Below are 72,089 nucleotides of genomic sequence, written 5' to 3'. Positions count from 1 at the left end.
ACAGTTGAAGATCACGAACCAACTCAAAAGACTTCTAAAAGTAGGAGATGAAGTAGAAGCTTTAAAGATGATGTAGTACCCAGATGCTCACAAGGGCTGGACAACTAACAGATGGACCAAATTTTCACTTACCTGGTGTACCGAGACATTGTCTGTTTTCAAGAATTGTTCAAGGAGTAGTTACTTTTGGAATCAATTCCTTGTTGCATTCGCATCTCGCATTCTGCACTATTATTTTCGCATCTTTATTTTTGTATTTACATCACACATTCATATTTTGTTTGTTTCAAACCTTTTTTAGATATATTCAATCATGGAAATTTGGGAATAATTCGTAGAGTATTCCATGAAAGAAATTCTAAAAAAACAAAGTGGAGCCAACAAGGTCTTCCTAGAGAAATATAAAAGCCATTAATGAGATTTTAGCATGAGTTGGTAAAATCGAGAAACTCCAAGAGAAACTTGTTAAGACTCAACAAGAGATGATTAATCAGGCAAAGGAGTTTCAGGGTGAATCAAGAGAACAAATGTCTAAATTGATGCACATGATGACAGTCTTGATTTATGGAGAGAAACCACTTGAGGATCCCGCTGTAAAGACTTTGAATGAGACTCCGAACGTTAATGGTGGGGACAATGTGACACCGACACATGATCAAGGACTTGTTAGAAAGTATGGTAACTCAAGTCAACTACAAGATTTAGATGTGGCTCTAGGGGGCATTGCTGAATTAATGGTAAATGAAGAACCAGTGAAAGATGAAAGTTTCCTTGTAAGAAATGAGCTCCCTCGAAGAAGAGGGCCATGGAAGGAGATCAAATGATGGCCAAGAAAGAAAAGAAGAGCCAAAATCTTATGATTCAATGCTTTAGCCCCTCGCAACCACCAAAACAGGATCACCGGCCTCTATCTCTAAAGACAACATAAGATAGTCTTCCATCTAGGGAATTTGATGATCGTAAAAGGAAAGCATGGGGTTTTCAATTCCCTCATTTCCATTTTTCGTGCAAAAATTTAAATTCTGAAATGCTTAAAGTCGGGCTGATTACATCGCGTTATGCCTAGCCACAATGGCCTCCAAACTGAAACCTCAGGATGTTCAACTAACACTTCTAGCAACCTTGAAGGAAAATTACAGGATCCTCTAGAGCAAGCAATTCAGAGATCCAAGGCAGAGAAGCAGAACGTCAGAATTCAATGCCCAAGCATTTCTTTCCCAACATAGATTAATGCAGTCAAGTCCTGTAAGGGTTACATAGCGCAAGATAAGGAGGAAAGAAATCCAAACAAGAAGGTTTCATTAGATGTAATCCGAGACTGGCCCATAGGATTGAGAACAAATTGGTCAGATGAAAGCCTTAAAGTATCTCATATGCTATATCAGATTTTCTAATGACAAGTAGGGCATTAGACATTTTAAAGAGCCTGACAAATACTCCACCAATTATTACAGCAATTGTTGCTCAAAACCCAACCAAGAATATCCTGAAAGAAAATCGTTTTGGATCAAAATTTTGGCCCAATTCCCAACCAGGGAAGAATGAGCTAAACAATAAAAAAGAGAAAGAGATCAACCTGAAAGAAGGTGATAATCTTTGGGGGCATATGAAGAATACTTTCTAGTTTAAGAAATTCAATGATGAACCACATTTGGTGGAAGCAACTAATGAACAAGATAAGAAGAAATATCAAAAGCTGCCTATCAGTGAAATGCCCGAAGATGCTGAGGTTGGAAAATTCATACTGGAATCTGACCATATTTCCCTGAAGGAGAACTGAACTAGTGAACTACAGAGGATCTCCTTGTAGTTTTTAGATGAAATTTAGAGTAATACTCGGAATCAACCCTTAGGTGGCGTTTGGTTCGCTAGAATGTTTATAAGGGAATTGGAATCTGTGAAGGAATTGGAATCTGTCAGGAATTGGAATCCAATTCCATATTTTGTTTGGTTCGCAGACATGTCAGATGAATTTGATTTCAGTAATGTAAAATGATATAATTGCCCTTCTTGTTTTTTGCTTTATTTTAGTTTGTTTTACAACTTGCATGTTGTAATATATTATAAAAAATTTAAAAATATTAAATTTTCATTTTATTGATTGATTATTCATTTCAATAAATTATAAAAATCATGCTAATAAACATCATAAGTTAAAATCATCACAATCAAAATATGTTAATAAGTTACCAAAAGATAGAGCAATATTACGATACATTACAATCGGAGTATGTTAATTAGTTACCAAAAAATATACCAAAAACTATTTTTATTCAATATATGAATTAGAAACCCGACCCGACATGACACAAAATAAAAAAAAAGTATTTTTATTCAATAAAAACATTGACTTAATTGAAAAAAATTATATATATAGGGGTATTATTGTAATTATTCCTACATATATAAGGCAAAATTATATTTTTTTCGGGTCAGTCCAGTTTTTTTCACCCTAAACCCGAACTCGACCCGAATATCACACTTAAAAAAACCTGACCCGTCTCGACCCGAATATCACACTTAAAAAACCCGACCCGACCCGACCCGAATATATGAATTAGAAATTCGACCCGACCCGAAATAATAAAAAATTATTTTTTCAATAAAAATAATGACTTAATTAAAATATATATATATAGGGGTATTATTGTAATTATTCCTAAATATATAAGGTAAAATTATATATATTTTCGGGTCAGGTATTTTTCATCCTAAACCCGAACTAGACCTGACCCGAATATCACACTTAAAAAAACCGACCCGACCAAAATAAAGTTTCACCCGACCCGAATATATGAATTGAAACCCTACCTGACCCGAAATAATTAAAAAAATATTTTTATTCAATATATGAATAAGTTACCAAAAGATTGATGAGGGTAATATGGTCAAATTTCAATTCCCTCCAATAAGGGAATTGAATTCCATCCATTCTTGGATGGAATTCACTTTCACTCATTTGATGGAAAGTTGAAGCCATGAGGGATTCCAATTCCCTTGGAAAACTCGAACCAAACATGGGAAAGTGGCAGAATTGGATTCCAATTCCCCCCAATTCCAAGGGATTCCATCCAACCAAACGTCACCTTATGCTTTTGCCCGCGAGCATTAAGAAATCTTTTGTGAAGAGCTACTATGTTAATCTTTATTTGTTTGCAATTGAATATGCTTTCTTTTATTTCTCAAGTGGCAATCATTTTATACATTTTCATATTCTTTATCATTCTTTTCATTATTTTATTTCCTATTTTATTCTTGCATTCATTCCATACAAATAACTATAACTTCTTGAATGCATATATTTGTTCCAAATTTTCTTTACAAGTTCCCTAATAATTCATAGCATGAATGTTTCTGAATTTTAATCATGAGATAAATTTCGAGTGGCCTCTGTTTAGTAGAAATCTATAAGTGTAAAAATAAGGAATAATGGGATATTTCTGACAAATTATTGAGGATGGAGGAAAGATGAGGATGAACAAATCTTATCTCACCATGAAAAAATCGAGATTTTTGAATGAACAATAGATAGTAGAGAATATTTTGTCAACTAGCGTAACATACAGTTGCGTTATTCTTGTGTTTTTCCAGGCATTTAATATTGGCAAGCCAAAGCATCCCCCTTATGTTCTCATTGAGCTTTGCTCTTTGGTGTACTTACAACGCTATACAAAAGCTTTGAACACCATTTTCCAGAAAGCTTCGATGGTTGAAAAGTCAAGACAGAAGTCTCAGGAAAGAATAATTGTCTTGTTTAGTGCTTTACAGAGGAACAATTATGGTGCTGAGCCAATGCTACATTCATGTGGCACTTCTATCAACACTAATTTCACCCAAGTGGAAGGCCATGTTATGCTTACACCAAGGATAAAAGTGAGGAATTATGAGGATTTCTTTCCACAGAATGGGAAATGGAATTTTAACAATAAAAACTCATCCTCGATGTGATACCAACGATAGAATACTGTTAATTTCTTCGCACGATGGGATACAAACAAGACTCGCTTAATATCTAATTTAGGATAGACCCTATCTTTGATGTGTTTCAAGAAATAAATCAGAACAGATGTTGTTCTCCCCGTTGTTAGAGTGGGTAAAATGTTTGAGGACATCCAATATAATTTTCATAGAGCTTTATATCTCATCTTTTGTGTTTTACCTAGACATTTGTATGAACACAGTCACCTAAGCTTGAAATGATAGATTCTCTGTTCAAAAGAGTGTCTGACAAGGAGGATGAGAGTATCATTAGGGAGTTTCTCTTGGACTTCTATACAAGTTCAGGAAAAGGAATCCTGATCTGAAAATCATATTCAGTAGTAAGGTCAACGAGTCTCGATTCAATCAGGCTTTGAACAAAAACGATATCAAGTCATTGAGGCTTGCAAATTTCTTGATTAGAGTCAGAACCACGAGTTTATGGTCATCGTTGCACAAAAAAACCATCCTGCCAAGTTTTTTCCATAAGGGACATCCTGACAATGTCTCACGTGGCGCTGTTATAGATAACAAAATCTGTCATCCAAAGAACAATGACTTCTATCTTTTTAGTTCATGCGGAAATGATTAAAACAACGAGGCCTACCCGTTATCAGGTTTTGTTATATCAGATTGGGTTTTTGGCTGATGATCTCTAAGAACCAGTTCATTCTCTGTTGTATGTGTACCAAAGGAGCACCACCGCCATCTCTATCATTGATCTTATTTTCTAGGCCCACTTGGTAACTTCATAGTGGGGGTAATTTATGAAGCGTGAGGATGCTTCTGAGACATCGTCGAGTTATTGTGGTGTTACTGTTCCCGAAGCCATTGTCGCCTTTAGCTTTCCAGATTGAAGGAAAATATTAGTTGTTATATGTTCTTCTGTAGAAAAAGAGCCACTTTTAAACCATCATTTTGCTTAGGCTTGTGTAACTCAAGACTTGTTTAAGTTATCTTCGAAGTAGACGTGTGTTCGGACCTTTTTGGGGTTTTTCTAACGTTATTGATAGATATGAATATTTGTTGATTAGCCATAGCCTTCTTCTCCAGTGGCTTGCTTTTGGCTTCATCATGTGAAATGACTATTATGTATTCTATTGTTTTGAAGATGAAAAAAGAAAAAAAATAGAAAAATAAAAATAAAAAAAGAAAAGGAAAAGAAAAGGAAAAGGAAAAGGAAAAGGAAAAGGAAAAGGAAAGAAAAGAAAAGGAAAAGAAAAAAAATAAAATAAAAAAAATAAAAAGAAATGAAAAAAGAAAAAGAAAAAGAAAAAGAAAAAGAAAATAAAAGAAATTTTTTAAAAGGGGGTTCAAGACGAAAATCTACAAAATTCGTCTTGAAACCAAAGGAATGATTTGAGTTGAAAACCTAAAAGGGCAACTCAAATACATGTTGATACTAGGCATCGGGTAAATAAAACCCTCTAAAGTATCTGGAACTTTGTGATAAGTTTCACGTCTGTAAACATTTTGGCTATTTTCGGAAGTCCTATAGATGCAAGCTCACCTCTACGATTCGGGGTTGTATCCAGTTGATTGATTTATAAGAGCCTGATATTGAAAGGATCTTCATATCTAAAGACATTTTGACAACAATTGAGATATTCTAAACAGGAGCTTACCTCAAGGCTCTAAATTATATCAAGTTGATTGGTTCAGGAACATTCATGCTAATGATGCTTAAGGCATTTGACTTTATTCCTTGATTTTATCCTTTCCATGATTGCCATGACTTTGTAAAAAATCCAATTTTCTCATGTTAAGCCCGATTTTTAAGCATCTTATAAGTAGATTAACTTAGTTTAAAAGAAAGCAAAAGATTTCTTGGTTTTAATTTGAACTAATCTTTAAATGCATGGATTACAAAGTAACCTAAAACATTGACACTCGTGAAAGAGTGTACGTATGAGCTGAATTCATAAGGATAGTTGTTCAATCCCCCATCAAAGACATTTTTTCAAGTTGTTTTGATTTAGGGCAAATAAACAAGATGATTTCTCAAGAAGCTGATGAGGCTTATAAAATGCAAGGGTATGGAAGACATTCTCCAATCCCTGGAACAATAAACTTTGACAGATCAGGAGACTCAAGAATGAAAATTTTCACATTTTTTGCGACATCATCAATAATTTGTCACGAAGCAGACAATTTCCTTAATAAGAAAGGGGCATGGTCATTTTGAGATTTTTCTGATTGCAACAAAGATTCAAGGTATTCATGTATCGGGCATATGGATCAACCTTCTAAATGACCCTGAAAATAAGAAATCTTTTCCACAATTGAAGCTGACATTGATGTTCAAAAACTTCATAAAAAGCCAAGGACAATGTTTACCTGGCTGACAAGATGTAATTTTTTATGGATGATGCGAGATTAAGACCATTTAGAGTTGAAATTTTGGCATTCAAATATGGATGAGATAGGAAAGTACCCATATTGGGGTATGGATAGAACCCAGATCATGTCAGGATAACAAGAATCAAATCAAGAATGTATCAAGAATAAACCTCACTGATTGGAGTATCAGGGGCCGAGTATAGAGACAAAAGAAGCTTACTTTGAGAAATAAACCATTCATGCTTCAATTAACAGAAAAAGATCAAAGAAACAAGCTCTGATAGAACAATTGGGTCAGATACAAAAAAAAGGCATCATAATCATATAGCTGGCCACAAAAAGAATTGGAGAGACTATTCTTTCTAAGATTTTCATGAAGAAACTAAAACAAGAGGAGAAAAAAGACAAGTTGACATGAGATTATTAGATTTCTCTTCCAAAAAAGAGAACGTTTGCTTGAATTGAACAAGTTTCCGCTCTAATGTGGAGTAGGTTCTAGCTGAGTGGCTAAGTGACGGAAGACCGAGTTCTACGCTTTGAAGCCAAAAATAAAATAAAACTACATTTCTGCTTTAATGGAAACATTATTTGCATTGGGAAAATGCATTACGTTTAGACACATTCAATTGCATTCATATCTTCATAAATAAATGCATGATCATTTACAGATCTCCCAAAGAAAGAAAAGGATTTGGGACCTCGAGAAGGGAAAATCACAATCCAAATCTCAAATAGAGGAAATCAAATTTGGAGTGGCAAAGTCTCAAGAGTAGAGGAGCCCATTCCACACAAAAATCATCACTTGAAAGAATTCCAAAGTTAGCAAAGATTTCACAATTCCACGTTGAGGAAGATGATTTTAGTACAGAATCAATTCACGTCTTTATTTTGAAAGAAGATGATCTCAACAAAATTCGAAAACCTTTGAATCAATACCTTTGGGTACTTCTAACATCAAATCACTAACACATGATAATCTTTTGCAGGTTTAAAACTCTTCAAAGAGAAGATAAACCTTGCATCAACATTTCCAGTGGAGAGTTCATAATGAGAAGAACTCATCCAACAAAGAAGAAGAAGTTCATAATGAGAAGAACTTATTCAACCTTGACTCAACATTTTCCAATGGAGAGTTCATAATGAGAAGAACTCATCCGATAGAGGGAGAAGAAATTCATAATGAGAAGAACTTGTTCAACATTGCATCAACATTTTCAACAGGGAGTTCATAATGAGAAGAACTCATCCAACGAGGGAGAAGAAGTTCATAATGAGAAGAACTTGTTCAACCTTGGGTTAACATTTCCAGTGGAGAGTTCATAATGAGAAGAACTCATCCAATGAGGGAGAAGAAGTTCATAATGAGAAGAACTTGTTCAACCTTGAATCAACATATCCAGTGAAGAGTTCATAATAAGAAGAACTCATTCGACGAGGGAGAATAAGTTCATAATAAGAAGAACTTGTTCAACGTTGTTCAATTTCATCACAGAAGTATGTGGATCAACTTTTCAATGGGAGAGTTTATAATGAGAAGAACTCATCCGACGAGGGAGAGGAAGTTCATAATGAGAAGAACTTGTTCAACCTTGGTTCAATTCCATCATAGAAGGAGGTGGATCAATATTTCCAGTGGAAAGTTCATAATGAGAATAACTCATCCGACGAGGGAGAGGAAGTTCATAATGAGAAGAACTTATTCAACCTTGGTGATTCCATCACAGAAGGAAGTGGATTGACATCCCCAACAAAGAGTTCATAATGAGAAGAACTCAGAGCTAGAAGAACAGTGTTTGAGACAAAAACAATGGTGCTTTATTCTTGGCTTCATTCCTGTTCCAAAGTAATGAGCAAAGAGGGGCAGTTGTAATCACCATTTTTTCGTTTATTATATTATGATATATATGTATATATTATTTATTATTATAAATTATTACAAACCAAACCCAAATACTAGGCCCAAACCCGAACCCAAACGAATTTAAACCAAGCCCAAACCCAGATTTAAACATAACCCTAACCCTAAACCTACTTCATCTATTACCGCCGCCGCCGCCAGGTATGCCTTCTTCACTATGCCACCGTCATCATCTCAGCAACATCAAAAAAGGGGAAATCAATGTCAGAACAAATCCATCAATAAACCCTAAAAAATTCGAGGCATTAAAACCCAACACACATTGCAAACAGTTTCAATAGTAGAGATAGGAATTTTTTATTAGCCTATGTAAATTCTTGGTTATAAAAACAGAACATTTTGTAAGGAGATGGAGCTTTTCTTTACTCTCGTTTTTCAAAGGAAATACAAAGTATTATTAAGGTATATTGTTCTTCATTAATTATGCTATTTTTCTTTTCAAAATAAAAAATAGACCAAACTTCGAAGGGTTTTTTATATGTTTATGTTCGAAAGCAACCATAATATAGCAAAGAAAATAAAAAAATCTTGCATGTTACCGAATCTAAGAGAGAAAGGGTCGAGGGGTTTACATGAGTCTTAGGGGTCTTTACGATGGCCGGAGTAAGGGGAAACCCAAAGGTCGAAGTTGTTTTTGGGGCATTTTACAACTATTTTTATGGTTTTAGCCTCAAATAGGGGCTAAAGGGGGTAGATGGTGATTTGGGGTTGTTTTGATAATTCCAACCACTGTGTACGGCGGCTGGACGGTGGTCAAGGAGGGGAAGGCGGTCGGCAGTGGGCCGACCAAGGGAGAGTTGAGAAAACCTTCCCAATTTTTTTGGGTTTTTGTTACAAATGAAGAGAATAAAAAATTGGATTATATATAGAGGAAATTCATGGGTTATTTGTGTTTTAAATGCCTCAAATTTTACCTTGTTTTTGCATTTTGGTCCCTAACGGGACCAAAATTACTATTTGACCTTTCTGTCATGCATGTTCTATTTTTTTGGTTTATTTATGTTTTAGTCCCTCTAATTCCAACACGTTTTTGTATTTTAGTCCTGTAGGGACTGTTTTACGATTTATCCTTTTTGTGCCTGATTTTATTTTTTTGGGTTAATTTCCTTTTAGTCCCTTCAACTTTGTCGTGTTTTTGCATTTTGGTCACTGGACCTTTCGTTTCTAATTTATTGCAATTGTATCATTATGTTTTGTTTTATATTAATTTAGTCACTGTTAATTTTTGATTTAGCTACTATTATTTTAATTTTTGCATTTTGGTCACTATTTATTTCTTATTTGACTACTAACTTTTATTTTCTTGTATTTTTAGTCGTTGTTGTTTCATATTTATGCAATTTGGTCCTTATTTTATTTTATTCTTTTTTTACTATTTTTAATTATTTTTTGTTTTAATTATTTTAATTAAGTTTATTTTTAATTGTTTTGTTTCATATTTTAAATTTTAGATTTAGATTTTACATTAGATTAATACTTGAATCAATCTTAGTAATTAGGATTTCACTCTAGTTTAATTAGGGAACAATTCAATTTGAGTTTTCGCACTAAAAAATGCCCGATTACTCTAATCGATTGTTCGAATCCTTAATTTATTTATCTTCGATTAATTTTAAAATTATCTTAGTATATATCATTTCTTTTAAAAGTATTAGGGCTTTGAGTTAGATTAATCCTTTAAACGTTAAGATTTATAGACTTAGATCCTTAAGTTTTAGAATTTTATATTTAGGTCTTATAATGGTAGTTTTTTTATCCTTTGACTATTTAGTCCCCCTAACTTAAATTATAGCTTTAACATTGACATAATTAAATAGGATAAATAGAGCCTCCACTTTTAGATAGATTTTAATATAGTCCGTCTAATTTAGGAAATACTCCGAGTCGGCCCTCGTTTAAATGCTCAAGGGACCACTTCGGTTGTTCGATTCAATAATTGATTAAAATTAAATAGGATTAATATTAGAGTGTACACTTCTAGGTTTATGCCTTTAAGTCCTTTAACTTTCATAATTTGACACCTTAAGGTAGAAAAATCCTTAATTTACTTGTAGTTTAATTAGGATGAATAAAATTTTGTTTGATCGTATTTTTTTTAAACTCTAAGGCAATGTTCACTTATTAAGAAATTAATAATATATCTCCTACCATCATGCTCCGGGGGTGACTACTGGTAATCCCCGAAATAGGTCGACATCATTTTCAAAAAAACCACGTCATGATTTCTAAAAACGAGACAATATTCAGTTATTAGACACAATAGTTGACCTCCTGCATTTACGCTTGGGAGCGAACGCTATCGGTATTGATAAACGAATGCCCTTTTTAACTTTGCATCCATAATGATTTTCAAATTAAATAAAGATCGAACTCAAAAAATTTTATTTTAAATATAGGGTAATCAACTAGGTACCAATTTTTGGGCGCTTGTGAGGGTGATAATCCTTCCCCACGCGTAACCGACTCCCGAACCTAATTTTTGGATTTTCGCAGACCCAAAAACTCGGTATTTTGATAAAAATAAAACGCTTTATTAAAATCACCCAGTTTTTATAGTGTTTCAATTGCACCTTAAATGATTGATGGCGACTCCTCACATTTCGAAACGATTTTCAAAGAGAAAACCCTCGAGTCGATATAGGTCGTTTCCCCGCTCGGGCGAAAAACATTATCGACAAACTATAAAATGAAAATTCCAGAGTTTCCACTACTTGGACCAAAGAGACCAGGACTGCTTGCAATGAAAAACTTAATGGGGGATGGATTCTTCAAGTTCACAACAGAATACACAATTAGTTTTTTCGCCTAAGGACACACCACTCTTGAGAAGTTCAGGTAGAGTGGGAATTTTGCCATGAATGGCTTTCCATACGAAGGATCCGACTTTGGGAGGTACGAGATTGGCCCAGACGAGCTTCTAAATATGATCATCTTCGAGGCCGGACAAAGAAGCAACCTCGTAGTATAGTTTCGGATAATATTACATATAACGGGAGACTAACCGAGAAGGAGAATTTGAGGGAATGTTATGAGGATTATGAGCTCATCGGTAAATTGGAGGTGAGATACGCAGAGTCCATCTTACCAATTGAAACACCATTGATTAGACCCATCTAAGAAGGCCGACAGATTAGAGAACTCAATGCTTCCTCCACTAAATTAAATAGTAAAGGGGATAAGGGACAGCCTTGTGAATCAAGAATGACCTATATGTGAACAATTTTCAAAGTGTGATTTATCGGTTACGCGTTAAAGTTCTTTGTATTAGACGATCTTTAACAAGATCATCATTGTCTTTGTCATTGAAACTTTACCAAACATCATATGTACTGATGGCACAAATTGGATCACTGACCCATCTGAATCATAAGATGATGGTTGATGACTATGAATATAATGGTTGCGGAGGCATCCGATCAATAACCCCTTTAAATGGAATCTGTGAAATGTGAGGAATGATATCAACGAATAGGAGGTTGATAATTAAAAGTATTGTGGTAGAAGAGTAGTCTCACTCAATATCGATGCACATGCAATATACATAGAGTCTTATACTACTTGTATAAAAATGTTGTATTAAACTCAACATGGTTGGAACATACAACATAGACAGGTCTGATGGCAACAACTATGTAGGTTGTAGCGTTCCAGGTGACACTGAAGAGGATGATCTGTAATAGTTTCATCTCCTCCGATTTCGCGTTCAGTCTGTCTTAGATAGTAGATACTTATTATCGTAACTCATAAACAATATAATCTTTAAAAACCACCATATTTGGTCTTTGAATTAAATTTTGGTCGAGTATATGACTATTTCTTAAGTCCCATATTGTTAATCAATCCATGAGCTTTTGGTCCAATTTGTGTTTGATTTCTCCCGTTTTCTCGACTCTAAGCATTTTTTTGGTTCATAGCTAGTTTGGGAATATATAAAACGTACCCAAACTGACGTCGCACATAGTTAATATGATGCCACTCAATAATGACGTAAGAAATAAGAGACACAGTCGTAAGTTACACGTTGATGTAACCAAAAAAATGTGGGGATACAAGCCATACATTCCTGGTTACAATATGACTGTAAAAACTAAGTATTGCAAAACAAAAAAAAATTAACACTGACAAGTACGATATAAAGAAATGAATGTGAAGAAAATGTTACTGCACCATGGTAGTACACTGTCTTAAAAGTGAATTGGCCCCGACCAGTGTAATCGCAAAAAATGGGTGATCGCCCCCCAAGGTCAACACAATACTCTTTGTTTCGTACACCTGAAATAAGAAGTTGAAACTTATTTTATTGTTCTTTTCTAAAAGGTTAGAAGATATGAAAAAAAATAATAGAAAGATCAATCAACTAGCAAAGGCTCAAAAATAATGATAATAATAATAATAAAGGAACTTTAAAATTTAAAGGAAAATTTAGAAATAGAACAAGAGAGGAAGAAGTTGTTGATGGAATTGAAATGAAGAATAATGAAAATAATCCTTCTTTATATAGAGTTTAAATAGAGGCAATATTGAAACAAATAGGAAAAAAATATCCTAACTTTCACCTAAAAATATCTCACATTGTTGAACTATTTTGATATAACAAATTTAAGGGCAAAATGTTTTTGGACTAGATTGAATTTATTCAAAGTTTTCAAAAATAATTCAAAGTCCATAAAACTTGAATTTGAACACAAAACAATTTTCTGGGAAAGAAAATATTGATATTGTTCTTACAGTATCGATACCACATGAACAATATCGATATTATTCTTGTAGTATAGATACCCAAAGTAAGGGAAGTGACGATAATCTCATGGTAGTACCGAAACTACCTATTTAGTTTTAAATGTGTTCAAATTACAGTATGCAAAATTGATACCATACTCAAAGGAGTATCAATAATAATGTTTAGCAGTATCGATAATGTAAACCTTAGTATCGATACTCCCTAGTCTGAGCAGTTTTATTTTGCAATATTTTAGTCCTCAACGGCTCTAAAACATCCCCAATGACTAAAAACGACTAGAAACTCATTTCAACATGTAAAACAAGTTAAGGACACTTGAAAAAGGTTACACAAAACCTATCAAAGAATTAATTATCAAGAGAAAAGCTTTTATTCTTTGTTTTCTCTAGTAAATAATGTGTTTTGGTGAGTTTAATTGTGTAAACACCTTCCTTTTGAGAGGTTTCTTGTTTACATTCTTTTTATTCTTTTGTAAAAGGGGTTTGGTTCTAGTTTAGCCATTGAAAACTAGATAGTTGTAAAAGACTACTCTTGAACCTAGAAAAAGAAAGAACAAATTAGTGAATTTGTTAGAAATCCTTAGCATGGAGCTAAAGTAGTGGATGTAAACTTCATTGAGGAAGTTGAACCATTATAAACCATTTTGCAGTTTTTCCTATCCTTTCTCTCCATACTCCCAAAATTTTTATTCGCCAATTCACCCCCTCTTGGCACTTTTTCAGGTGATCAATAGAGCATCATAAATTCCAATAATTGGTATCATAGCAGTCACAAATCGATAATCTAACAATATTGTAAAGATCCTTGGAGTTTTATATAAATTTTTGACGCAACCGAGAAGATGAATTCCACATCCAGCGCGTACTACCTTGAGGACTCTCACTTTATCGATAGGCCTCCATACTTCAATGGAGCAAATTATTCCTATTGGAAGAATAGGATAATGTTGTTCATCCAAGCCATCTACCTTTTAGTTTGGGATGTCATCATTGATGGTTTTTTCGTTCCTCCAATGAATCGATCGGAATAGACACGTGATGATAGAAAGCTTGCCCAACTCAATGCCAAAGCCATGTACATTCTTTTTTGTGCTTTTGGCCTAGACGAACATAATAGAGTATATTCATGCTCTAATGCTAAGAAGATTTGGAATAAGTTGGAGGTGACTCATGAAGGAACAAGCCAAGTGAAGAAGTCAAAGATTATCATTCTCACTCTCAACTACGAGAACTTCAAGATGAAGTATAACCCCCTAGACCCGGCCTATGCGTTTCGACTAAGTCTAGTGGATCACATTATGATTATTAAAAACATTTTCCGAAACCGTTATTCCATCAATATAAAATCACATTATAAATAACATGAAATTATAAACAAATTATACTATCAAAATCCAACTCGTAAATATAGTACCTATAAGTAAAAAATTAATTTAAAACATGTCTTCAAATTCAGAATCATAATAAACCGAACAGTAATAGCAAAAGAGTTATCATTATAAAATCTGATATTTTAAAATAAGGTCCATGTCACCAAAATAAAGTCAACTTGCAAAATAAAAACATTACAATCTGATTTACTTCAAGAGATATATTGATCCTCCAAGTGCTCGAACCGAGGTATCTAACCAACAGTATCTGAAAGGGGCAAAACATTTTCGAAAGGTGAGCTAGGCTCAGTGTGTCCCAACATTTCCATAAAATCACAATAGGTACAAATCATAGTCCAGTAAATCTCACAAATTCGTAAAAGAGTTTAACTTTTGAAAATCATAGTTTAAACCCTTTTCTGGTACACCATCAGTAGTTCCCAAAATTATTTTCCATATAGCTTACTTTATGCATATAGCAAAAAGAAAGCCGACTTAAGGATAGGCTATGAAGCTTGTATCCTTAAGCCCAAGTCAATAAGTCCATATAGCTTACCCTAAGCACACAGCAAAGGAAAGCCGACCTAATGAAACATCTTGGGGCCCTCAAGAGTCACATTAGGCCCATTTAGCTTGATCAGAGCTATTCCATCGTAATTCAATTCCAAAATTCAATTGCACCGTGACATAAATTCCATAAATCCAAAAACATGGTAATCATATACCATTTCAAAAAAAAATTCGATAGCAGTCATATTCCATAAATTGTCACATTAAATTTATGCATCCATAAAACAATAACCAATGAATTCGGTGTACCACATATTAAAACCAATAAAACAGTTCAGTAATAAGTAGGGAACACACCTCGACAATAGGTTCAAATAGCAAATCTACTGATTGCTAGTTTCACCACGCTCTGCTACAGTTTTCGAACAGGTGAACACTGGCACACGTGGTTTAACTGATCTAGAAGAGCTGGGTCGAGTTGTCGAATGATCCGGAGAGTCTCTTATACCTTTAAACAATAATAATTTATCAGTCTCAAATCCTATTTAATTGTTCAAAGCTAAACTTCTTAAGTATAAGCATTTTTCGGGTGTGACTATCAATTTGGGGTATTTCGAGTCTGAATTTGGCCAAACGGATTGCGGAATCGGAATCAGGACGTCGAAAAACATAAAGTATGACTTTATGAAAATTCAAATTCTTGGTCAAAGTCAAAGCCAACCACTTTGACCGTCGATTTAGAGGCCTTTAGGTTCGAATTTGACGAAACGGATAGCAGAAACAGATTCGGCACGTCGAAAACTATCAGGATAGGTATACTCGGAAAAGATTAACGGTCGTTTAATGCTCGGCCAAAGCCATTTTAAGTTTTGGTCAAAGGAAGTCAACGGTCAACGGTCAACGGTCGGGTCGATAGGGTCGGGTCGGGTCAGACCGGCTAAACCGGTTCAGACCGGTCAAAACGGTTAGAACCGGTTAAACCGGTTTCCAGCAGCGTCCACTCTCCCTGCGGCGGTGCGTGTGGCACGTGAGGCCTCCTCCGGGGCCCTAAAAATCCTGAAAAAATTTCTAAAAATTATTTTGAGCGATTTCAAGATACTTACAACAATCTGTTCAAATTTTTGAACGGCGGAGAGCTCGATTTCAACTCGGCCGAATCTTTGACTGCTCCACCTCCTCACGCGCCGCCCTCTACGGCGAACAAGGTTGACACCGGCGGACTCGCAACGACACAAGGAACACGATAGTGCTGGAGGTGTCGTAAACGGAGTAACAATCGACGGTGAATTTAAGATTTTCCCGGCGATAGAGCAAAAAAAAACGTCGATACTTTGACTGGAAATTCCCGACGTTTGGCCGCGTTTCGCTTCAATTAATTTGAAGGGTTTGTTCTTCGCTCGATGATGAACACAACGGTGGTTTCAAAACAACGATCGGAATTCGGACGGCGTCTGGATCAGGGTCAAAACGGTGTAGGGGAAAGGGAATTTGGGAGCATTTTGGTTCTGATTTTTCAGAACCAAATGCACGATTATATTCACCCAAATACCTAACTTTCTTGGGTAAATTCAGGGCTTGGTCCCTGTTCTTTAACTCTAAAACAAGCTCCAAATTTTAAAATCTTTCAATTTAGTCCCCAATTTTCATAAATTTTCACAATTAATCTCAAATTTCAATTAACTATTATTTTGTAAATATTCGGGTTGTTACAATTCTCCCCATCTACAAGAAATTTCGTCCTCAAAATTTACCTTATGAGAATAGTTGAGGAAACTGAGCCTCCATTGACTCCAATTTCTCCCAAGTAGCTTCTGAGGGGCCTCGATTACTCCATTGAACTTTGACCATTGGAATTCGCCTATTCCGAAGAACTCGTTCATCTCTCTCTAAGATCTGAATGGGCTCCTCTTCATATGACAAATCAGGTCTCAGCTCTACTTCTTTAACCTGAATAATGTGACCTGGATCTGGACGGTATCTCCTCAACATTGATACATGAAAGACATCATGAATACGACTTAGCTCAGAAGGTAACTCAAGCTGATATGCAACAGGTCCTACCCTCTTCAAGATACGAAATGGTCCAATAAATCTTGGACTCAATTTACCCTTACGCCCGAATCTCAATACTTTCTTCCAGGGTGAAACTTTCAAAAAGACCTGATCTCCAACCTCAAACTGTATATCCTTCCTCCTTTGATCTGCATAAGATTTCTGCCTATCAAATGCCTCTTTCAGACGGTCACGGATTAATCTGGCTGTGTCCTCCGTCTCACGACCTAACTCAGGTCCCAACGTTTTCCTATCACGCAACTCAGTCCAACAGATCGGAGTGCGACATTTACACCCATAGAGTGCTTCATAGGGTGTCATACGAATGCTGGTCTGATAACTGTTATTGTAAGCAAATTCAGCCAACGGCAAAAAGTTCTCCCAACTACCATGAAAATCGATTACGCAACCCCACAACATATCTTCCAGAATCTGAATTACTCTCTCAGATTGACCATCAGTTTGTGGATGAAAGGATGTACTATAATCCAATATTGTTCCCAAAGTCGTATGTAACGCCTTCCAAAATCTTGAAGTAAATCTCAGATCTCGATCAGAAATAATAGACAATGGAACACCATGCAATCTGACAATCTCTGAAATATACAATCTTGCCAGCTTGTCCAAAGTATAATTTACTCGCACAGGAATGAAGTGAGCTGCCTTTGTAAGTCTGTCAACAATCACCCGAACTGAATCTTTTTTCGAAGGAGTCATAAGCAAGCCAGTAACAAAATCCATAGTAATACGCTCCCATTTCCATTCAGGAATCTTGATAGGCTGTAACAAACCTGATGGATGTTGATGTTCTGCCTTAACTTGTTGACAAGTCAAACACCTAGCCACAAAATCAGATATGTATTTATTCATCCCAATCCAATGATACCTCTCTCTCAAATTCCGATACATCTTATCTCCTCCGGGGTGCATAGCATATGGACTACTATGAGCCTCAGTAAGGATAGTCTGCCTCAACTCAGCATCATCAGGCACACAATATCTACCTTTAAAGCATAAAACTTCATCCTGATCAATTGTGTAATCTGAGTTTGTCCCCTGCTCTACTTGCTCAAAGATGGAAAGCAAGGAGCTATCAAGGGGCTGCTTAGCCTTGATCTCATCAACCAAGGTCGGCTTAACTTGCAATTCTGCTAACAAAGTGCCATCGTCATATAAATTCATCTTGGCCATTAAAGACCTCAACTCTGATACTGTCTTTCGACTCAAAGCATCCGCTACAATGTTAGCTTTACCAGGGTGATAATCAATCACACAATCATAATCCTTTAGAAGCTCTAACCAGCGACGCTGTCTCAAATTAAGCTCCTTCTGGTCAGAAGATACTTTAACCTCTTATGATCCGTGAAAATGTAACACTTCTCTCCATAAAGATAGTGTCTCCAAATCTTCAAGGCAAAAATTACTGCTGCCAACTCTAAATCGTGAGTAGGATAGTTACACTCATGCGGTCGCAGCTGACAGGATGCATAAGCCACCACCTTACTTTCCTGCATTAAAACACAACCAAGTCTTGAATGTGAAGCATCACTATACACTGTAAAATCCTTCCCGGACTCTGGTTGAATCAACACCGGTGCTTGAGTCAAAACCGCCTTTAATTTCTCAAAGCTCTCCTGTTGTGCCTCGCCCCAGTCAAACGACACATTCTTCCTTAACAACTTTGTCAAAGGAGAAGCAATGATCGAGAAGCCCTCAATAAAAAGTCGATAATAACCAGCCAAGCCCAAGAAACTTCAGATCTCAGATACGTTCTTAGGTCGTTTCTAATTCATAATAGCCTCTATCTTACTGGGATCGACTTGAACACCTCACGCAGAAATAATATTCCTCAAAAACGACACTTCTTGAAGCCAAAACTCACACTTGCTTAGTTTGGCATATAGACGATGCTCTCTCAAAGTCCGCAGAACGATCTTCAAATGCTCGTCATGCTCTGCCTCAGTATGAGAATAGATCAGAATATCGTCAATGAAGACCACCATAAATTGATCCAAATATGGTCGGAACACCCGATTCATCAAATCCATGAAAGCTGCAGGAGCGTTCGTCAAACCAAAAGGCATCACTAAAAATTCATAATGACCATATCTAGTGCGAATGGCCGTTTTTGCAACATCAGATCCTTTACCTTTCAATTGATAATACCCCAAACGAAGATCAATCTTAGAGAATACAGTAGCTCCTTGCAATTGATCAAATAAGTCATCAATCCTGGGTAGTGGGTATTTATTCTTGACCGTCATATTGTTCAATTTCCGATAGTCAATACATAATCTTAGCGACCTATCCTTCTTTTTCACGAACAGAACTGGAGCTCCCCATGGTGAAGTACTATGTCGGATAAATCCTCAATCGAATAATTCTTGCAATTGGACTTTCAACTCCTTAAGTTCCTTTGGAGCCATACGATAAGGTGCCATAGAAATAGGTGAAGATCCCGGATAAGTCTCAATCTCGAACTCTACCTCTCTATCAGAAGGTAACCCAGGCAACTCCTCCGGAAAAACATCAGGAAACTCGCTAACTATACGAATTAGATCGAACTCCTCTAAAGGTCTCAAAATACAAGCAATGAAGGTCTCATATCCCTTCTGGATCATACGATCAATTTCCATCGCTGAAACTATATTGGAGAGATAACCACGCCGTTCACCAATTAACACAACAGTCCGACCATCTGAAGTCTTCAGAGTAGCCCGCTTGTATTCGCAATCTAGCTTTACCTTATGTTTATTCAACCAATCCATTCCAAGAATTAGATCGAACTCCTCTAAAGGAAGCTCCATAAGATCAGCGAGAAAAATTTCTCCCTGAACCTCGAGAGGACAATGTCGAAATACTTTATTCACTAATACCACTTGTCCTACTCGACTTGTAACTGTAACAGTATTTTCAGTGTTCTCGATCGGAATCTGAAGGTTTCGAGATACTGAGCTCGATACATAGGAGTGGGTGGAGCCATTGTCCAATAGTGCAAAGTATGGAATGGAATAAATAGTAAATGTACCTGCAATAACCTCAGGCTCATCTCTGTCATCACGACGTCTAGTGGCATAAACCAAGGCTGGTTGTCTAGCCTCAGAAACTGTTGGCCCTCTATTTTGCTGAGGTCGAGCTCTACTGTCTATCCTGGACACTGATCCTCGAGTCTTTCCTTGACTACGATCTCTAATTGGAGTCTGTACTGTAGTCTGCGAACGCACAGGAGTCTGGGTAGCGGTCTACTCAGACGAAGGTAGCTGAGGACAATCCCTCCGAAAATGACCACTAGATCCACACTGATAGTAAAGACCCATCTTCTTACGACACTCTCTTGTGTGTTGTTTACCACAAAACTCACAGAGGAACCCATGATAATACGATGAAGAACCGCCTCGACTGCCAACTAACGGTGAGGATGCTGCAGGCCTAAAACAGTAATGCTTCTCTGAGGGGCTGAAGTACGAGTCCTCTTCCCAGACTGTGCTGATGACTTCATCGGGCCTGAAAATTTCTTAGATCGTTCCTGATCAACACGCTCTCTACCAGAAGCTAAAACCTCCACCTCTTCAGCATCTTTGGCTCTGCCCACCAGCACATCAAATATTTCATTCTGATGGGTTACAACTTGCCTACGCAACTCGTATCTGAGTCCAAGGGCAAATTTACGACATCGATCTCTCTCAGTAGGTACCATACTGAATCCATACTTCAGCAACTTCAAGAACTCGATCTCATACTCAGAAACAGTCATGTCTCCCTGAACCAAGTCTTGAAACTGTTGTCGTCTCTGAGCTAAGTAGCGCTCTCCCAGAAAACGACTCCGAAAGCGATCCTTAAAGAAATTCCAGGTCAAACGATCGGTAGGAACACTACTGGTCACTGACTCCCACCAAGTGTAGGCATTACCATCTAACATTGCTACAACACCCAGATATCTCTTAGTTGAGTCCAAACCCAACTGATCCATGCGTCTCTCTGTATCCTGGAGCCAATCCTCAGCTTCAGTAGGAGCTCCACCAATCTGTCCCCCAAAAGTTCTAACTCCATTGGCAATCAACGTCTGTGAAATAGGAACCTCAGATACAACATCAGTAGCTCTGACTTCTCCCTGTATTAACTGCAGAAATTGTCTACTAAAATTCTCATCCAATGCAACTCCAGTAGACTCTGACTCAATATCAGTCGCTCCTATAATCGGTGTAGTCATGCCAATACCATCGGTATGTGGCATATTCGTTGGGGTCGTAGGAGCATGATCACCTATCGGAGGTGGGGGATCTACTCGTATCTCATCAATCGGATCTGCAAATCTAGCCACTCGACCTCGTCCATGGCTAGTTCGACGACCACGTCTAGTACTCATTTTGGTGGCTCTCGAGATTACTACAGAAGATAACCTTAAGGTTAGATAAGCACTTGGAGTCTCGAACATAGTTAAAATCTTAATAACTTTGTGACATGGCCTTAGTAACTCGTTTTGTAAAATATTTCAAAACCGTATTTTCAATGTGGACTCATACACAGTCCGAGGGTTAAAAACCAAAAGCTCTGATACCAATAAATGTAACCCCCTATACCCGGCCTATGCGTTTCGACTAAGTCTAGTGGATCACATTATGATTATTAAAGACATTTTCTGAAACCGTTATTCCATCAATATAAAATCACATTATAAATAACATGAAATTATAAACAAATTATACTATCAAAATCCAACTCGTAAATATAGTACCAATAAGTAATAAATTAATTTAAAACATGTCTTCAAATTCAGAATCACAATAAACTGAACAGTAATAGCAAAAGAGTCATCATTATAAAATCTGATATTTTAAAATAAGATCCTTGTCACCAAATAAAGTCAACTTGCAAAATAAAAACATTACAATCTGATTTACTTCAAGAGATATGTTGATCCTCCAAGTGCTCGAACCGAGGTATCTAACCAACAGTATCTGAAAGTGGGAAAACATTTTCGAAAGGTGAGCTAGGCTCAGTGTGTCCCAACATTTCCATAAAATCACAATAGGTACAATCATAGTCCAGTAAATCTCACAAATTCGTAAAAGAGTTTAACTTTTGAAAATCATAGTTTAAACCCTTTTCTGGTACACCATCAGTAGTTCCCAAAATTATTTTCCATATAGCTTACTTTATGCACATAGCAAAAAGAAAGCCGACTTAAGGATAGACTATGAAGCTTGTATCCTTAAGCCCAAGTCAATAAGTCCATATAGCTTACCCTAAGCACACAGCAAAGGAAAGCCGACCTAATGAAGCATCTTGGGGCCCTCAAGAGTCACATTAGGCCCATTTAGCTTGATCAGAGCTATTCCATCGTAATTCAATTCCAAAATTCAACTGCACCGTGACATAAATTCCATAAATCCAAAAACATGGTAATCATATACCATTTCAAAACAAAAATTCGATAGCAGCCATATTCCATAAATTGTCTCATTAAATTGGTGCATCCATAAAAAAATAACCAATGAATTCGGTGTACCACATATTAAAACCAATAAAACAATTCACACCTCGACAATAGGTTCAAATAGAAAATCTATTGATTGCTGGTTTCACCACGCTCTGCTACAGTTTTCGAACGGGTGAACACTGGCACACGTGGTTTAACTAATCTAGAAGAGCTGGGTCGAGCTATCGAACGATCCGGAGAGTCTCTTGTACCTTTAAACAATAATAATTTATCAGTCCCAAATCCTATTAATTGTTCAAAGCTAAACTTCTTAAGTATATAAGCATTTTTGGGTTTGACTATCAATTTGGGGTATTTCGAGTCTGAATTTGGCAAAACGGATTACGGAATCGGAATCAGGACGTCGAAAAATATAAAGTATGACTTTCCGAAAATTCAAATTCTTGGTCAAAGTCAAAGTTAACCACTTTGACCGTCGATTTGGAGGCCTTCGGGTTCGAATTTGACAAAACAGACAGCGGAAACGGATTCGCCACGTCGAAAACTATCAGGATAGGTATACTCAAAAAAGATTAACGGTCGTTTAATGCTCGGTCAAAGCCATTTTAAGTTTTGGTCAAAGGAAGTCAACTGTCAACGGTCAACGGTCGGGTCGGGTCAACGGTCGGGTCGGTAGGGTCGGGTCGGGTAAGACCGGTAACGGTTCGAACCGGTCGAAACCGGTCAAAACCGGTTGAAAACCGGTCAAACCGGTTTCCAGCAGCGTCCACTCTTCCTACGGCGGCGCGTGTGGCGCGTGAGGCCTCCTCCGGGGCCCTAAAAATCCCGTAAAAAGTTCTAAAAATTATTTTCAGCGATTTCGAGATACTTACAACGATCGGTTCAAATTTTTGAACCGTGGAGAGCTCGATTTCAACTCGGCCGAATCTTTGACTGCTCCACCTCCTCACGCGCCACCCTCTACGGCGAACAAGGTTGACACCGGCGGTCTCGCAACGACACAAGGAACACGATGGTGCTGGAGGTGTCATAAACGGAGCAACGATCGGCGGTGAATTTAAGATTTTCCCAGCGATAGAGCTAAAAAAAACATCGATACTTTGACTGGAAATTCTTGACGTTTGGCCACGTTTCGCTTCAATTAATTTGAAGGGTTTGTTCCGCTTGATGATGAACACAACGGTGGTTTCAAAACAACGATCGGAATTCGGATGGCGTCTGGATCGGGGTCGGAAATGGCGTAGGGGAAAGGGAATTTGGGAGCATTTTGGTTCTGATTTTTCAGAACCAAATGCACGATTATATTCACCCAAATACCTAACTTTCTTGGGTAAATTCAGGGCTTGATCCCTGAATTTTCTTTAACTCTAAAACAAGCTCCAAGTTTTAAAATCTTTCAATTTAGTCCCCAATTTTTGTAAATTTTCACAATTAATCTCAAATTTCAATTAACTATTATTTTGTAAATATTCGGGTTGTTACATGAAGCCTGATGAAGAAGTCAAAGATTAGCATTCTCACTCTCAACTACGAGAACTTCAAGATGAAGCCTGATGAATACATAAAGACGATTTATGATCGGTTCACTTCAATCATCAATGAGTTAAAGAACTTTAGAAAGGTTAATCCCAATGACAAAAATGCTTTCCTCATTGCCTACATCTTGGGAAGGCAAAGCAATCGCCATCAAAGAAGTCAATGACTTGGAGTTGTACATCCTTGATGAACTTATTGGTTCTCTACTCACTCATGAGGTCACACTCCAAAATAAGAAAGAAGAAGAAGGAAAAGAAAAAGGCGAGAATCACCTTCAAATCCACCAATGAGAGTAATCAAGACTCATGTGAAGAGGTGGATAAAGATGAAGAGATGGACAAGCTCTTCAAAAAGATTCACAAGATTCATGTCTTCCAAAGGAAAGGAAGTGAAGCATGAATCGAGTAAGAGGAAAGGTCCCCCATGTGCTTTGAGTGTCGAAGAACGGGACATGTCAAATATGAATGTCATCTTTTAAAGAAGAATGGATCAAGCAAAAAGAAGACATTTGTGGCAGCTTGGAGTGATGAAGAAGATTCCAATGATGAAGATGAAGTTTCCAACCTATGTTTCATGGACATCGAAGAAGATTCAAGGGTAGCTTCTAATTCATAGGATTTAAATTTTTATTCATTTAAAGAGTTAAAAGATGCCTATAATGAATTGTATTTGGAATTTGATACCATGAATTCCAAATATAAGATTTCAAAATTTGAAGTGAAAATGTTTTTCTTTTTAAAAACAAAATGGATTTTGAAAAACAAAATGAAATTTTGAAAAATAATTTTGAAGTTTCAATAATGAAAATCTTAATTTAACAGTTTTATGATACAAAGCCAATGTTTTTTGAGCGTAAATTTTACCGATAGCTATGTTAAATAAGATTTCCCTCCATAATCAATACTCGATGGCAAGGTGAAATTGGCAGATCTTTTGTATGTTCGATGAGAATTTTATCGATGGTTATGTGAGACCGAGTTCCCCCATATGTGTATGTATGCGTGCGTGCGTGCGTGCGTGCGTGCGTGCGTGCGTGCACACACGTGTGTGTGTGTGTGTGTGTGTGTGTGTGTGTGTGTGTGTGTGTGTGTGTGTGTGTGTGTGTGTGTGTGTGTGTGTGTGTGTGTGTGTGTGTGTGTGTGTGTGTGTGTGTGTGTGTGTGTGTGTGTGTGTGTGTACATATGTATGCCTATATGTATGCATGTATGTATGTACGTATGTACGTATGTGTGTGTGTACATATGTGTATGATGTGTCTGTGTTTGTGTCTGTTTTTATTTTTGTGTTTATATATGTATTTATGTATGTGTGTGTGTGTGTGTGTGTATGTGTGTATGTGTATGTGTGTGTGTGTATGTGTGTATGTATATATATATATATGTATGCATGTATATGTATGCATGTGTTATGTATGTGTGTATGTATATATGTGTAGTATATATGCATGTATGTGTATATATATTTGTATGTATGTATATATGCATATACATATATGTATATGTACACATGTATGTGTACACACATGTATGTACATGTGTATGCATGCATGTATGTATGTGTGGGTCTGTATGTATGTATGTATTATGTGTATGTATGTATATGTGTTTTTGTGTGTGTGTATAATGTGTATGCATGTGTGTGTATGTGTATTTGTGTGCATGTGTGTATATGTATATGTGTGTATGTCTATTTGTATTATGTATGTGTGTATTTATGTAGTGTGTGTTTATGTATATGCGTATGTATGAATGCATATATGTGTATGTATATGTATGTGCTAATATGTATACGTATGTATATATGTATATATGTGTATGTGTGAATGTGTGTATATGTGAATGTGTATATGTGTGTGTATATGTGTACATATATGTCGTGTCTATTATGTGTATGTATTATATATATATATATATATATATATATATATGTGTGTATGTATGTGTGTGTATGTATGCATGTATGTATGTGTGCACGGATGTATGTAAGTGTGCATGGATGCATACATGTATGTATGGGGTGTATATATGTATGTGTATGTATGTATGTATGCCTATCTATATGTATGTATGTATGTATGAGTGAATGTATGTATGTATATATGATGCCTATCTATATGTATGTATGTATGTATATATATATGTATGTATGATGAATGTATGCGTATGTATGTCTATCTATATGTATGTATGTATGTATGAGAGAATGTATGCATATATGTATACACGCATATATGTATGAATGCATGTATGTACTAATACATGCATGTAAGTATATATTTTATTAATGCAAACATGTATGCATATACATATTCATGATATGTTTTTATGTACGTATAATTTATTATTGCAAACATGTATATATGTATGATATGATTGTATGTATAGTTTCTTTCATGCATATATCATGTATGTTTGATGTATGTTTAATTTAATCCTTAAACTTATATTTTATTTAAAATTACACATAATTATTTTTATTTTTGGTAATTTACGTCAAACCAAATAAATTACGTTACAAACTTATAAATTTATTCATCAACTTTTCAAATAAATGTTATTTAGTTTGTTTTGATATTAATTTTAACTTTGCATTTAAAAATTGTTCCAATTTAACTCTTCCTTATTGTTTAATTTATTTAAATTTAGTTTATAATATTTTAGTTCTTAAAATTATATTTTATTCAAAATGACCTATAATTATTTCTATTTTTTTTAATTTACTGCAAACTCTATAAATCACATCATAAATTTCATTTCAAACCTATAAATTATCATAAACTCCAAACTCGATAATATTGTTCCCAACTTTTCAAGTGAATACAATATAGTCCATATTGATATTAATTTCAGCTTTATATTTTTAAAATTCTTTCAATTTGATCCATGCGTGTTTTTTAATTTATTTAAATTCTGTTTTTAAATTTCATGTTTGTTTAATTTAATCCTTAAATTATATTTTTATCCAAATTTGGCCCATAATTGTTATTTTTTGTAATTTACTCAAAACCCTATAATTCTCATCATAACTTTATTTCAACCCTATAACTTATATCATTATCTCCAAACCTTATAACTTTTATTCACCAATTTTGTAAATGAATGGAAGTTAGTCCATTTTTATATTAATTTCAACTTTACATTTTACAATTGTTTCAATATGATCACTTTGTTATTTAATTTATTTAAATTTAATTTATAATTTATGTTTTCTAAATTTAATCCTTAAAAATGTATTTTTAATAGAAATTGAACCATAATTACTTCTACTTTTGTTATATACTCTAAACCCTATACAATCACAAATTACAAATAGACATTTTATGATAGATGAAAAATAATTCACCTGAAAATGATCTATCCTAAAGTCCATTGTACCTAGTAGATCTGACTTGAAGTTCACCCAAAATTGATATTACTCAACCTAAATTTTATTTGTTAGTGATGAGACCTGATCTGAACGGGACTCAACTCGAAGTTCATCCAAACCTGAATTAACATGATATTTAATTGATTCGAATTTAGACCGTTTTGCCCTGAACTGATATTGATTCGACCTAAAATTAACTTGACCCGAACCCAACTAAATCTGATTTAAAATTAACCTGAAGATTATCAGAATCTGAGTCGACTCAAACCAAATATGATTCGATTTAAACCATTAAATTAATTTGATATAACTCGTATTCGATTTAACTTGACCTAATATGATCCAATAAATCTAAACAATTATCCGATTTCACGTCCCTAGATAAAACAATTTATATATGTCATGCATTTAGAAAATAATGGAATATTTTTTAGTATTAGAATAATCTTTAATGAGTTGAATTTAACTTGTCAGAAAAATTGTTTCTTACCAGTTTTGCCAATGTTTCATGTACTTTTAAATAATATATTTTTTTAAAATAGAATATAATAAATTATAATGGTAAAACGGATCTTATAGATTAAAGATTTGAAAATTTTATTAAAATAATAAATCAACAAATTTTATTTCTTCACAGAATATAGCTAAGACTGCATGCAAAAATATTTAGATCTTAGTTTATTATTTTAGATTTTAATAAGATATCATCCTTTAAACAAAAACAGAAACATATCTTAAAAAAAAAATTATATTAGAAAACCCCAACTATAGAAAGTATCAATAATTCAACTCCTTCATCCTCGTCACACTTAATCTACCATTACTCTCCCCACGGTGTACTAGATATAATATACCTTACATCTAAACATTGTGCAAAGCTTAAATATGATATAATATAACAAATCCATAAATGTTTTATTTGAAACTTACATTAAAAATTTAGATTTGAATTCTATTGTTTTATAATAATAAGAATAAAATGTATACATTGAAAATAAAGAATTTAGATTTAATATAACGTATTGTTGAAAAGTATAAAATATTGATTTATCAAATACAAATTCATAGTAAGGATTTTAAAATCTCTATTAAATAAGTATTTAACTAATCTATAAATTAAAAACAATAATAAATATCAGTCTTAGATATTATTACTCAATTTACATCATTTTTAAATCCAAAAAAACAAATACAGTTTATATTTTAAAATTTAATTTATAAAGGATCCAAAATTAAATATTTATAAATAATTCACATATATTATATTATAAAGGATGCTTTGTATTATACTAATGCAAAGTAAACCATCTCAAGGCCCTCATTAAAAACCTCCCTAATCTAAATGGAGGAAAAATAGTGAATTTTGAGGTGAAGGGATATATACAGTAACCAGGAACCAGTAACACTCGACCTGATAAACACTACAAGACACCAAGGCTTCATCGATCTTCAACAAACACGCGACTACCCCATAAACACTCCTAAAAACAGCCAAAACTGCCTTGAGCTGCACACTTACACAAACGCATAACCCTCAGTAAATCACACAATCCCAACATCATAGCTCAGGTGCACCCCACTGACAGCCTAAAGAGACAATTCCACCTCAGACCCCACAAACGCCCTATTAACTACCTCAAACACATAAAAAAGCCACTCTTCTGGCAACCAAAACCATGTGCAACCCCATTACGGACTGTCGGGGAATCAAACAAACACAAGCCCATACCTCTAACGAAACAAGGACCCTTACCTTCAACCTCAGCACCTGAATGCCACGAACCACTACCTCTTAGGAAACAAAGACCCTTATCTTCAACCTCAGCACCTGATGCCACGAACCACTACCTGAAAAGGAGCCAACAAAAAACTCTAGATTTTAGTCCCAAACCACCTACAATTGTTGCGTATGGATAAACGAGAACGAGGACCAGTGGGATGAACCAAAGCACCAAAAGAACCAGCAACCAACCCTCCTGCAACCTAAAGAGCAACACAACAGTAACATACGGGCAAACATCATAACCATACTCCAACACCTCACCACAAAGATAAAGCTTCAAAGAAACACTACCTCGAAACAATTCCAAGTGAACCCTCCTGCAACCTAAGAGCAAACACAACACGGACAAACTGCTGATATCTCCGCTCCATCGCGCCCAAGGCCACACTGAACTCACTCTCAACTTCATGAACCTCCGAAGGGAAAAGAATGGAAAAACCCTACCAATAAATAAAACGAAACATATCACCAGATCACCGAAACACTCTGCACAACCAAATCTGGCTTCAACAAACGGACCCTAATACTGATTCTTCCAGGTAAGAAAGAACAAGACCCCACAAGATCCCAGAACGACAACACTAGGAACGACGCCAGACCTCTCATCTAATCCAGCACAAAAAATGCTCCATAACCCCATAAAACTGGATAACACCCCGTTAATTAGAACCTACAACTTGAGTAAGCCGACAAGAGGAAACCAAAAGTGCTGAAACGATGCTACCAGGACCTGAAACCTTCCATCTACAACATACCAACCGCCCAAAACGAACATGAAACACTTGAAAACTCTAAGAGCCGGCAACCACAACCTAATCACCTAAATGCAGAAACATATCTGAAGCTTATAGAATCCGAGAAAAAAACAAGAAACCTATAAAAAAAAAAACTGAAACCCCATCAACCTCCCATATGCCCCAGGACCGCTAAACATGCTTCATGCTTGCTTCTGAACCTCACAAACTCAAGAATGGATTCAACCCAGAAACATACCACGTATGGCACTGAACCAAACTCCAAGAAAGCTTCAATAATAGAAGACGAATGAATCCTCTTACACCCGTTACTGACAAGATCATGAATCATCTTGAAGGAGGCAAAGCAGCTTATCAATCAACCATGGCGGCGGAGGCAGATGGGAGAAAACAAGATGCTAATGAATTCTCTAGCCAAGAAATATTGACAGTAAAACTTTTTAAAGTTGAATAGTTCCAGGATGACTCAAACACCATAAACAGAAAATGAAATAATCACGGTTTTAAAGTGCTAAGTAGAATAATTAATGGAGCATACAGAGAATAATTATTGCTCCTTCAGAATTACATGCCATATTGTGAGAGAATTGATGAAAATATACGGCACTAGTAGGTTTTGTAGCTCTGCGTATCATATTAAAGTGTTTGTTTTTACAGGAAGTAAGTAATACTATTGTAACCGACGGCCACCGGAGCCACTCTCCTCTGGCAGTTGAAATAAACGGCAGCCACCGGCAGGCCGAGATTGTAGAGCTCAGCAAAGTCTCTGGTCTTGAAATTCTGGCGCCACACCGGTGCGTACACCGTTTGCCTTCCCAGCTGCCGGAACAACACAAACACGAAGCGGTGGATCCCAACCGTAGGCCGCGGGCTCTCGTAGCACACTACTTCTTGCCCTGTTTTCAATAATCCACAGCATCATCAGTGAAAACGAAGCGAAAGAGAGAGGGATGAAGATGAAAGCATGCCATACAGTACAAGCTTCACAGATAAATATTTTTGGATTGAGCTCTAGTGCTATATATATATAATCCTTAAGAGGGAAATTTTAAAATTTTAAAGAGATATTAACGTATAAAATCCTTAAGAGATGCAAAAAAAATATTTTTAATAAAAAATACATAAAATCTAAAATATATATAATTTTAAATTTTTCAGTGTGACTAAAGTCTCTCTCGATTCAAAGCATAAACGTGGAGTCTTGGACAATAACTGTTTTCCCACTAATCTTTCCGTCATTGGACAAAGTTCTATCTGGATATAGATAATGTTCGCTATCAAATTAGATATTTGAAATTCGATCATAATATTATGATAACCGTAATAATACCATAAATGTAATGCAGTAGAAACCACAATTTAAATCTCTGAACTCTATCCCTACGCTTATTTCTTGTAAGAGAAGTCGGTAGTGAAGACAAGGGTTGATAGCAATTCAAGTTTACTTTTTCAAGGGTCAGTCTATGAGGTATCATACAAAAGAGATTATTGGACTATAAATTAGTCAAGGAAGGCCCAATGAATCTTAAACCAAAGCAAAAGATATGCATATAATTATATATGTTATGTAGTAATAAAATGTTAATAAAGGCTGCAAAGAAGTACTGACCAAAGCTTGCACCAGTTGTGGCTGGAATATCAGTTACCAACCTGAAGAGTTTGGTTTTGAAAAGAAAAAAAAAAAGGTTAGTAAAGTACTGTAAATTGTTATATACCGAAGAGCTAAAGCTACAACTCATCTGATGGAATAAAAAGGATTTTGTCCTTTCTGCAATGCCCCCAATAACTAGTACTGGATGACCAAGCACTAATATCTATGATACATGAAGAATCCTTTCTTCCTTCTTTTTTCCTACTATTTTTTCACATGAATAGGGTGGAATTTTATGTCTTGTCATTGACATATGTCAGTGACAGAATATATGGATTTAATCCCTAGTTTATCAGTAAAAACATAAAAATAAATGCAAGTATTTAATTAATTCAAAAATATATAATAAATTAATTAAAAGCCAAAAGTGGATAAAAACTATTGGTCAACAATTAAAATTAGGGTGAACAAAACTCGATTACATTCGAAAAATTAATTTTTTAATTTATAATTATTTAAGTTATTCGAGTCAACTCAAATTTTTATTTCAAATCGAGTTCAGATTTTTCCAACTCGGATAACCGAGAAACCCAAATTCAAAACTACGCTGTTTGATATTAGGTTTAAATATATTAAAACTACGTCGTTTATACCCTTGAGGTAATTTTGTTTCCCCTGCAGAGCACTTCGGCCAGCAAAGCAACACCCCCAGCCCACGCGTATTCAAAATCCTTAACGCTCTTCGAACAAAACCAGCTTCGTTTCATGATTCCCAAATTAGTTCACACTGATTTTCAGTAATTCCACTGATTTACAGTCACCGGTGTTCTGGTAGGCTGCAGTTCGTTAGCATCAGAACAAAATCCCCAAATCAATTAGGGATTTCAAGCACCCAAATCAGGTTCGTTCTTTTTGATCGTAGCCATCAATTAGGGATTTCTAGCAATTTTAAGTTATGCTCATAGGTTAATGTAATGACACAGGCTCATCATGCATACATACCTCTATTGTTTGCGAACTGTAAAAAAAAAAAGCAGAAAAGGACCCGGAAGGTCATAAGCCTATCAGAACCTCTTGTAAATATATTTAAAAAAATACTAGGAGCAATTTTGCCAACGAGAAGAACATTGTTATCTACGACAACATAAGTTGTGATCAGCCCCAATCTTTTTTTTTTACCTAATTTGTTCCTTTTACTAGTTACTACATCAATAATTTATCAAATAGTTAAGGTTTCGATTGTACTGAGATACATCATGTCTTGCTGGCTGAAGTTGCAATTGACGTAGAACAAATTCATTCGTTATAGGAACTTTTTCTAGTTATTTTGTGACAATGTTTCTTATTGATGCTTTAAATGTTTAAGCTTTCCTTTGTTAGCTACTGAACTAGTGACGGTTAAGTTTGTTTTAGATTTTTTTAATGTACTGCCTGTTAAACAGAACTTGCATACAAGAAAGAAAAGGCTACAAGTCGGTGGTTTGTAGACCAGTGCATTTACAGTTTGAAAGAATAGAAAAATAAAATGAAACATCATTTTTTGTTGTTGCTCCATTGGTACACATGGCACCGATAGGGAAAACCAGTGGACTTGTTGTAGGTCAGAAGGGTATAGGCATACAAATTGATTATTGATGGCTTGTTAGGACACAATTCTTTCATTCATAGAACTCGTGATCTCTAAAATGAAGTTTTAAGATTCGATCAACTTGCAACAGTTGCCTTGGAGGGATGTTGAAGTATAGATGTGTGTCATTGCCCTAATTAGGTTATTGTTATAGTGTGTGTTTTGTGTGTTCATTGTCATCCCTTGGTTGCTAATGTGTTAAAATTCTTCTAAATCTGTAGACATTCCTTAATAATTAAATTACATGTAGTAAGTGTATACATGCAGTAAGTGTATTTCAAAAGCTCTGTTTTGTGTTCCACAATATTTATTTAAGTGTATACATGCAGTAAGTGTATACTTGCTGTTTTGTGTTCCTTAATATATTTCTTATATTTCTTTAAGTACAAACATGAATAGTTTGTGTTCCACAATGCTCTCTTCGAGAATTGTTTGTCCCAAAGAGTCAAAGACATATACATGCAGTAAGTGCATTTAAAAAGTGTTGTTAAATTTTAAAGGTTTAAACACCTTTAAAGTATGCCTTATTTTAAAGTTTAAAAATGGAAATATTAATATTTATATTTTGATATTGCATACGAGTGAATCACAGGAGACTCCAAACTCACAACCATGCGTTCACAAAGTTCTTTTACATGTAAGGTCAATGATCCAACGAGTAATAAATGTTCAAAGGAAACAAAAACCAAGAGCAACATGTTGGAACCATTTTAAGAAATATGTAATTGAAGATGGGTAGAATAGGGCAAAATACAATTATTGTGACATGACTTACTGCATGGAAACTAGAGGTTCTACAACCAATATGAATAATCATTTGAAGTCATGCTTAGAAAAACCTCGAGGAAATACTTCGGATTCTAAACAGTTAGAAATAACAATACTTCGGACGACCTTGAAAGCGAAGCGACAAAAATTTCAACTTGGAAGTTGAAGAAAAGGCTATTAGAAAGGCGTTGATTCACATGATAATCGTGATGAGTTACCTTCCGAATTGTTGAGGGAGAAGGGTTTACGTCATTTCTTTCTCTAACATGTCCAAGGTTTCCTCTCCCTTCTCGTTTACCATAAGAGGAATTGTCTCGATTTATTCAACTCCATGAAGAGGTCAATGAAGAATTATTTTCAAAAAGATACAAGTAGAATTTTTTAACAATTGACACTTGGACTTCACTACAAATGGTATCTTACATTGTTCTACGGTGCATTCGATAGATGATGAATGGATGCTGCAAAAGAAAATCATAAACTTTTGTCCGATATCTTTATAGAGGTGAAAGCATAGGTCAAGCCCTTGAAAAATGTATCCAAGATTGGGGGATTGAGAGATCTTCACTATTAATGTTGATAATGCATCTACTAATGGTGTTGGTATTGAATATTTGAGAAAGAACTGAACCATTGAAATGCTTGTGTTGCAAGTGGAAAGTATATGCATATGAGATGTGTTTGTGCATGTTATAAATCTCATCGTACAAGAAGGTGTTAAGTATGTTTCTGTGTCTGTTGATCGAGTTAGAGATGTTCTAAGGTATATAAGAGCATCATTATCAAGGATGAAATTCTATGATCGGACAGAAGAAGAAATGATAGATATTAAGGCTTATTTATAATATGGATTTAAGTTATCAAAGAATATTTTTGGAAATTTTTTTATTATGATCCATTAAATCTGGTCGTAAGACATAGGTCGAGTCTAGAAGTTACATTTAGTTGGTATCAGAACTTTTGATTTTTAAACCTTAGACTGTGAATGGGTCGAAACTAAAAAAAATGTTTTACAAATAAGTCACGAAAACTATGCCATCAAGTTTTTACGAGTTTAGTTGTGTGCGGGACTCCAAGTGCCAATTTAATCTTTGGCTTTATCTTTCTATAATGAACCTCAAGATCCACCAAAACGAGCTCTAGATGTGGTCGCCAACCTAGCCGTGGGCAAGGTGGAGCAACTAGATTTACGGACCCATAGACGAGATACATGTAAATCCCCCACCCTGGTAGATAATTTTTCCCCTACGACCCTAATGGATTTGTCTCCTACACCTAGTATAAGTTTGACTACTCCGATTAGAGGACCGCTTCTGAAGCTGAGCCTACTATGATAGTATTAGATGATAATCTCAGTAGACAATTTCTCCAGTTGATTCAGGTAGTGGTTCGAGCTTACACTCGAAGTTTTTTATCTCTCAGACTCTTATTACTAATGGAGTTTAAGACCTTGGAGGCCTTATTGGTGGAGCTCCGACTGAGGCCAAGGATTGGTTTTTTGTACCAAGCGACGTATGAATCAATTAGGTTTAGATCCACAGTGGTGTTATTTGGGAGCTGCCTCTATGTTGGACAGGAATGCCCACACCTGGTGGAGTTTTTGGTGAGTATTGTTCCAGCCAATTGTTTGAGCAGGGATTTCTTCAGAGAGCGTTTAGGAGTCATTTTCTGAGAGAGCGTTATTTCACGCAGTTCAAAACCTGGTTCAGGTTGATATGACAGTTTCTGAGTATGAAATAGTTTCTGAAGTTGCTGAAGTAGGTTCTAGTTGGTACTACCGAGAGGGATAGGTGCCAAAGTTTGCTCATGGACTTAGATACGAGCTGCGTCGATAGGTGGTTACTCATCAGGATGAGGTGTTCGATGTTGTTGTAGGGAGAGTAAAAGACATGAGAAAGTCTTCTGCTCCTAATAAAGATAGGGTAGAACGATAACAATCTAGGAGATCTTTCGATCAGTCTGAGCCTTCTGCACGCCCTGATAAGAGGACTAGTAGAGTTGCCTATTAGAGGAGTCATTCTGGTTCGAGGGTTGCATCACCTCAATATCCATATGTTAGTCGAGGCGATTCTTCAGGTTTCACATCGACACCGAGTTGTGAGTACTATGGAAATCGACACGGGGGAGAGTGTCGTAAGAAGATACCTGTTATCGTTGTGGCTCTAGTAAGCACTTTTGAGGAATTATCCGCTCTAGCCTCTGTTGATCGGACTCCCGCTCAGACTCTTGCACGTTCACATGCTTCTGTTCAAAACTCCCGCTAGGAGTCACAATCAGGGTAGGACTTCCAAATTTGTTTCTAGGATTGACAGTATAGCTTGAACGCAGAGTAGAGGATCAGATGCTTCTGAGGCTCGACAGTCTGCCCTTTTCTACACCCCCGTTCTGGTGATCGAGTTGAGTATAGGACTTCTGCAGGTATAGTTGTTATTTCTGTTACTTACCATGCATTTTTAAAAATGCCCTTTCTATACTTGAGTTTTGTTGAGACCCTCAGATTTTTGATTTAAGGCATCGAGATCATTTTCAATTCGAATCTAGAGAGTTTTTCCATTATCGTTAATAGAGTAATTATCATTGTCATATGAAAGAACCTTTAGAGACCTAGTTTTCGTTTTGTTAGATTTGTATGAATTTTGAGGACAATTTTTTAAGGGAGGAGAATTGTCACAACACCATTTTAAATTAAAATTAAAATTAAAAATTAATTTAACTAATTTAGGGACCAAATTACAAGTGTTTAGAACTTGTAGCCCAGTTTAGAATTTGTAAAAAGTTCAGGGTCTTAACCTTGAATTTACCCATTTTTGGGCAGTAAAGAAAAAAATAAAATATGAAAAGTGTGGTTGAGAGGTTCGGAACCCCTGTTCAGTAGCATGGTCGCCATGCCTTAGTCATTTAGGCTAGGGCAATATACATGACATTATATTTAAGAAGGCTTTATATACACTCCCCATATATCAAAGTGCACACTCTTCGCCCGGCGCACTCGCCAATTTGACTCGCCGCCGATCGACGACCAAAACCTAAGCACCATCGTTGCGTGATTTATTGTCAATCGGCACGAATCAACGTTTGAATCATTGTCAAAACCCCCATCCACTCGGTTTTCACTTAATTACCGATGATCTAATCGTTCTCTTACCTCATTGTCACCACTGAGTTCTCCACCTCTGTGCACTCAAAACCTAACCAGTGGGTCTTGTCGACATCGCCGATTTCATCCGACCACTGTCGGGGTAAGTGTTTCAACCTTTTTGTTTTTTGATTTTGACGATTTTAGTTGTTTTGAGCGTTGATTTGGCTTGGTAATGTTCATTGGGTGATTTTGGAGTAATAGGCTGCCACCCCCAACCTTGTCGACGGGTCGTGTGCGCGTAGGGCTCCTTCTCCAGTCATAACCCTTCTAGAAATGGTCCAAGTGGATCGAACCAGCCCAACCCGGTTTGAACAGGGTATTTTTAACCCGATCAAGTCAACTCGAATCGAATTGAGTTAACCCAAATCGGCATGAGTCAACCCAAATCGATCTGACCGTTGACTTTGACATAACATTGACCTGCCCATTCTTTGACCATTGACCTTTGACTTTGACAAAAAATAAAATTTCTGAAAATTCATAATTTATGTTTTTCGACGTCCTGAGTTTGAATCTGAAGTCCATTTTGCTAAATTTGAACCCAAAAGCCTCCGAATTGACCTATAAACCCAAATATGCACATGTAATTTAAGTATTTATTTAAGTGCATCTAATTTAATTGAAGGCTCAAAGACTAATTTATGTTATCGTATATTTAAGGTGTTCTTGGATAGCCTGACCCTTCGTCTGCTCGACCCAGTTCCTCCCAATCCGCTTGACCACGAGAGCATGTGATTACTCGTATAGTTTTGCAACCCTATTAAATACTCAATTTAGTGTACTACTTCGATAATAACTTTGTTCTGATATGACCTAGGTTTGCATATAGTAAAAAACGTAGTGAAGTTAGTGCTTGATAGATCTCCCGAACTGATTCTTTTTGCGAGGTGTGTTCCTTGTGTGCCATATACATGTTTTAAATATATGTTTAAAATATCATGTGCACATAACTGTTTTATTTGATTCAATGAGACTATCCGTTTTAACCTGATTTCGTATGATTTATCTGTTTCAAGTCTGATTTGTAATTTACTGAAGTTTTTAAGCATGGTTGTCTGATTATATTCTCTGTTTATTGTTTTTATTGAATTAGTATATGTCTGAACTTTGATTGTTTTGCTATTGCTAATTATTGTCTGAAAACTATTTTCTTCGGGGTACTCTGGAATATGATATGAAGTCTCTGTAGGTTCAGTTTTGATCAAGTTGGTTTCCTTTTATAAGTTCAAACCGATCAGCTGATAATTCCTTATGGACCTAAGACGATCCTTGGGTGGGCTCCGGGGCCCCAATAGGCCTAATGGTAAGACCTTATGGGCCCTAAGGTACTCCCTTAGGGTGGCACCTTTGCTATATGCATTGGGTAAGTCCTTATGGTTTGAGGGCACACCCCTAAGATGGGCACCTACGCTTTGGCTAGGGTAAGACCTTATGGACCCAAGGTGTTCCCTTAGGTTGGCACCTACGCCCTTTGAGCCTAGGAATAGTCATTATGGATGCAATTCTAGGGAACTTCATACGATGTTCGGTTGGATGACAATTCTGTATTTTAAGCCAAAAACACTACTGACGTTTTCATAACTTGAAACTGAACTGATTTGGAAACTTAATTGTATGTTTTATCTTTTCACCGTTGGAACACATTGAACTCCCTAGTTTACTCTCCCAAACTTTTCCCTTTCAGATACTATTTGATAGGTGACCTAGACCTGACACTTGGAGGATCGACACATTCTTACAATATTATTTTTTTAATGTATTTATATTCCGAGTCTCATTTATTTTGGGTGACATGTGCCTATATTTTGAAAATACTTGTTTTATGACATTTGTTGCTTCTGCTACCGATGTTAGATTTGCTTCGATATTGACTTGTGGAAGATTTGGTTTTACTTACTCGTTTATGATTATATATATATTATTCGAATTATAACTTATCATTAATAACTATGTTTTTAAAAAATGTTTATTTATAATATGGATTTAAGTTATCGAATAATGTTTTAGAAATTGTTTTTTATTGTAATCTGCTAGATCTGGTGTTAACGTGTAGGCCGAGTCTAAGGAGTTACACATGAAGGTCAATCAAGTATTCCGACGAAAGTTTCCATGCTTATGGAACATCAATCAAAGGCGAGTTTGGTCGTGCAACAATATCTGTTAAAGAAGCAACGAGTTGATTTGGAACAAAAATCTGAGTTGGATAAATATTTGACTGAGAATGAAGATGGAAACAACTCGAGTTCATTTGATATATTGTTGTGGAGGAAAGTGAATAGTCCAAGATACTTTGTTCTTGCGCAAATAGCTCGAGATTTTTCTCGATTCATATCTACAATTGCTTCAAAAAGTGCATTCAGCACAGGTGGACGTGTTCTAGATGGTTTTAGAAGTTCATCGACTCCGACATGGTTGAAGCTTTGATTTGTACTCAGGGTTGGCTTCGGAGATTTACGGATCCTATCAATCTTGTCGAGTATGTTGCAAAACTTCAATACATGGAAGAAAGTAATATTTAATTTTGATTTGTAATGTTAATTTTTTTCTTTATTTATTATAAATTTATTTATAATTTAACTATATTTGTTTTTAAAAAAAATAGATTTATCAAGAACAATTGAAAAAGAAGAATCTTTTTAAAAGCTGCCAACAATGCACGAAGAAGAAGAGGAAATCCAAGGATTTTAAAAATGTTATTCGAGAATTGAATAAGTAGTTTATTGTAATTGGCTTTTTAGACTATCATCGCTTTGCTTTTTTTTTTTTTTGGTATTGTCTTGTGATGTTGGATTTTTTAAACTCTATTATGTTATTGTTCGATTTAGTTATTAATATATTTTTTGGTACTATTTTTCCTCCTTCTGTTGTCTTTGGTTTTGCTTCATCATGACTTAGATAAGAAGATGTTTATTGAGGCTCGATGTTTAATGAAAAAAATTATTTTGTAGAAAAACTCGAACAATTCAACTCGAATTTCTTAAACTAGACTCGGTAAGAAAAAAATCAAATTAAGTTTGAGTTGTAAAATATAACTCGTAAACTCGAATAACTCGAAATTTTTTAATTTGATTCGACTCGATCGAATGCTTACGACTAACCAAAATGGTGTGACCATTTCTAACCGCTCCCCCTTAACATAAGTAGGACGATTTATCCTGTATCGTTAATACAATCACGGTAGACACGATTTTATATTTAAAAAAGATAAATTTATAAAATTTTAGAAAACAAAAAAATAGATTTTAATAAAAAAATATTTAAAATAATCTAAATTTTCCCCATATCTACCCTTGAATGCAACTCTAAACTTGCTGAGTGCACTTACTTGTTTAGAATGTCGAGTGCACTGTCTTGAGGTTTATAACACATGCAAAGTACCAAAACTCAGCATTTTAAGTAATTGCGTTTGCCAATCTTTGCTCACTGTCACTGCTCTACTTGTATGTATATATAAACTTAGAAGATTGTAAGATTTTATATTAAAGGACAAACTTTTAAAATTATAGAAGATGATAAACTTATAAAATTCTGAGGGGACTGCCCCAATAGTCCTCTTGGGCTATCCCTACATGTAAAGAGCGAGAAACTCACCAGTGCAAGTATTCCCTGAGGTTGGGGTCACTTGGGCTGGGGGCATCAGGATCCACCATAACCTGCATCGAATGTAAGTACATATGTAAGGGATTAAGAAACCAAAAACACAGCATCATTAATGTGTGAGTGTGTGGAAGTAACCAAAGTGTAGAAAGTCCTGAGGTCATCCCCGCCGATATCAACCCTAGGCTGGTTCACAACTTGAGAAGGTTTGAGCTCAATGCCATTGTTAACCTCCCTAGCACCGTAGGACACCCTGAGAGCAATAGACTTTGTAAAAGAGTCCAAAACATCTCCTATAACCCTACCAACTACCAGTGGATCTCTATCTCTAGGCATGCTATTAAAAGAAAAACACTTAAACTGAACAAGTATTCCCGAGTGGTATTATATAGGGGAGCCTGGTATCTACCTTTATCTTTATGTCCCTCCATCAATAGAATCTGAGCTTTATTTATTTATTTATTACAAGTATAGTTTAGCCCGCAATGATTTCATTGGCGTATACAGAATATTCAATCCAATGGTGAAATTGATTATCATTATCATGGTACAATAAGTTTAAACCACTTCTTTTCTGTTTTTTGTTTTGTTCGACAAAAAAATTGATTCGGTTCAACCGTCCACACAGCCAAGATTGGATTGCCGATTATGTTGTTGCCGTTGAGAGTATAATAAGGGGGGAAAAGGAGGCTGTCACCCTACCATGCATGACTGACACCATTGGTAACCTCCCTATCTGTTTTTGTTTTGTTCGACAAAAAATTGATTCGGTTCAACCGTCCACACAGCCAAGATTGGATTGCCGATTATGTTGTTGCCGTTGAGAGTATAATATAAAGGGGGGAAAAGGAGGCTGTCACCCTACCATGCATGACTGACACCATTGGTAACCTCCCTAGCACCGTAGGACAACCTGAGAGCATAGACTTTGTAAAAGAGTCCAAAACATCTCCTATAACCCTACCAACTACCAGTGGATGTCTATCTCTAGGCATGCTATTTAGTATTTCTAATAAAGGAAAACACTTAAACTGAACAATTTTTGCTTGAGTTTACTGATGAAACAAGGTATACACTGAGTGGTATTTATGTAGGGGTGCCTCGTATCTACCTTTATCTTTATATCCCCCATCAATAGAATCTGAGTTTTTTTTTTTTATTACAAGTATATTTAGCCCGCAATGATTTCATTGGCGTATCCTGATATTCAAACCAATAGTGAATCCTCACACTGTAAAGCGGAGTTAAGAAGAAGGGGCAATTCCTTTTTAATTTTCAAAGCCGATTCCACAGAATCCAATCATTATCATGGTACAATAAGTCTAAAACCACTTCTTTTCTGTTTTTTGTTTTGTTCGATAAAAAAATTGATTCGGATCAACCGCCTACACAGCCAAGATCGGATTGCCGATGATGTGATCCCGTTGAGAGTATAATATAAAGGGGGAAAAGGAGGCTGTCACCCTACCATGCATGATTGACACCATTCTAGCACATACTTCACCTGGGTTTCCTATACTTCTTTAGTGTTTCTGTTGCCCCTTTATGTGATTCCTATACCCAGATCCACGACTTACATTATTTTATACCTACTTTTTCTTTTTTCTCAGGGTAAAACGGTGTTCATGCATTCGAATATTTTCTAGTCTGGAAGACCTTAGCTGAACAACGTCTTGTTCCCAACAATATTATTTTCAATTATAGAATGAAGGACGACGCTTATGACTATATAAAGATGTACATTTCTTATTTAGACATACATATAGGACGGTACAACTATTGTTTGAAGGTTGGGTTTTCACTTTGATTTAGTTTATGCTAGGTCAGTTAGAGTTTTAAAAAAAGAATAATTATTTTAAGATTAAATCACTTTGGAGTGAATATTTAATCAAATAGAATCATTCAATTTTTTTATTCAAATTTAATTATATTTATTATATATTATGGTACGAGTTGTTTCATTTATCGACCTTCTCTAACCATAATATATATATATATATATATATATATATATATATCCACTTATACCTAGTGTAAAACTTCTAGTTTTACACCCTTTTAGAATCGTTGGATGAGAGAAAGCTAAAGATGAGGAAGCTAAAAGTTGAGATTAACTCCTTATTTTTCTAGTGAATATATTATTATTATTTAATATTAACCACATCTTTAATTTCCCATTCAACGATCCTAAAAAGGTGTAAACACATTTTAGTTTCCCATATGTAATTACACTCATTTAAGATCGTCAGATGAGGGGAAATCAAAAGCATATTAATTCATTGTTTTTTTTTTCGGTGAATATCGTCTCATTACTTACTGTTAATCTCTGCTGCCTTGATTACCCTCATCCAATGATCTTAAAAAGGTGTAAAACTTTTTAGTTTTACACTATATAATTAGATCCTAGCCCATATATATATAATCATATTCTTGCTCACGTTATAATGTTGCTTAATAAAATCAAACATCATCTAAATTTATAAAATATAGGGTAAACTACACATTTAGCATCTAAAATATCAATTTTGTTTCGCTTTAGTACCTAAAATCTCATTTATTTTAAAAGCATACCTGATATTTCCTTTTTTTTTTTCCATTTTAGTACATTTCTATTAAAAACTTCACGTAACTATTGCATGTGACATTTTTATGGGTAAATTATACCATTCATCACTTAACTATCTTCTCACTCCTATTTAGTCACTAAAGTTTAAATCTTTTCATTTAACTACTCAACTTTCAAATTACTAATGTTTTAATTACTCTAATTTATTTTATTAATAATTTTTGGGACATGATATTTTTATCACTATTTATTATATAATTAAATAAAAAAAATAATTTTGAAAGTTAGAGTGACTAAATTAGGAGTAATTTGAAAGTTAAATAATTAAATTTTTAAAACAATTCAGTGACCAAAATAGGAGTGAGAAGATAGCTCAGTGATATATGATGTAATTTACCCATAAAAAAGTGTCATGTTGTAACATGTTAAGTTTTCAATGACGAGGTACTAAAATAAAACAAAAAAATGTGTTTTGAATTTGAAACAAATGAAAGTTTAAGTATTAAAATGAAACAAACTGATAATTTCGATACTAAAGGTGTACTTTATTCTAAAATATATTATATGTTTTTAAAGAAGATTTTGAGGGAGAAAATACCGAGGAGATTCTAAAAGAGCCAAGGAATTGATGTGAAGAAAGATTTTCTAAACCTATAGTTGAAAGACTAAATGAATAAAATTAATTGTTTAAATTAAATTAAAAATATTATACAAATTGAAGTTATAGGTATTCTATAGTGGTAGAGGATCATTGGATTCAAATTTGGTTAAAATGGACCTAAAATAAATGGGGAATTTAAGAAACATGAAATTGTATAAATGAGGGATTAAATTTTAAAAATATTAAAACGGTAATAAAAAAGAAATCAAGCTACACTTGTATTTTTCAACGGCTTTGAAGTGTGTTCAAATTTGATCAAAATAAACTTAAATGAAAGAAGAATTGGAGAAATAAGAATTAGGTATTAAATCATAAAATTGTCAAATTACTACCTAATTTGTAATCTTTAGTTACTTGAACTTCAGAAATTCAAATTCGACTTGTACTCAAACTGAACTCAAAATTAAATTTGACTTGAATAACTCAAACAACTCTAACTTGAATACTAAAAAAATTTAAAAAATCTATTTTTCGAATAAATCGAATTTTACTCACCATTATACTAAAGTTTGCATTATTAAAACCATAACTTTCTTGAGGATGGACAATTGCATTAAAATCCAATCCGAAAACCCATGGCTTTTCAAATACAATATATGGCTCAAATTCACCATACGCAACCATAATCTTCATCTCTTAATCACATCGTTACAACCGTAAACAACTGGGCTAAAGAAATCCTTACCCTGATCATGAACCTTGCAAGAAACATTGATCCATAGAATCATAATTGAAAATAAAATTCCATTCCTAAAAAATATTTTGAATAACAGAATTTGATTTCGGTTCTTTAATCCTAATTTCTAGAAGACACAACATTGCCCTGTCCGTCGTTTGTTTTCCTCTGAAGAATCACTTGCTTTTGGCCTGATTGAGACTCTTAATATTAAAAAAAAATGTCAACAATTAGTTTCATTTTTCAACTCTACGGAGTAATGAATAGGAAAAAAATATTTTTAATAATTTAATCTTTTTTACTTCAACCATAGTTTTTAGGTGCATAAAGTTTAAGACATACTGTATAAACTATTTAGAATTAAACTTTAAGTTATATGTGTAGAGATCAAATAATTTTATATAATTAGAGAATTAGTCACAAAAATTAGTTAAAAATTTATTTATTCCAGTAATGGTATCATTAAGACTATAGACATAATATGTTGTATATAGAATTAGAAAAACATTGAATAAATTTACAATTAATTTCTAGCTAATGATTTCATGATTTATTTAGTTAAAGACTAGTTACAACACTTTAGTTAAATAAAATTAATAAAGTTAAAATTGCACACAGAAGCAGATGCATAATATCTCAAAGCAATTATAAAAAAAAAATAATTTTATCGAAAGGATAGAAAATAATTTTTTTTTTTCATAATCGATCTAATTGAATTAAAAATTATCCCATATGCAATTTTATGTCACTAGTTTATTATTTACAAAATTTGCCTCATTTTTTTGTTAAGCATGCAAGTTCATTAATTTGTAGTTTTAAAATCGTGTTATATCTAATAGTAGAGTAAATATCCTTAAATTAGAAAATAAGAACACTAAGTTCTTGAAGAAGAGTGTTTCTTCTTCAATTGGGGTGTTTGGATTCATTATGCCATAAGAAAATCTGAGCCACATATCACTAAAACCAACAATCAATTTGACTTTGCTCTATATGGAAAATGAGAGTGATCTAATCGCCTTGGTATTATGTTCAATAAGGGAAGGTTCGAAGGTTCATGTAATGTATGTAAATTGCTATTGAAAACAATTCAAAACTTCTCAAAAAATCATTGGCCAACACCCTAATCATGAGGTTCACATTGATGAGGCTCACTACTATGAAAGGCGTTCGTGATCACATAAGAGATACATGATTTAGTAGCTCGAATCAAGACACTCGAGGTTGAAATATATAACACCTCAGACCGATACGGGTGACTCGATCTGATCCGAGGTGTCACATTAAGGCCATCAGAGCGACCCACAGTAAAAAGCCAGGAAAAATTAATTTTTTTGTTAAAACATGAAAATCATAAAATAATTTATAAATAAAATACAAGGTCAAAAAACCATTCGTATATTAAAAAAAGAGTTAAAATAATACAAGTTCCAAACTCAGTATATAAAAAATTAAATATGACCATACATGCCCCATAATTACACATTGTACCGTACTGCAAAAGATAGCCGCACTGGATTGATTCTTCTAGCATGAAATAGTGAGTAAAGAGCGAGGTTTGGTAAGCTCAAAATATAGAACTAAAAAATGAATGCAATAGGTTATCGGGTATAACATAAAGCATAAATTCCTTAGCGGACAGACATAATCAAATTCTGTGAATTCAGATTTCGTTAACTAATTCTTCAGTTAAAAACATGAATATGGTCTGAAGGAGTATTCAGAGAGGGATATTTTCAGAAGATTGAATTGGGGAGTCTAGTGTGTTCCAACAAAACAAAGAAATACTCACAAATCCTTTAAAAATAATAGTAGTTTAGAAAATATTTTAAAACCACAGTAATACCCTCCAGCTGAACACCGATATGTAGTTTCCTAGAATTACATCTATAAGGACTTACCATAGACCCATTGGGCGTAGGAGCCAACCTAAAGGAATATCTTGGGGCCTGAGAGACTACCCAAGAAAGTACATTAGGGCCTAAGAGCCTACCCAAAGAAGCACCTTGGGGCCTTAGAGCCTACCCAAGGAAATTTCTTTGGGTCTCAAAGCCTACCCAAGGTCAACTTAGGTCCATAAGGAATTACCAGCTTGATTAGAGTTGAACCTCCATACTCTAGAATCCTACCCAGACAATATTCCAATAATAGCTTCACACAGTAAACAATAGATTCCATGATCCATAAATCAAGAACAATTATATTTTTCAGTGAAAACAGTTAATCAGAGAGCATATATCATGTAGCCATAGGTCATAAACAAAATAAAGCAGTAACTTCGGTAAATCATATTTCAGGACAGATAAATAATTATATAACACATGGGAACACATTAGAGGATCCAGTTATTTTCCGGAGGTACTTAGAAATTATCAAGCGGGGAAAACACGAAACTTCTGCAAATTGATTGAATTTTAGAAATGAGATCCCTATAAAAAAGGGGATTGATAGTTAAGGGATTCACCAGTCATTCAGGAAGTGATTTATTAAGATCATTTTATAGATAAATCAACAAGGTATTCAGGAATTATTGCATAAAAATTTATTTAGGATTCGGACATTCCTAAAGTGATTCTTTCAATTAGGCTTATAAGGGCGTTTTGGTTATCTGATTTCTGATATATTTTGGCAATTCAGTTTAATAAAGGAATGCAACGATTTACAAAATTCCAGTTTTCAATAATATTAATAGGTTTTAAATTCCAATCGCACTATATAATTCCCATAAAAGGTAACACTTATAAATTATGTAGGTAGAGAACTTCACGAATATTCATTTCTTAAAACTGGATGCACTGTAGAATTGAACTGATCACATTCAGAGCCATATTTGTATGGATAATGAGGCAATGAATGGGTATTTAAGTAGTAATTATTTACTTCCCGTTTTATAATAGTATTAGGGATGATCAACCTACTCAGATCATACTATATAAACCTCAAGGACGTTACATTCTTTAAAGCTTCGCCTGTATCTTTAGAAGTTATCCAAACACATTTGCTTAATCCATGTATTGAGGGTATTTAGGTTATTTTGGTATTCAAGGTAGATTTATTCATTCCAGAGCTTAAAGGTATTTAGTCATTCTAGAGCTTGGGTGTATTTTATGTAATTTAACTTTATGAGTATTTTAGTCATTTCACAGTTCAAGGGCATTTCAGTCATTTACTTCCGTCTAATCTTTCCATTTAATTCAAACTTTTCATTTATTTTGATCAATTCTGAAAATGATAGTAGTTTCGATAAGTTAGTCTTTCGGTGAATGCTCATTAATCATAAATTCTGGGTTTAATGCCTTCTAAGTGGTTATGAAATGTTTATCAGAAATATTCCAAAAAAATAGGAACTTAACAATTAAAAAAGTAGTTTATTGGATTAGATACATATTATTAGGGTACTTTCTAAATCAGGGGCAATCTATGCTATTTTTACTTATCAAGGGTAATTTCGTAATTTGTTACCTACGTATTTTTGGTCTTTTCAATTTTTAACAAGAGTAATCAAATTTTATAGGTTATTAGTTTAAAAACTTTAATGGTTAATCACTGAATTTGGAATTGATCCTTATAAATCTTCTAATTTCTTATATGAGTCTTTAGAGTTTTATTCAGTTACTTCATTTTCACCGCATTTGAATCGAATTTAGAAATAATTAACTATACAGATGAGACAAAACATATTCATCCATGCACTTAGCAATGCCAACATGTACCGTAAAGCATACATAGGGTATTAAAGTAATACGTCGATTCTTGAGTTATACCAGTCAAACCTTTAAACTCTATTTGATGGTTTTCGAAATTGAATCCAACGTCCAATAATATCTCAGATAAATATCAACGGAAATAACATCATAAACATAACTTAATTACGAAAAATGGATCGAATTAAGAGGTTAGTAAGTGAAAATAGCTTATCGGGGTTGAATTTGGTGAAACTTACCTAAAAATGGGCACAAAATGTCGAAAATGATCAGGATAAATGTTTCTAAAAAAGTCAACGACCTGTCGACAGTCAACAACTGGGTCAATGACTCACCTAGACTCAACTCAGATCGGCTTGGTCCAGGTGACTCAGTTCGGCTCAACTTGGTCTAGGCGGTTCGGTGTAGACCGATCCATCTATTTCAGACAAATTCAGTTGGTCAGTACACTCCCTAGGCTGACAGATAACGCCCACGTGTAGGGAGCAACACATGTGGCACGTGATGTAGCTCCGATCATTTGTTCAACGTGAAATTTTTTAGATTCGTAGATCGACACCTTGGGTGTCTCATGCTTGTGTTATTTTTTGACGAAACATGGCTAAGTATAGGTGAGGGGATACCATCGGTTGGGTTTCGAGCGCACGAGGATGAGGAGTTTAGTGGCAGCTGCAGTGAGGAGAGCGAGTGCCTAAATCGATGAGAATCGAGGGAAAAATGATTATTAGGGTGGGTTTTCCATCGTACGTTCGAGCGTCGATTCACGATGATTCGTGACATTACATGATACAAGGGTGTTCGAGTTTTGGTCTTCGGTCGCCGGTAATTCAAACGAGGGTGGTGGTGGGATGAACGGTGGTCAGATGACAAAGAATCGGGGAGATGATAGGGGAGCTTCTAGGGATTTGAGTTTGGGAATTAGGGATTTTTGGGGGTTAACCCAGACCTTTAAAATGTTAAAAGGAATTTTAAATTAAAAAAAATCATAACAATACCCTAGTGTAGACGGTTAGGGTATGGTTGACCTTACCTGAGGGACACGTGTTTGATACCCTACAACACTAACTCCATTTTTTCCACTGACTGAAAAAAAGAAAAAAATTCAAGGTAAGCCCTTGAACTTCATGTAGATGCTAAAATGAGTTGCAAGTTCTAAATTCTTACAATTTGGTATCTAGTTTACTTAAATTAATTTATAATTTATTATATTTTATTGTCTTTTATTTTTTTTATCTTAAATTTGGGTTGTGACAATTCTCCCCTCCTTAAAAGAAATATTGTCTTCAAAATTTACCCAAGTTATAAAAATAAGGGAAATCAACTTTAACCAATTCTTCAATCTCTTAGGTATCTTTTTAAAGGGGTTACGATTCCTTCTACTAAACCTTAACCAACTGATCATGCACATATATCTTCTTTGTCAAAATTCCAGAATCTAAACATAATTCTCCTCGTAGAACCAAACATTCCTTAATCCGAATAACACATGATTACTTTCAATGCATTATGCAGACATAACTGTTTTCTTTTATATGAGTACCATCACCTCTAGATTTACACCTTTACCAAGTATTCAGACATTTAATTTAATCTCATACAATTCAAATAATTGAGGTACAAATTTCATCATTTATTGGGTTTCAAACTCAAAAAGTTGGAACAATAATGATTCCAAAAATTCTTCAATTTAGAACACCAAGGCAAAACATTAGGGGGAGAACATATTATAACAACTTGGACTATAATCATGCTCTTAAATCCAATTGGGTAATAGTTCTTAATATCAAAACATCATTTATAAAGTTTGGCTATAAGTTTATCATCTTGGAGGAAAAACTCAAATTCAGGTTGGATGTCGGGTCAAAATTCTCGAAGAATTAATCTCCCACATTACTCATTAGGTAACTTCCAAGATTGGAATGAATACTAAGATTATTCCATTTTTGAATAGATTGAATCATAAAAGATAAGATACTTTGGTATACTTATTACAAAATGCTTACCTGACATCAGTGTTCTGGCTCAGTAGAGTACGTTCATAATCTAGGGGCATTTACAAACCAGACATTCTATGATAGTCGATCAACCGATCTACCCAAAAGACTCGACTCAATCTAAGCGACAGATTTACCCAAGTCTTCAGTTATAAACATGAATTGTGGTCTGAAGGAAGTATTCAAAGAGAGACATATTTAGAAGATTAAATTGGGGAGTCTAATGTATTCCAACAAAATAATGAAATACACTCAGATCCTTTAAAAACAATAGTACTTTAGAAAATATTTTAAAACCACAATAATACCTTCAACTGAACACCGATATGTAGTTCCCTAGAATTATATCCATAAGCACTTACCCTATACCCTTTGTGCGTAGGAGCCAACCTGAGGGAATATTGGGGCCTAAGAGCCTACCCAAGGTAGTACCATAGTACCAAAGAGCCTACACAAGGAAGTACCTTAGGGCCTTAGAGCCTATCCAAGGAAATGCCTTCGGGCCTTAGAGCCTACCCAAGATCATCTTAGGTCTATAAGGAATTATTAGCCTGATTAGAATTGAGCCTTCGTACTCTAGAATCCTACCAAGATAGTGTCCTAATAATAGGTTCATTCAATAATCCATAAATCAAGAACAATTATATTTTCCAGTGAAAACAAGTAATCAGAGAGCACATATCATGTTGCCATATGTCATAAACATAAAACCAATAACTTCGGTAAATCACATTTCAGGACAGATAAAATATTCATATAGCACATAGGGAACACACTAGAGAATCCAATTATTTTTTGGAGGTACTTAGAAATTATCAAGGGGAAAACACGAAAATTCTATAAAATGATTTAATTTCATAAATAAGATCCCTATAAAAAAGTGGTTTGATAGCTAACAGATTCATCAGTCATTCAGGAAGTTTTATCAAGATCATAGTATTAAGATAAATCAACAAGGTATTCAACAATTATTACAAAGACAATTATTTAGGATTCAAACATTCCTAAATTGATTCCATCAATCAGGCTTATAAGGGTATTTTAGTTATCTTATTTATGAGAAATTTTGGTAATTCAGTTTAATAAAGGAATGCAGTGATTTACACAATTTCATATTTCAATCATCTTAACAGGATTTCAACTCCAATATCACTACGTAATTTCCAACAAAGTCAACACTTATAAATTATGTAGGTAGAGAACTTCACAAATGTTCATTTCTTAAAACTGGTTGCATTGCAGAATCGAACTGATCATATTCAGAACCATATTTGGATGGATCATGAGGAAACAAAAATGTATTTAAACAATATTTATTTACTTCCTATTTTATAATACTATTTTAGATGATCGACCTACTTGTACTCTATAAACTCAAGGGCATTACAGCATTTAAAGCTTCACCGATATCTTTAAAAGTTATCCAAAGGCATTTTCTTAATCCAAGTCATGAGGGTATTTAGGTTATTTTGGTTTTTGAGGTAGATTTATTCATTCCAGAGCTTAAGGGTATTCAATCATTCAAGAGCTTGGGGGTACTTTAGGTCATTTAACACTTTAGGGGTATTTTAGTAATTTCATAGTTTAAGGGTAGTTCAGTCCTTTCCCTCATTCTAGTTTTTCAATTTAATTCAAACTTGTCATTTATTTCATTTATTCTGAGCAATTCTGACAATGATAGTACTTTGGATAGGTTAGTCTTCATGGAATGCTCATAAATAAGAAATTCTAGGTCTAGTACCTTCTAAGAGGTTATGAACTGTTTATAAGAAATATTCTGAAGAAAATAGGAACTTAACAATTAAATCATTAATTTATCGTATTAGATACGAATTCTTGGGTACTTTCTAAATCGGGGGTAACATAGGCTATTTTTACTTCTCAAAGGTAATTCCGTAATTTGGTCACTTATGTATTTTCGATGTTTTCAATTTTTAACAAGAGCAATCAACTTTTACGGGTTATTAGGTTAAACAATTTATTGGTTAATCACATAGCTTGGAATTGTTTCTTATAAATCTTCTAAATTCTTATACGAGCCATAGGAGTTTTATTTAGTTACATCATTTTTACCGCATTCGAATCAAATTTTGAAATAATTAACTATACAAATGAGACTAAATATATTCCTCTATGCACTTAGCAATACCAACATGTATCGTAAAGCATGCATAGGGTAGTAAATTATTACCTCAATTATTGAGCTACACCGGTAGAACCTTTAAACTTTATTTGATCGCTCTTGAACTTGAATCAATGTCCAATAATATCTCAGATACATATAAACAAAAAATTACATCAGAAACAGAGTTTAATTACGAAAAATGGATCGAATTGGGAGGTTAATCAATGATAAACAATTTACCATATTTGAATTTGGTGAAATGGGCCTAAAAAACAGAATCAGGACATCAAAAAACATTAGATAGTTTTTACTAGAAGAAGTCAACGATCGATCAACGACAGTTAACGACCAATGACTATGTCAATGATCAACGACTTAACCATGCCCAGCTCGGTTCGGTCTAGGTATTTTGGTTCAAACCAGTCCAATCGATTTAGACCGGTTCAGTCAGTTAGCACACTCCCCAGGCTGACAGTAATACCCTCTAACCAAACATCGATATGTATTTCCCCATAACTACATCCATAAGGACTTACCCTAGACCCATTGGGCATAAGAGCTAACCTAAAAGAATATATTGGGGCCTAAGAGCCTACCCAATGGAGTACCTTAGGGCATAAGAGCCTACCCAAGAAAGTAACTGGGGTCTTATAACCTACCCAAGGAAATGCCTTGGGGACTCAGAGCCTACCCAAGGTCACCTTAGGTCCGTAATGAATTACCAGCTTGATCAGAGCTGAATCTCCATACGCCATAATCCTACCCAGATAATATCTCAATAATAGGTTCATACAATAAATAGTAGATTCGATGATCCATAAATCAAGAACTATTAAATTTTCTAGTGAAAATAAGAAATCAGAGATCACATATTATGTAGCCATAGGTCATAAATAGTAAATAAGTAACTTCAATAAATCATATTTTAGGACAAATAAAATAATCATATAGCACATAGGGAACACACTAGATGATCCAGTTATTTTCTAGAGGTACTTAGAAATTATCAAGCAGGGAAAACACAAAACTTCTGTAAACTGGTTGAATTTCAGAAATGAGATCCCTATAAAAAGGGGGTTTGATAGCTAATGGGTTCATCAATCATTCAAGAAGTGTTTTGTCAAAATCATAGTATTTAGATAAATTATAAAGGCATTCAAGAATTATTGAATAAAAAATTATTTAGCATTTAGACATTCCTAAAGTGATTCTATCAATCAGGCTTAAAAGGGCATTTTAGTTATCTGATTTCTGAGAAATTTTGGGAATTCAATTTAATGAAGGAATGTATTTACATAAATCCAGATTTTAAACATATTAAAATGTTTTCAATTCTAAACACATTGTATAATTCCCATCAACGGTGACACTTATCAATTATGTAGGCAGAGAACTTCAAGAATATTCGTTAGCAAGAAAAGCTATGCATCCCTTCATCATTTTCTTTGCAGTCATGGCTGATATTATATTAGATGGTGATTTTTCTTTTTTGCCTATCACTACTATTTCAGAGCCTTCCGCATCATTTAAGAATAATCATTTCCTGCGACAATCCACCCATCCTTGATGTGGAGACAACCAATGCATATCCAAGATAATTTTAAACTCTTCGAAAGGAAACTCCATTAAGTTTGACGAGAACACAACTCCTTGTATCTTAATTGGACATTTTCTACATACCCGAGTTACCATTGCACATGACCCATAGGGTTTACAACTATCATTTCACTTAAAATTGGTTCTAAAGGAGTTCCTCTAGTTCTAACCAACCTTGTACTAATACAAGTATGCGTAGAACCAGGGTCAACTAGAACGAAGACAAGTTCATCAAAAAGTTTGAATATACATGTTGTGATTTCAGGATCATCCTGGTCGTCTATGGTCTTTATGTTATAAATTCGGGCCATTCCCCGAGTCTCATGTCATTGGCCAACCTCAGATTGACCGCCCGATATTCCTCTTCATCCACTTCTACTAGGAAATTCTACTAATTTCTCAGTTTGCGTTGATCTATCTCCGGACCTATGCAGACAGTTCCGAGCATAGTGACCCATTTCTCCACAAACAAAACAAGCACCAGAAAGCACTCTACATGTTTCCCGGTGAAATCTGCCACATGTCTGACATTGATTATTTCTTTCTCCATAAGGTCTACCCGAGCTAACAATAATAAATTAGGATTGTTTAGTTTTTTGTGAAGCTGCAGCAACATCAGCTCTATCTATATATCGGGAACCTGTACCCTTTCCTCTCTTAGCATGGTATGTAGATAAAGACATTCCAATCCTTTTACCATCTGCATACTTTATTCTGCTGCTAGAGTTTCCTCTTGTGCTCTTTCAATAGCCTTAGATCTGTTAATAACTTCTTGTAGGCTAGGCAAGTTCAAGTCCAACATCATCTCTTTCAACTTAGACCTCAGACCCTCAATAAACCAATCCCATCGAGCTTTATCATTAGGAACTATCTCAGTAGCATAACGACTGAGCTTATTATATTCAACTTCATACTCATGAACTGCTCGATCACCTTGATTCATGTTAAGGAATTTCAACAACATTAACCTTATAAGCTTCTCCCCGATATACTTGTTCTTGAACTCATCTTGGAAGAATTCCAAGTTCAATTGTTTAGGTGATGCATACATCATTGTATTGGACCACCACACTCGAGCTGATTCTTAGAGTAACGATACATCTCCACCCAATTTTTCATGATCGAAGTACTACAGACTTTCCAACATAGCCTTAACATCATTCAACCATAAATCAGCGCCCATTAGACCTTCAGATTCTTCTCCCCGGAACTCAGAAGCTCCTAAACTTCTTAACTCCTTAGATATTAACATTTGCGGTGCTAGAGGAGCAGGGGAAGGCGGAGGAGGTTGGAACTATTTCAAGATAGCATCAAGATCTTGCATATCCAAACTCTGGAACAAGCATTTCCTGAGGTACCAGTGCGCTGGCATTCTCAGACGGAATCAGATGTTCACTATTCTCTTCATAACTTTCACTACGCGATCCATATCTACTCTTTCATCCAACCGCTCTTCTCGAATTTGTAGAATCCAAAATCTAGTGTAACATACATAAAGATAGTACTTAAGTTAGTAAGGAGAGACATCTATCATATTCTTTCTATACCCTATCAGTAACCTTGACATCTTAGTGGCGTGTAAACTCTTTTTACATAAAAATACACTCGATTTCAGCCGAGAATCGGCTAAATCTATAACTCTGATACCAATAAATGTAACACCCATCCCCCGTATACCTTTTCGTACACAAGATACAGATGTCACATCACTTTTAAAACAGTTCCTCATTTATAAACCCGTAAAATTTTGTTTCTTTTTATAAAACATTATAATTTACTAGTAATAAAACATGTATTAAACTTAAATATATAAACAAAAAGAAATGTTCAAACACTTCACCATTTTACATCAAGTTAAATCAAATGCTTTTTAGAGCGTTTTTACTAAATCTATTATATACCTAAATACATCAAAAGTAGACATGAATGTCGTACTGTTACTGTTGAGGCTACACTTATTTGGTAATGTATGAAGATCTCCTTTCTCCGATTGTATCAAAACCTACGTGTGAATTCAACACATGTTAAGCAATTTCTTAGTGAGGCATAAATAACTATAAGAAAACTTATAAACATGAATGTAACATAACAATTCTAATATTAAGTAACTCTTTTAATTTATTATAAACCTTATAAATTCACACCCATAGTGTGAATACTGTAATTTACCAACTTTCTATACATGTTCATTTTATTAAGACGCACACGTAGTGCCTATACGGTAATTTATCAACTCATGATGAATTTCATTGGTTGCACACATAGTGCCTATACGGTTGTTCATCAACTCATGATGAATTTCATGGATTGCCCACATAGTGCCTGTACAGTTGCTCATCAACTCATGATGAATTTCGTGAATTGCACACATAGTGCCTGTACGGTTGTTCATCAAATCATGATGAATTCCGTGAATTGTACACATAGTGCCTATACAATTTTTCATCAACTCATGATGAATTTCGTGAATTGAACACATAGTGCCTATACAGCTGTTCATCAACTCATGATGAATTCCGTGAATTGAACACATAGTGCCTGTACGGTTGTTCATCAACTCATGATGAATTCTGTGAATTGCACACTTAATGCCTGTAGTACACATAGTACTGATATACCATTGCAACATACACTTTTAACAACATATATTTATAACTCTTAATGTACAGAATAAATGTAATCACCTGGCTTGCCTCACTATTGTATCCAAAATGCAAAGCTGATTACTCAGGTACTTTTCCATTGCCTTTTGTTTTGCTTGACTCTGGAGCTTGATTTCGATCTACTCAAACATTTATTAAAGAAACATACAATATCAATTGTTAGTATATTTCCTAACAATTATACTTAAACAATACTCAAAAGTACATATTATTAAATTTCTATAACAATCTTAGCCTATCTTAACATTTATGGCTCAATAGTATCGATACCCTACCATGGTATTGATACTACTATACTATGGTACTGATACTCTATTACGATATCGATACCATTTCCGCATTCTGTTATCAATGGTATCAGTACCCTCCCCTCTGTATCGATACTATGTGCACCAGTATCGATACTGCTAAACTAATTCTTCCCATTTTAGCCTATAGTATCGATACTGTTCTATCATTACTGATACCCGTACCTATATTTTCCATTTTTAACCCGATTCTTACTCAAATTTGGTCAAATTTCCTTATATTTACACCCAACAATACTATTAAACTCTTCTTCACTTATTCCTACTTACTTTCCTTCATTTAGCTTCTTAAACGTCTAAAATCTCCCAAGAATAGATCAATCTAAGAATCACACCACTTTTTCTACCATGTTTTTAAACCTATTCAATGCTTCTAATCTTTTTATTTCCATATTTGACAAGTCAAATATACTAATAAACATCAGTAAAAACTCATATTCTAACATAACACTCAAAAACCCATTTTCTTCAATCTCAAATATCTCATCCATATCTTAGTTTTGATCCCATTTAATCATTCCATAAGCTTATATCATACTCCATTCTTCAAAAACTAGCCAAAAATGAAAGAAGAAACTAACCACATAAAACTTTACCTTTGTTATGGAGGAGGGATTTTTCCACGGGAAAGAAGAAGAAAAGAGAGATAGCTTTTTGATTCACTTAAATTCCCCTTTTCTTTACTTTAATACCTACTAAAGAAATTGACTTTTAAATTCATTCTCCTTTAAAAGACCAAAATACCCCTTTTACTTATCCATTACTACAATTTAGTCTAAACCACTAATCTAAATCATTTCTCATCTTTTATCATTTAATTCAATAAATCCTCAAATTTTAAATCTTTTCAATAAAGTCCCTAATTTAATGTTTAGTGCATTACAAGTAAACCCTAAAAATCTACCAAAATCAAAATCGTACTGAACCTATAGGAATTCCTAAATAAATGTAGACAAAGAAGAAAATGACCTCTATAATTTTTCCCTTTATTTTTACAAGAGAAAATTATGCAAACTAGAAATCATGTAGTTAAAATCTATTTTCTTTTCGAATAAAGCATGGGGGTAGAAATCATGTGTGGGTAGCATCTTTATCTTTATCATAATAAGGGTAGAAAACTTATAGGGTAGAATTTACCACCCTTATTATCATACTAACTCACTTTCCTTTTTCTACTATTATTTTCTTTATGTTAGCTACATCACATTAGCATACTATAAGAGGTATTGTTATGTGAATATTCCATCAAAGTTAATAAGCTTCCATTGATGAAGCAAGAGTCTCAAAAGCATATAGTTTCGTACTTAAAGGTTCGGGCAGTCAGAAACAACACATCAAGAATTTAGAGAGAATTTACCACCAATTTTTGTGTCAAGACTAACAAATAAAACTCATCTCTATAGCAAGAAGAATGATTTAAAATATCCTACGAATGTGTGGGATAATTGGGTCGTCAAAACTAGAGAGCTTTCAATGACTCTAAAGTGACATTGTAACTTTGCCTTATGTGATACTAGATGAACCACTACTTCATTCCATGGTTCAATTTTGGAATCTTTGGTACCATTGTTCAACCTTTAATGGACATGACATGGTTCCTATTATTGTAGAATTCATGATGTTGTTGAACATTACAGATATCAAAGGGTACCAGATATACAACAAAGCTACCAAAATTTTGTCATTAAGAGTTAGGCGGATAATGATATTTGGAGTGGAAGAAATATGGATAAATGGTTGTATTAAACATAAATTCAAAAGGGAAGGTATTTCTTGGGTCAACATTCAATAAATTGTCGAGAAACACTTAGATAAAGGGAAGGGGATTGAAGCTTTCGCTCTAGAAATATATAGTTTAGTAATATTTCTGAGAGTTCTAGGGCATGTTGAAGTATCCATAGTAGACTTCATCGAAAATTTACCTAAAGAGATGAAACATGCACCTACAATCCTAGCAGAGACCCTAATATCTCTTAATAGTTACTGGAACATAAAAGGTAGACATTTTTCATACATACTCAATTACTGCAAGTTTGGATTAATAAACATTACTGTAAAGTTCCTCATAGGTCCATTATGAGTTTGTTCATGGTTACTCACCATTGAATGAATTCTTAGAACAAGAATGGCCAAAGACATTTGTAAAGATAGATCATTTAGGATATTCATAAATCTCTAAAATAAAGACATTGTTTGGCATGAACCATGGTTCGAACATTATAAATTCCTGTATAAGTGTAGCAATGATTATTAGGTTAATTTGTTAGGACTCTATGGATGTATTGGATATGCATCGCTCTTAGTAATCAAACAATTCAGAGGAAGGCAATATGCTCTTATGACACATGGATTGAGAGAATCTGAATTCTTATTCCAGATATACCATTACAAGAAGAGGGTATGTGAAATAGATGAATCTTGGAAAGTTACTTTCTTATGCAAGACCATCTTTAAAGATGAAATGTTTACTCTAAATTATGAATCCTGAAGGAGTAGAATAAGAAATAAAATAGTTCAAGAACTTACTAATGAACTAGAAGTCTGTTTAGTACAGTAGTTAAGGCCAATCCCTTCACCTTTAGAGGGTCAAAGATTAAAATTAGAAGTTAAGAAAGAAAAATGGGCCACAATGAAGGAAAAGCTTGAACATGAGAATTATCGAATGAACTTTGATATGGCTTTCAATAGTAATGAGCTGAAAGAGATGTAAAGAGAGAAAAAAGGTTGAATCTGAGTATGTCGGGTTGAAGGCCGACTATCAACAATTGAGTAAAAGGATTGGTAGATCAAGTAAAACATCTCAACAATTAGTTAGTGAGTTAGCAACAAAAAGGAATCGGGTTGTAAATCTAGGTATATAAATCGAACATCTAACTCGAGAATTGAAAGCTGAAAATAGAAACTGGAGAGTTGGAAACATACAATAGATACATGACCTTTGATCTTAAGGCTGGAAAATAAAAATATGATGAACTAAAGGTCTAAAAAAGGTATATTAATAGAGATATGAGGATAGCAAGGCATAAAGTCAAAGAACTGGAGGCTGAAAGGAATAATATGTTGCAAGAATTAAAACTTAGAAGACAAGGGATTGAGGAATTTGAAAATAAAGTAGAACATAAAAACAAAGAGATGTGGCTAGAACGAGAAGGTTGGAATCGTATGCTTGAGGGAAAAGTTTATGAAATTGATGCCTAGATTCAAATATGTGTCACAAAGAATCGAAAAATAGAATAACTTACACATAGTATGCAAGAGATGCACACAATGTATGGGGAAGAGTTAGCCCAAACTTGAACCTAAAATATTGAGCTCTGGGCTAGGGTTTCTGAACAGGAAGACTTCCCTATGCAAGGACAAGTCCAACATTGGCCAACAAATTCCATAGTTTTATGTGAAGAAAATGGATCCCTAAGAGCATGAATTAGAGAACTAGAAAAAGCTTTGCTGCAAGCTAGGGTGAAGATCTTTCATTTGGAGTAATATATTCATGATATAAACTATGGTTGGAGGATACCACTCAACATTATCCGGGGATGGATACAAATCAAGCACATGTTGGCAGATGTTGTTGAATCTATCCAAACTTATATTGATATTTTGTTGCATTGCAAATTACATTCATTTCACATTACATCACATTTATTCTTACATTTTTGCATTATCGTTTGCATGCATATTAAAAAAATGATAAACAAAGGATTGTGTAACAAAGAAGATATTGATCGATGCCATTAACCATTCTCACAACACTCATTTTCAAGGAAGAAAGATGTAAATTAAATTGAAAGAAATCGAGGATAACTTTGTCATACTATAACAAGATATAGAAAAAAAGTTGAGTTAGAACCTGATGATTACCATAGATTTAATTAATAAGAATTAGAAAGATCTGGTTGAGCAACTTATAACAAGATTGAAAGGCTTAAATCTCATTAATGTCCAAAGGGTGGGAGTTACTGAGGAGATAATGGCTCCACCACTACAGAAGTTTGTAATCACACCTGATAACTTCTAGGGATATTAGAGGATTCCACTTCCAAAAAAGGCAAGTTACGACAACCAATCTTCATGGTGATCCTAAAGATTATCCTGTTCCAAAATTAGACGAGGATGATAAATCGATGAAGATTAAAAACAAAATAAACCAGTTGGAGGAACATACGAGGGTGGTGAAAGGTGAAGCTAATATTTATGGGATCGATGCTTTAGAGCTAAGATTAATCCTAGATTTAGTTCTGACCCCAAGATCAAGGTTCTAGATTTTGATAAGTTTAACGGGAACAATTGTCATTCAATCCATATAACTATGTTTTACTAAAGATAACTAGATACACGTAAAATGACCAACTATTGATACACTATTTCTAAGAGAGTCTGACTAGAATATCCATCCACTAGTATAAATAGTTGAGCAGGGTAAATATTAAGTGATGGAAGGATTTAGCTAAATCATTCTTAGAATATTATAAACACATGAATGATATGAGGATTGATCGTGTTATGTTACATGGTATGAAGAAGAAGCCTAATGAGAAATTTAGGTAGTACGCGCAATGATGGAAGGGTATTGTCATACAAGTTCATCTACCCCTAGATGAAAAAGAAACTGAACTTTGTTTACATACCTTCAAGGCACCATACATTAGAAATTTGGTTACAATTACCTTGGGTAGCTTTGCTGATGTGGTAATGGCATGGGAGATGGTAGAGATGGCCATTAACTAGGGGAAGATCGAGGGGGAGGATCTCAGAGAAGGTCGGCCCAAAAAAGAAAAAAAGGGAGGTCCATAACTTGAGTTCTCATGGTTCTGGAAAAGGGGTCACAATCTTGAATGTGGTTATATATTCGAACCTGACTAGATAAGATTTGAGAGAACCAAGGAAAGGGAAGGAAAGGGAACAATTTAACCCTATCCCAACCACATATAAGAAATTATTCCATAATCTTTATGACACATATTATGACGAAAATTTTAAATTATAATACCATACTAGTGCTGCTAGACATACCTTTGAAAATTATCTCACTTTCAAAATATTTTTCCAAAAATTGTGAAACAAGAAATGGATTCATTTAAAAAAAATTGATGAACCCAGTGTGGCTGAGAACCCCCTACCCAACCACGAAGAAACGAAGGTTGACACTATTCTGGAAGGAGAAAGAAAGAAAACCAAGATCCTGGTCTAAGAAATGAAATCTCTCTTAGTGTAGTTATAGGAGAGGTTGGCGAAAGCAGGTTTACTCATCGATCATCTTAAGGCTAAAGAATGCAGAACTGGAAACTTTTATTGTTATTATAATATAGATCGACACATTATTCAATTATGTTTTGAATTTAGAACTCTAATGCAATGGATAATTGACGAGATGTAAATAAAGTTTTTTGACAAAGTTGATAAAGAATATGTATATATCATATGAAGCTCATCAAATGAAGGGTATTGTGCTAAACACCCTTTAGCAATCACACATAAAGAAAGGGTTGCAGAGAAGGTGACACCAACAGTGATAATCATGACCCTAAAGCCTTTCATATACAAAGATAACTGAAAAGTTCCATGGAAATATGAATGTCAGTTAGAGGCCAAAAAAAGATATCAATGAATTAGGGAACTTCAAAAGGATTTGAAGGTGTTACTCCTCAAAGCAAAACCCACCACTGAAGATAGTTGAGCCACTAGGAGAAGAGTAACCAATTAATCCCAAACAAGTGAAGGAAAATAAAGCAGTGGAGTTTTTCAAATTCCTCAAATATAGCGAGTACATCATTGTTGATCAATTACACATGTTACTTGATTGTGTATCTATGTTGTGGATGTTACTAAACTTAGAATCGCACTACGAGGCACTATTGAAGATTATGAACTAGACATTCATACCCAAAAAGAAATACATGTTTATAATTTGGATTATTTGGTTAACAATATCCAAGCTACTAATATTATCTCATTCTCTTAGAATGAGATCTCGTTTGGAAATAGGGGCAAAGCCAAGGCGTTACATATTACTGCCCACTTCAAGGAGCTCACTTAAACCAATGTCATATGGATAATGGTTTGACACTAAACATGTTTCTTTTAGTCACCCTTAAGAGGATTACCATAGATAGTTCACACATAAGAGCGTGTCAAAGCATGGTACTCATTTTTTATAGCATGAAAATGGAGGTCCTTGGCAAGATTGGCATCCTGTTAACCATCGAACTTGTTGCCTATAATGTGTAATTTCTCGTTATGGACATCATGCCTTCATAAATTTACATTTTGGGAAGGCCCTGGATTCACCAAGCTAAATCTTTACCATCGATGGTCCATCAAAAAATAAAGTTTATCCTTGATAGAACTTTGGTGGCTGTCGATATTGAAGAGGAGATAGTAGCAATGATGTCAGCTAACACACCTTATGTCGAAGTGAGTGAAGAAGCTCTGGAATGCTCATTTCGATCATTGGAATTTGTTAATGCTGGCTTTTTGGTAGAATAAAGGAGGATTTCTAAAACCCGTATGTCAAAATGTACTAAGATGAGAATCAAGCTATCTCTAGGTCGAGGGGCTATAATAGGAAAAAGCTTTGGAAAAAATCTTTAAGGGAGCATTGACCCTATTTGCACAACTATCAAACTTGATCATTTCAAGCTTGGATATCATCGAAGTCATCATATGAGAAAGAAGGAGATCCTTCAAAGCTAAGAGAAGAGAAAGGAAAGACTGGCAAGAGAGGAGGTTCAGTTGGAACCAATAGTGTTCCCCCACTTGGATATATATTTGTATCTGAGGGTTATAAATTTAAGGAAGAAATGAAAACAACATTGCCTGCTCTATAATACTGCATCAATAACCTGAGCATCAATTCAATAGTGATAGAAGATGATGGAGAAATTGATAGGTTTGGGATTCATCAACTTCCACCTTTATATGTGCTTAACAATTGGATTGACGAGGAATTACATGTACTCTTCAAAATAATTTCAAAGTAATACTCAGACATTTCTTATTTGCTCAGACTTGGGGTAATATGTGATCTTTATTAAGGGTGAATAAAATAATTATATTAATTTCAATAAAGGATACATTCCATGATTTTTCATGTGGAAAACATCTCATTTTCATTCATTTAAGTTCATTATTCATATATATTATTTCATTCTATTTTAATGTGAGATGGTTCCTCTTGTATTTATATATGTATATTCGATTGCTTTTTTTTAATGTATCTAGATATCAATAATATCAATGACGATGATCCTGACTCACAAGTGGATTTCGGGCTGACTAGATGTTTTGGGAAAGTCAATGAGTATGATAACGAAGAATGATGCGATTTTCCCCTGAATTACTGAAAATGGTGGAAAATAAAGATAAGAAGATCTTAACTCATTAAGAAATGATGAAACTTTAAATTTGCTATCTAAAGAATAGAAAATGGGGATAAAGACAGTAACAACACTATTTGCTAAGGAACGACACAATTTGATTGTGCTACTATAGGAATATAAAGATGTATTTACATGGTTATATTAGGATATCTCAGGGCATGAAACGAATATGGTGGGCCATAAACTACTGATCAAGCCTTAATGTAAAATTGTACAACAAAAACTATGATGAATGAGACTTGAAATATTGTTAAAGATAAAATAAATGAATAAGTAGTTTGATGGTGGTTTTCTCCAAATGGATAAATGTACAGAATAGGTAGCTAACATACTGCTAGTACAAAATAAGAATAGAAAAGTAAGCATATGTTTCGATTATTGAGACCTCAATAGAGCAAGCCCTAAGGATAACTTCTCCCTTTCGTACATTAATACCATGGTGGAAAACACAATCATAAACTCTCTCTTCTCATTAATGGATTGGTTATCCAGATACAACCAAATTAAAATACAAAATGAGAATATGAAGAAAACCACTTTTGTCAAGAACATAGGGGAAACATACTAAAGAGCCATGGTAACTATGTTCAATAACATGATGCATATGGAGATGGAAGTGTATGTTGATGACATGATTGTTAAAGCTCAGACAGAAGAGGAGCACATTGAAAATTTAAGAAAGCTCTTCCAAAGGTTGAGAAAGTTCCAATTAAAATTCAAACTAAATAACTGCACCTTTGGAGTAACATCCAAAAAATTGCTAGGTTTCATTGTCATAAAAAAGAATATAGATTGATCCGAACAAAGTCAAGGCTATTCAGAACTTACCACCCCCAACAAAACAAAGTTTGAGGATTTCTGGGTAGACTAAATTACATTGTCTATTTCATTTCACATCTAATTAATAAATGGGACCCTATCTTTTAACTACTCTAAAAGAATAATACAAGAATACAGGGGGACGACAACCAATAGGCCTTTGAGAAAGTGAGGTATTATCTATCCAACACCCCCATCTTAATGTCACAAATCCTACTAAAACCTTTTTTCTCTACATATACATTCTTGAGAATTTAATGGGATGTGTGTTGGGGCAAAATGAAGAAAAAAGAAAAAGGAAATGGCCATATACCACCTCAATAAAAAGTTCACTAACTGCGAAGCCAGATACCCATCTATTGAAAAAGTTTGTTGTGCACCATTATGGTCTACTTTAAGGCTTAGATAATACATGTTCTATCACACAATGTGGATTATGTCCAAGTGAGATCATTTAAAATTCATGATTGGTGTGATCTCTTTCATGGGAAGACTAGCCTGATGGCATATGTTGCTGTCGGGGTTTGATATCTAGTTTGTAAGCTAAAAAATATTAAACGAAAGTGTCATATCAAACTTCTTAGCAGTAGAGCTTCCAATGATTATGAACCATTGAAGTTGGATTCCTAAATGAAAACTTGTTGGCTATATCAGTGGAAGAAGTAGTACTTTCACGAGTGAATACTGGAAGATGAACTTCGATGATGCATCAAATGCTTTAGGACATGTGATTGGGGCAGTTTTGGTCTCGCATAATGGTGATCATTATCCATTCGCCAGTGGATTAAACTTTGATTTCTCCAATAATATGGAGAAATATAAGGATTATATTTTGGGACTCCGATCTACTATTGGTCGAAAAGCTAAAAGTTTAAAGGTGTATGGTGATTCTACCCTATTGATTTATCAATTCCTAGGAGAATAGGAAACAAGATACATCAAATTTGTGGAATATCTGAAACTCATCTTAGAATTAATCAGAGAATTTATTAAGGTTATATTTTACTGTCTTCGCCTAGAGGAAAATCAAATGGTGAATGCTTTGGCTACATAAGTTGTAACATTCAAAACAAACGTAGAATCTAACATGATACTAATGGAAATGCAATCATACGAGTATATGACTCGTTGTTATCACATCGAGGAAGAAATAAATGGGAATATGTGGTATCATGGTACCTTTAAATACATAAAAATCAAAAGTTATCTCGAAGAGGTAACTGAAAATGAAAAAAAGGACAATTCGAAGAATGACAACAAGATATGTATTTGACAGAGACATCTTGTACAAAAGGTTATGATGAAGTCTATTAAGATTAGTAGATGTGAATGATAGAAAAATGATACTAGAAGAAGTCCATAATGGAGTATGTGGTGCTCATACAAATGGACACACAATGGTAAAACAAATTATGAGGTTTGGGTACTATTGGTCCACGCTAGAAAATGATTGCATCAATTACACCCAGAAATTCCATAAATGCTAGATTTATAGGGATATGGTACTTGTGCCACGCCATCCTCTTCATGTAACGATCACTTAATGGCCTTTCTCCATATTTGACAATGACTTCATTGAAAACAATTATCCAAAAGCTTCTAATGGACATCGATTCATCTATGTAGGGATTTATTATTTTATCAAGTGGGTAGAAGCAATGTCATATGCCAATGTTACCCAATCGACCATCTATAATTTGTTGAGAAAGGAAATCATTTGTCGATGTGGTTTTCCTGAAAGAATCATTACAAACAATGTCTCTAATCTGAACAACAAATAAATGATAGCGACATGTAAACAATTTAACATAAATCATCAAAATTCCATAATTTATCGACCAAAGATGAATGGGGATGTGGAAGCAGAAAATAAGAACATTAAGTGAATAGTGGAAAAGATGGATAAAACCTATAAAGATTGGCATGGATAGCTTCTATTCGCATTATTAATCTACCGAACCTAAATGCGCATGTCAACCGGAGCAACACCATTTTCTTTGGTGTATGGAATAAGGTTATTTTTGCCTATTAAAGTGGAGATCCCATCACTATAGTTATTATCATAAGTACAATTGGATTTAGAATGGATGCAAGCTCGATATGACCAATTAAATTTAATTGAAGAGAAATGGTTGAAAAAATTTGTCATAGTCAGATGTACATGAAACAAATGATTTGAGCCCATAACAAGAAGGGTGACCAAGAGAATTTCACGTGGGGGATATGGGGCTGAAAAAAGTCCTTCCCATTCAAAAAGATTCCCGAGGAAAGTGGATCCCAAATTGGGAAGGAATCTATACTGTAAAGCGAGCCTTTTCTAGATGAGGTTTGATTTTGAATAAGATGGACAGATCTGACTTACTCACTCTTGTAAATTCAAACGCCGTCAAGTAAAACATTGCTTGAAAAACTAAAAAGTTGAGCCAGAGGGAAAATTCAAAAGGGCACTTGAAGAAGGAACTTGTGAAGATATTTAAGGCAAAAACCCAAAAAGGGCATCTTAGATATAAAAGAAGAGAGAAATAAAAGAGGAAGAAAATAATAAAAATAAAGGGGGAGTTCAAGATGAAAACATGCAAAGGGCATCATGAAGCCTAAAGAGAAAACCTGGAAATGAAGCTTGAGTTACGATTCAAGAATCGTGCATGGGAGGATTTTGAATCAATAATTACATTGAAAAGTTAGTAATGAATAATTTAATACAATTAAGATTCAATTATGGCATCCAAATCTTCGGGGAACTTAGTAGTTTATGAGAAATTTTTTATATTTCATGCATTATCTTAATTATTGAAATCCCTGTGATAGTTTTCATGCTCGATCAACTTTTCGACATTCTAGCTCAAAGGAAATCATATTTTCTATATGTAGGGTTCTTTTCTTTCTTTCTCTATTTTTCTTAAAATGGTTGTTATTATTAGCTAAAAAACTCCTTTTGTTTATATGAATAAAGTAAATTATTTCTTTTTGTGCTGATATTTGCTCTGCCTTTTGCATTGAAATGAAGAATAACTATTTTATCTTTCTTGACAAATGATCATTGTGTATTACTGTGAAAAAGGTTATGAAAAGTACATGTATTCCAAAGTCAACATGAGTTTGGTAGTGGATCCATATAAGCTCAAAGATTTATAGAACCAATTTGATAAGCCTTAATGCAAATACATGACCCCCAATTATTCAAGGGTATTCTTTTATTTAACAACCAACGATGGATTCCAAGTGACATTGCTCATAAGCATCTCCAAAGGGATGAGATCGATATACTAAGAACGAGACTCTTTTTGAGGAATAAAAAACAATACAATAACAAAAAAAAAATACATTTTCCATACATCTTAGGCATGACTAAGAGCATCACATTCATAATCTTGCATATGAATACATGATTTTTGCATCTTTAGAAAAAAAGTTTCCACTTCATAGCGAATGATACTTGATTCAAAAACCTATTCAAATCAATTTTGATTTAGCTAAACTTAGCAGTGAGGGTCTATCTCGCCGTCAGGATCTCTTTAACACCAATTTTAACTCCAAAATGAAGGATATTGGATTTAGAAGAACAACTAAATCGATTGCAATATATTTTATCTCAATAGTGAGGAACTAGTCTCCAATCAAGCTTTCGAGTTTATTTTCAACTTCATGTTGAAGGATGCTCAACTCGAGAGAATAATGATCACATTTTAATTTAACTCAGCAATGACGAACTATCTTCTCGTCAAAATTTCCAACACCAATTTCAACTCCACAACGGAGAATATTGGATTCAATCAAATTGACTATACTCTAGTTTAACTCAGCTATGAGGAACTAGTCTTCAGTCATGGCTTCTAAGTTCAATTTTGACTTCACGATGAATGATACATAACTCAAGAGCAAAGCGAACACATTGTGGTTTAACTCAGAGGAGAGGAACTACTTTTCGGTCAAGATATTCGAAGACAATTTCAACTCCAGGGAGGAAGATATTGGGTTCAGAAGCAAATTCAAAATCAATATCAATCTAGCTTAACCCAACAACAAGGAGCTAGTTTGTAGTTGCAGATTTTAGGACAAGTTTCAACCTCATAATGAAGGATAGTTGACCCAATAACATATTTAGGACTAACTGTATTGTGGTTTAACTCAATGATGACGTACTGCTTTCTGATCAATATTTTTAAAATCAATTTCAACTCCAGAGAGGAGGATGTTATGCTCGAAAGAAAATTCAGAATCAATTACAATTTAGCTTAGCTCAGTAGTGAGGAACTAGTTTTTATTTGAAGCTTTCAGGCTTAGTTTCAACTTCACCATGAAGGATACTTAACCCAAGAGCATATTCAGGAATGCATACAATTTGGCTTAACCCAGCAGTGAGGAACCATCTTCCAGACGTGTCTCTAAAAAATAATTACAACTTCACGATGAAGGGAATTAGGTTCAGAAACAATATCAAGTTTTCTGCAATGTAGCTAAACTTAATAGCGAAGAGCTAGCCTTCAATCAAAACATTCATAGTCTTATTACACCCTAGAAGATAATTTTAGCACGCCACGATGCCATGATATTACCTTAGAGACCCATGTATACAAAGAATTTTTTTACTATACTAGACGAAAATTCGTGTCTTTCTATCTTTGTAATATTCTCATTGAACGATAATGCACATATATGAGCAACTGTAGACATATATTTTCTTCTGGACCAATTTAATATTATATAAATGACAGTACATTTTTGAAACATATATATATATATATATATATATATATATATATATATAAAGTTTCTAAAATATAAAATATATAATATATAGTATACTTTTAAAAATATAGATATAATTTTAAAATATGCATATATATATACACTATATTTTTGAAAACATATATATATATATAGTTTTTGGAGACCCGAGCCATATGTTTTTTGGAGAATGATACGTGGTGTGAGTGTTATAAATTGCACGCAAAATATGTGCAAGTATACACTATCGATCAAGTAATATAGTAGTGAGTGACTATCATCTCCATGGGGATTAGAGAGAATTTAAAAGATGTTATAGCAGAAAGGGTGTCACTAAGTATATCTATGTATATGTATATATATGATTGTATAGAAAAATGAATAAAGTTGGTTGTGGTAAAAAGGTATGAACAAGTGAAAAAGTACAGTTGTGGAAAAAGTTTTAATAAAGTGATGAGGTGAACAATAAAATATTGTTGTGTCAGAAAATTAAGTGAATTGTTAAAGTAACAGAAAAATAATTTTATAGCAAGAAATAAAATTGAACTTCAGATAATGAAATAAGACTTGACAACCTCACTCAATCAAGCTTCAATAGGAGTAATTTGTTGGGTTTGCTATGTTAAATAATATTTTGTGTCTAGAATGGTCTATGCTTCCTATGAGTATGATGCCCGACAGGATTTTCTAGTAGTGCTCCTAGGCTATCTTTAGTAAGGAACATGATAAAAATAATTCTAGCAATACCTCTAAGTGTAAACTACAACAATACCCTATCGAATATGTCATATCCCTTTAAGTCGAATGAAAACATCTCCTTATCTCTAAGGCAGATCAGAACCTCACCATCCCAATTTAGCTCCCTTACTCATGTTGATCTAGCCTAACTCTCTCGATATTAGGCATTTAAACTTAGAGAAAAATCTCTCAAAAGCCTTTACAATACTAAGCATTTAAAATATTGACAATGAGAAAAACAACATTTAAACAACACCTATAACCATTCATTAACAAAAAGTAAATATCATCCAAGCAAACCTACACCAAATAAGTTAGTTCATGGTAGGCTACAAATTATCCACAAGAATAAGTTTTTCCATTACAAACCCACAAAATAAATAAAATAAAAGCATAAAGGGAATAGGAAACTCCCAAACACTCGAGTTATCGTGAGCTTCCTTAAACCACCATGAACCACCTTATTGAGCTAGCCTCTCTCAAGGTCCTAGCCACTACCCCTTCGAAGCTTGGATATGGAGATCACCACGAAGGGATGAAGAAAAGAAAGAAAAATTGAAGAAGTTGAGCTACTGCCTCCTTGCTTAAATTGTTCCCCATAGTTTTTTTAATGGTAGGGTATCCTAGGTATTTATAGTGGGGAATTTTGTAGGGTTTTGGACAAAAAATTTCCTTTTATAATCTAAGAATCATACCCTACACGTTAATATAAGGCAAGCTGGAAATTCGTCCAAAAAATATTAGAAGGGGAGTGCATTCACATGAGGCTTGGACAATTGGCAGCTAGATATTTGTTTTCTATTTTGTCATTTTCTACGCCAAAAATTACTATAGAGTTTTACCGCAACAAAATTTTTATACTTTACTCTAGAATGCTGGATCAAAATTCTTCTTCTTGACTACTTTCTTTACCTGCACAACACCATAACCTCAAGACCTTTCCTTTTATTAGCATCAATTTTAGTAATAAAATTACGATGCAACAAGACTTTTCCACCACATAAAACTATATGACATATATGGAACTAAAAACTTCTAAATACTATGAAAATAGCTTTTAGACATTCAATACCTTAAGTACAAATACCTTAAAATATAATATTTTATGGAGTTATCTCACCCCCAAACTTTAGCTATTGTTTGCCCTCATAAATTTTCCACCACATAAATATATATGCTATGGAAAAAAATTTAGATCAAGATAGTTATGTGGAATAAAATATCAGCCCTCAGAATAATTGGCTTCAACATGCTAGACAATATTTTGAATTCAAGTAATTTACTCTATAACAAGATCCTTTGTATGTATGTGTGCGTGATTGTATCTAGTTTGTGCATAAAGAAGTGAAAATTTTTCTAGACAAGTTCCCTTGTTTTGCTATAACATTTATCTATCCATTAAGCACAACTTTTACTCCCATTTTTTATGCACTGATACGAGGGGTGTCAACCTATCACAACTACCATTCAACACTATAGATGAACTCGAGAAAAGATTCCATCCTCGAGCTAGTAGGTAGAGTCATATTTTGACTGCTTTCATTCTCGTATGCAACATCTGTCATTTATTTATAAAGGGTATCCAAGCAGTGCCATATCATAGAGGAGTGTCCCTATACAATTAT

The 72,089-nt window shown here is 34.5% G+C and overlaps 1 protein-coding gene, 1 long non-coding RNA gene and 1 pseudogene across 2 annotated transcripts; 2 read left to right on the top strand and 1 right to left on the bottom strand.

Moving 5' to 3' along the window:
- Positions 1-1,058: 1,058 nt before the first annotated feature.
- LOC120177639 lies at positions 1,059-4,835 on the top strand (annotated as a pseudogene).
- Positions 4,836-30,338: 25,503 nt separating this feature from the next.
- On the bottom strand, positions 30,339-60,322 carry LOC120177644 (protein HEADING DATE 3A-like). The gene is made up of 7 exons (XM_039183719.1): positions 60,318-60,322; positions 59,429-59,441; positions 59,126-59,135; positions 40,649-40,852; positions 40,505-40,566; positions 31,398-31,438; positions 30,339-30,684 (listed from the first exon to the last, which is right to left on the bottom strand). Exons 4-7 carry the CDS (start codon positions 40,844-40,846, stop codon positions 30,440-30,442), a joined length of 546 nt encoding a protein of 181 aa, XP_039039650.1. The 5' UTR covers positions 40,847-40,852; positions 59,126-59,135; positions 59,429-59,441; positions 60,318-60,322; the 3' UTR covers positions 30,339-30,439.
- On the top strand, positions 32,092-39,436 carry LOC120177645. The gene is made up of 2 exons (XR_005521447.1): positions 32,092-32,280; positions 38,967-39,436. It is a non-coding gene; the product is annotated as an uncharacterized LOC120177645 (long non-coding RNA).
- Positions 60,323-72,089: the final 11,767 nt, after the last annotated feature.

Source organism: Hibiscus syriacus, unplaced genomic scaffold, assembly GCF_006381635.1.
Source record: "Hibiscus syriacus cultivar Baekdansim isolate YM2019G1 unplaced genomic scaffold, ASM638163v2 tig00112293_pilon, whole genome shotgun sequence".
NCBI lineage: Eukaryota > Viridiplantae > Streptophyta > Magnoliopsida > Malvales > Malvaceae > Hibiscus > Hibiscus syriacus.
The sequence above is the reverse complement of the archived record's forward strand: the minus strand, read 5'-3'. Positions and strand labels throughout refer to the sequence as shown.

Bases quoted from the DNA above. Each gene is read 5' to 3' on its own strand.
- LOC120177644 (XM_039183719.1), bottom strand. From the start codon at position 40,846: ATGCCTAGAGATAGAGATCCACTGGTAGTTGGTAGGGTTATAGGAGAT. The intron at 31,439-40,504 runs GTGAGTTTCTCG...CAAACTCTTCAG, and splicing joins CTCAGGGAATACTTGCACTG to GTTGGTAACTGATATTCCAG. The intron at 30,685-31,397 runs GTCAGTACTTCT...TATTGAAAACAG, and splicing joins CACAACTGGTGCAAGCTTTG to GGCAAGAAGTAGTGTGCTAC.